The sequence below is a fragment of the Coregonus lavaretus genome (assembly GCF_964263955.1).
Source record: "Coregonus lavaretus genome assembly, contig: HAP1_SCAFFOLD_4133, whole genome shotgun sequence".
Taxonomy (NCBI): Eukaryota; Metazoa; Chordata; class Actinopteri; order Salmoniformes; family Salmonidae; genus Coregonus; species Coregonus lavaretus.
Window position 1 is genome coordinate 1 of NW_028160407.1, and position 53,648 is coordinate 53,648.

Sequence of the window (53,648 nt, forward strand, 5' to 3'; positions counted from 1 at the left end):
TCCCTCCTCCCTCCTCCCTCCTCCCCTCCTCCCTCCTCCCGTCCTTCCCTCCCTCCCTCCTCCCGTCCCTCCCTCCCTCCTCCCGTCCCTCCCACTCTCCCTCCTCCCGTCCCTCCCTCCCACTCTCCCTCCTCCCATCCCTCCTCCTCCCGTCCCTCCCTCCTCCCTCCTCCCGTCCTTCCCTCCCTCCCATCCCTCCCTCCCTCCTCCCGTCCCTCCACTCTCCCTCCTCCCGTCCCTCCCTCTCTCCCTCCTCCCGTCCCACTCTCCCTCCTCCCTCCCTCCCTCCCTCACTCCTCCCGTCCCACTCTCCCTCCTCCCGTCCCTCCCTCCCTCCCTCCCTCCTCCCGTCCCTCCCTCCCTCCTCCCTCCTCCCGCGCCTCCCTCCCGTCCCTCCCTCCCTCCTCCCGTCCCTCCCGTCCCTCCCTCCTCCCGTCCCTCCCGTCCCTCCCTCCCTCCCTCCTCCCGTCCCTCCCTCCCTCCTCCCATCCCTCCTCCCTCCCTCTTCCCCGTCCCTCCCTCCCATCCCTCCCGTCCCTCCCTCCCTCCTCCCGTCCTTCCCTCCCTCCCTCCTCCCGTCCCTCCCACTCTCCCTCCTCCCGTCCCACTCGACCCTCCTCCCTTCCTCCCTCCTCCCGTCCCTCCCTCCTCCCGTCCCTCTCTCCCTCCTCCTGTCCCTCTCTCCCTCCTCCCGTCCCTCTCTCCCTCCTCCCGTCCCTCTCTCCCTCCTCCCGTCCCTCTCTCCCTCTTCCCGTCCCTCCCTCCCTCCTCCCGTCCCTCCTCGTCCCTCCCTCCTCCCTCCCTCGTCCCTCCCTCCTCCCTCCTCCCGTCCTTCCCTCCCTCCCTCCTCCCGTCCCTCCCTCCCTCCTCCCGTCCCGTCCCTCCCACTCTCCCTCCTCCCGTCCCTCCCTCCTCCCGTTCCACTCTCCCTCCTCCCATCCCTCCCGTCCCTCCCTCCTCCCGTCCTTCCTCCCTCCCTCCTCCCGTCCCTCCCACTCTCCCTCCTCCCGTCCCTCCCTCTCTCCCTCCTCCCGTCCCACTCGACCCTCCTCCCTCCCTCCCTCCCTCCTCCCGTCCCTCCCTCCCTCCTCCCGTCCCTCTCTCCCTCCTCCTGTCCCTCTCTCTCTCCTCCCGTCCCACTCTCCCTCCTCCCGTCCCTCTCTCCCTCCTCCCGTCCCTCTCTCTCTCCTCCCGTCCCACTCTCCTTCCTCCCGTCCCTCTCTCCCTCCTCCCGTCCCTCTCTCCCTCTTCCCGTCCCTCCCTCCCTCTTCCCGTCCCTCCCTCCCTTCCTCATTAAACCCAAAAGAGTTCTGTAGAAAATGAAAATGTTCCAGTGTTTTCTCTCTCTCTAGTAAATCCTCTGTGTTCCAATATCCACACCAACATACCATTGAGTATGAAGCGATGAATCGGGCATGCATTTGTAAGGGGTATGCTAGTATGTGCATTCAAACAGAGGGTAGGTAGAATAGACTTAGCTTTGAGGAGAGAGATTTTACAGGACTATCAGCACACACATACACATCCATACCTAGTGCACAAACACACACAGTACCGTGGCCCTCTACACTTCTCTCCGGTGCCCTCAGTCCCCTCCCAGATTGGCAGTTGAGTCACTTCTTGTCCCGCCCCTGTACTTCCTGTTTCCTGCTTGGTACTTCCTCTCTGGGGTGTGTCTCTCTCCGTCTGCCCGTCAGGAAATACTGGGCTCAATCACCGGAAAACTGAACTGTGATGGGGAAGTGTGTGTGTGTGTAAGTGTGTGTGTGTGTTTGTGTTTGTGTGTGTAAGGTGGGGTCGATGTCAGAGCGGCCCTGTGGAGATGAGCAGTCAGTCAGTTCTAAATGGGACAGACGTAGTGAGTCCTAAATGGCACCCTATTCCCTATATAGTGCGCAAATGTTGACCAGAGCCGTATGGGCCCTGGTCGAAGGTAGTGCACTATATAGGGAATAGGGTGCCATTTAGGACGAGCAGCGAAGGACAATGAGAGGATCAGTGGGCCTTGACCTGATTACTGACTGTATTGTGTTGTTGTAGTACCTTCTGTAGAGGGTCGGGCCACGGGAGGGAGGGAGGGAGGGAGGGAGAGAGGGAGAGAGGGAGGGAGGGAGGGAGGGAGGGAGAGAGAGAGGGAGAGAGGGAGAGAGGGAGAGAGATAAATATTAGGGGAGAGAGAGAGACGCCTATGTGCACTCTGGGTTGAAATTGATTAGGAACTCTACATTTGTTTTGCCAGCACTTTTTCCACAACTCAAAACATTGACTCTTCATATCTGGAGCTGGAGTCATTTCTGAGATGTAGAGGAGAACAATGAACAAGGGTCGGATTCCTTTTCTATTCTGGCTCGGGCTAGTCTCTCAAAACACACACACAGACAGACAGAGACAGAGAGAGAGATTTAGTTGCAGTATGGTATATTATCTGGATTATGATGTAACATTTGGGTATTTCTGTCAATTTCTCTGACTCTCTTCCCTCTATCTTTCTGTCCTGTCTCCCAGTCCATTCACCCTCGTCTCACCTCATCTCCCCCTCTCCCCAATCCCCTTCACCCTCGTCTCACCTCATCTCTCCCTCTCCCCAATCCCCTTCACCCTCGTTTCTCCTCATCTCCCCCTCTCCCCAATCCCCTTCACCCTCATCTTCCCTCCTCTCTCCCCCTTCACCCTCGTCTCACCCTCATCTTATCTCATCTCTCCCTCTCCACAATCCCCTTCACCCTCATCTCTCCCCAATCCCCTTCACCCTCGTTTCACCTCATCTCTCCCTCTCCCCACCTCCTTCACCCTCATCTTCCCTCCTCTCTCCCCCTTCACCCTCATCTCACCCTCATCTCACCTCATCTCTCCCTCTCCACAATCCCCTTCACCCTCTTCTCACCTCATCTCTCCCCAATCCCCTTCACCCTCGTTTCACCTCATCTCTCCCTCTCCCCACCCCCTTCACCCTCATCTTCCCTCCTCTCTCCCCCTTCACCCTCATCTCACCCTCATCTCACCTCATCTCTCCCTCTCCCCAATCCCCTTCACCCTCGTCTCACCTCATCTCTCCCCAATCCCCTTCACCCTCGTCTCACCTCATCTCTCCCCAATACCCTTCACCCTCGTCTCACCTCATCTCTCCCCAATCCCCTTCACCCTCGTCTCACCTCATCTCTCCCCAATACCCTTCACTCTCGTCTCACCTCATCTCTCCCCAATACACTTCACCCTTGTCTTCCCTCCTCTCTCCCCAATCCCCTTCACCCTCGTCTCACCTCATCTCTCCCCAATCCCCTTCACCCTCGTCTCACCTCATCTCTCCCCAATACCCTTCACCCTCGTCTCACCTCATCTCTCCCCAATACACTTCACCCTTGTCTTCCCTCCTCTCTCCCCAATACCCTTCACCCTCGTCTCACCTCCTCTCTCCCCCGCCATCTTCTCTAATCTCAGTACTGTAGTTCCATTCCAACCCAAATCCAGTCAGCAGCACACACACACACACACTCTGCCTGAACCACTAGTAAACCTCACACTCTGCCTGAATCACTAGTAAACCACACACTCTGCCTGAACCACTAGTAAACCACACACTCTGCCTGAATCACTAGTAAACCACACACTCTGCCTGAACCACTAGTAAACCACACACTCTGCCTGAATCACTAGTAAACCTCACACTCTGCCTGAACCACTAGTAAACCTCACACTCTGCCTGAACCACTAGTAAACCTCACACTCTGCCTGAACCACTAGTAAACCTCACACTCTGCCTGAACCACTAGTAAACCTCAAAAGAGCTATTTCACAAAGACAAAACAGGCTGTGTTTTTCAAATGAGCACAGCTCTCTCTGTGTCAAATCAAATCAAATTGTGCCGAATACAACAGGTGTAGACCTTACAGTGAAATGCTTACTTACAAGCCCTTAACCAACAATGCAGTTTTAAGTAAAATAAGTGTTAAGTAAAAAATTAGATAAGTAAAAAATAAAATAAAAAAATAATTAAAGACCAGCAGTAAAATAAAATAACAGTAGGGAGGCTATATACAGGGGTACCGGTACAGTCAATGTGCTGGGGCACCGGTTAGTCGAGGTAATATGTACATGTGGGTAGAGTTAAAGTGACTATTGTCACGATCGTTATACGGAGTAGACCAATGCGCAGCGTTAGTTGCAAACATATTTATTTATTTAATGAATGCACGAACAAAACAACAAAACGAAAACGTGACGTCCTCGGTATAACACAACCGATACGGCAACAAACCAAAACGGAACAAGATCCCACAAACACTATGGGAAAACAGACAGTTTAAATATGGTTCCCAATCAGAGACAACCAGCCACAGCTGACACTCGTTGCCTCTGATTGAGAACCACACTGGCCAACATAGAAATACAACAACTAGAACTTGAACATAGAACAAAACACATAGAAACTACACACCCTGGCTCAACATATAGAGTCCCCAGAGCCAGGGTGTGACAACTATGCATAGATAATACACAGAGAGTAGCAGCAGCGTAAAAGAGGGGGTGAGAGGGGGGCAGTGCAAATAGTCTGGGTAGCCATGATTAATTGTTCAGCAGTCTTATGGCTTTGGAAGCTGTTAAGAAGCCTTTTGGACCTAGACTTGGTGCTCCGGTACCGCTTGCTGTGCGGTAGCAGAGAGAACAGTCTATGACTAGGGTGGCTGGAGTCTTTGACCATTTTTAGGGCCTTCCTCTGACACCGGCTGGTATAGAGGTCCTGGATGGCAGGAAGCTTGGCCCCAGTGATGTACTGGGCCGTACGCACTACCCTCTGAAGTGCCTTGCGGTCGGAGGCTGAGCAGTTGCCATACCAGGCAGTGATGCAACCAGTCAGGATGCTCTCGATGGTGCAGCTGTAGAACTTTTTGAGGATCTGAGGATCCATGCCAAATCTTTTCAGTCTCCTGTGGGGGAATAGGCTTTGTTGTGCCCTCTTCACGAATGTCTTGGTGTGTTTGGACAATGATAGTTTGTTGGTGATGTGGACACCAAGGAACTTGAAGCTCTCAACCTGCTCCACTACAGCCCCGTCGATGAGAATGGGGGCGTGCTCGGTCCTCTTCTTTTTCCTGTAGTCCACAATCATCTCCTTTGTCTTGATCACGTTGAGGGAGAGGTTGTTATCCTGGCATCACATGGCCAGGTCGCTGTCTCATCGTTGTCGTTGGCAAACTTAATGATGGTGTTGGAGTCGTGCCTGGCCAATCAGTCATGGGTGAACAGGGAGTACAGGAGGGAACTGAGCACGCACCCCTGAGGGGCCCCCGTGTTGAGGATCAGTGTGGCGGATGTGTTGTTACCTACCCTTTACACCTGTGTGTGTTCGTTAGGGATTTACATGACAGTTCCCTAGAGGGGTCAGCCAGGGTCTTATCAAGACATTACTGACGTGTGCCTTGTTTTTCTCATGAAGAAGGAATCTCTTTTCCAATCTGAAATGAACTCATGTCTTGCTTCATCACGACTTTCACTTGAAAAACTGTTTGTTTGGTTTAGTTAGTCTTTCCTGGACTACTTAACTCTCTCTCTCTTTGGTGTAAAGTGGTGTTCGGGGTGTTAACATGTTAACTCTACTCTGTTGTGTGGTTTAGTGGTGTTTGGTGTCAGGCCAGTGGTGTTTGGTGTCAGACAAGTGTTTGGTTTAATGTGGTGTTTTGTCAGACCAGTGTTTGGTTTAATGTGGTGTTTGGTATAAAGTGGTGTCTGGTGTCAGACCAGGGTTTTGGTGTAAAGTGGTGTCTGGTGTTTGCTGTGGCTAACACTACTGTTTCCCTGTTTGTTTGTGATGTTGTTGTTGTTGTTTATTTCCTGGTCCAGTTCTTCACTGTGGCTAACACTACTGTTTCCCTGTCTGTTTGTGATGTTGTTGTTGTTGTTTATTTCCTGGTCCAGTTCTTCCCTGTGGCTAACACTACTGTTTCCCTGTCTGTTTGTGATGTTGTTGTTGTTGTTTATTTCCTGGTCCAGTTCTTCCCTGTGGCTAACACTACTGTTTCCCTGTCTGTTTGTGATGTTGTTGTTGTTGTTTATTTCCTGGTCCAGTTCTTCACTGTGGCTAACACTACTGTTTCCCTGTCTGTTTGTGATGTTGTTGTTGTTGTTTATTTCCTGGTCCAGTTCTTCCCTGTGGCTAACACTACTGTTTCCCTGTCTGTTTGTGATGTTGTTGTTGTTGTTTATTTCCTGGTCCAGTTCTTCCCTGTGGCTAACACTACTGTTTCCCTGTCTGTTTGTGATGTTGTTGTTGTTGTTTATTTCCTGGTCCAGTTCTTCACTGTGGCTAACACTACTGTTTCCCTGTCTGTTTGTGATGTTGTTGTTGTTGTTTATTTCCTGGTCCAGTTCTTCCCTGTGGCTAACACTACTGTTTCCCTGTCTGTTTGTGATGTTGTTTATTCCCTCAGTTCTTACATGTTTTCTCTCCTCTCTCTGTGGTTGGTTTATTTGGTTTAGATATGATCTTGGACCTGTTTTTGTTTGTTTGTTGTTAATTTCCCGGGGGGTCCAGTTCTTCACAGAGTACGGTCCTGACTACTCCCTGGAGATCAGCCCCAGCTGTCGACACGACCGCAATGAGACCAAACACCTGGACACAGTCATCTGTGCTCTACTCTGACACTCACTCCTCCACTCTGACACTCACTCCTCCACTCTGACACTCACTCCTCCACTCTGACACTCACTCCTCCACTCTGACACTCACTCCTCCACTCTGACACTCACTCCTCCACTCTAACACTCACTACTCCACTCTGACACTCACTCCTCCACTCTAACACTCACTCCTCCACTCTAACACTCACTCCTCCACTCTGACACTCACTCCTCCACTCTGACACTCACTCCTCCACTCTGACACTCACTCCTCCACTCTGACACTCACTCCTCCACTCTAACACTCACTCCTCCACTCTGACACTCACTCCTCCACTCTGACACTCACTCCTCCACTCTGACACTCACTCCTCCACTCTAACACTCACTCCTCCACTCTGACACTCACTCCTCCACTCTGACACTCACTCCTCCACTCTGACACTCACTCCTCCACTCTGACACTCACTCCTCCACTCTGACACTCACTCCTCCACTCTAACACTCACTCCTCCACTCTGACACTCACTCCTCCACTCTGACACTCACTCCTCCACTCTGACACTCACTCCTCCACTCTGACACTCACTCCTCCACTCTAAAACTCACTCCTCCACTCTAAAACTCACTCCTCCACTCTGACACTCACTCCTCCACTCTGACACTCACTCCTCCACTCTGACACTCACTCCTCCACTCTAACACTCACTCCTCCACTCTGATACTCACTCCTCCACTCTGACACTCACTCCTCCACTCTAACACTCACTCCTCCACTCTGACACTCACTCCTCCACTCTAACACTCACTCCTCCACTCTGACACTCACTCCTCCACTCTGACACTCACTCCTCCACTCTAACACTTTCCTGCTCTACTCTAGATGAGACTGCTTTAGTTTAAAGTGGGGGTTCTTTAGTTTAATGAGCCAGACCCTTCCAGAATGTATTTATTTAGACATTAAAGACCAGAACCCCCCCCCCCCCCCCATATACAGGCCCATATGCCCCCCACAGTTGACACAGAAGGGGGTGTTGACAGCACCCCAAGGAGACGGCTCTACCCCTCACCTAAAACTCACCCCCGACCTCCAAACACAAACACACTTTCTGACCCCTTCTTCTTTGGGAGGACACAGACCCACCGGTCGTCAGCCTGCTGGCCTGTTCTGACTGTGGTGAAATAAGGGACCTTGGTTTGATGTTTCAGAAAGTCTGGGGGGGGGGGGGGTGAGAAGTTACAGAGACAAATTCTCCATGCTGACACATACTTACACACAAAGATTGCCAACTTTGTGTGTGGTGGTCCATTGGTGTATGTGCTGAGTGCTGCCCTACGACCCTACTCCATGGGGACCAGCAGTGGTCTGTGTGGACGGGGTCGACTCAGGGTTAAAACCTGTGTTCACTGTAGAGGGAGAGCAGGGATTTTTCTGCCATTGTATTCCTTGGGCGGGCCGCCTAAGCATTTTTTTCAGGTTGCCTAACTAACGGTGTAAATGAATATGAAGGAAAAATGCTTTAAACTTAAAGGACTAAAACCAGATATAAAGTATGTAGGAAAGATAATGGACCTATATATTTTTTAAATAATATAATCTTTGAGAACTAACAATCACCTAAATAAAAGCTAGACAGTCAGGGAGAATTGAGAATTCCAAAAACAATGAATTTAGCAGTATTCATTATGTTTGAGCAAAAGAACACAGTATTATCCATGCATAGAAATGCAGGAAATTAGCTTTAAAACTGCAACAACAACAAAAACGCAGCTCCATGGAGAAATGTGTAGAATTGCAGGAAATTGGCTTAAAAATGCTCAAATGTCTCTACAGCGCCATGATGGGGCCCTCTAAGACCCTTTTTGATCCAGATAAAACCCTGGATAGGAGGCTATTGTCTTATGCTAGGGGCTAGGAGCTATGGTAAGAGGTAAACCTGTCTTCACTCTGTAGAGGGGTAGGGGTTGCGAGGGACTAGTGAAGGGGACTAGGGAGTAGGCTTTGGAAAGAGGTAGGGGCTAGGGTTTGGGACTAGCAAAGGGGGCTAGGTAGTAGGCTTTGGAAGGAGGTAGGGGCTAGGGTTTGGGTCTAGCAAAGGGGGCTAGGTAGTAGGCTTTGGAAGGAGGTAGGGGCTAGGTTAGGGACTAGCAGAGGGGGCTAGGGACAAATGGGAGGAGGGAGGGGTAAAATGAAAGGCAGGCATAACGTGCCTTCGGTCTTGTCACATCTACTCCTTCAGTTCAGAGATCCTTTGTTTGCTTTTCTCTCTCTCTCTCTCTCTCTCTCTCTCTCTCTCTCTCTCTCTCTCTCTCTCTCTCTCTCTCTGTCTTAGTTTTTTTCTTTCTGATGGGAATTCAATCCATGCATTTAAATTTAAGGTGACGTCATTCTTTCCTCTCTTCCCCCTCTCCGTTCTTTCTTTCTGTGACTGAGGGTGGGATGTGAGTTCACCCTGTCACGTCTGTTTTACTTCTTCTTTCTCTCTCTCACACACACACCTCAACCATGTGTTAGAGAGAAACTGTGTGAGAGAAACATACAGACTACAGTGGTTCCAGCTTAGACCTGGATGTGGTTGCTGGGCAACTGTGGCAAAGTGCAGACTGGAAAGCAATGTTTACTAGTGTTCCCAACTCAGGGAGCCCAATGTTTACCAGTGTTCCCAACTCAGGGAACCCAATGTTTACCAGTGTTCCCAACTCAGGGAACCCAATGTTTACCAGTGTTCCCAACTCGGGGAACCCAATGTTTACCAGTGTTCCCAACTCGGGGAACCCAATGTTTACCAGTGTTCCCAACTCGGGGAAACCAATTTTTACCAGTGTTCCCAACTCAGGGAACCCAATGTTTACAAGTGTTCCCAACTCAGGGAACCCAATGTTTACCAGTGTTCCCAACCCAGGGAGCCCAATGTTTACCAGTGTTCCCAACTCAGGGAACCCAATGTTTACCAGTGTTCCCAACTCAGGGAACCCAATGTTTACCAGTGTTCCCAACTCGGGGAACCCAATGTTTACCAGTGTTCCCAACTCGGGGAACCCAATGTTTACCAGTGTTCCCAACTCGGGGAACCCAATTTTTACCAGTGTTCCCAACTCAGGGAACCCAATGTTTACAAGTGTTCCCAACTCAGGGAACCCAATGTTTACCAGTGTTCCCAACCCAGGGAACCCAATGTTTACCAGTGTTCCCAACCCAGGGAACCCAATGTTTACCAGTGTTCCCAACCCAGGGAACCCAATGTTTACCAGTGTTCCCAACCCAGGGAACCCAATGTTTACCAGTGTTCCCAACCCAGGGAACCCAATGTTTACCAGTGTTCCCAACCCAGGGAACCCAATGTTTACCAGTGTTCCCAACCCGGGGAACCCAATGTTTACCAGTGTTCCCAACCCAGGGAACCCAATGTTTACCAGTGTTCCCAACCCAGGGAACCCAATGTTTACCAGTGTTCCCAACTCGGGGAACCCAATGTTTACCAGTGTTCCCAACTCAGGGAACCCAATGTTTACCAGTGTTCCCAACCCAGGGAACCCAATGTTTACCAGTGTTCCCAACCCAGGGAACCCAATGTTTACCAGTGTTCCCAACCCAGGGAACCCAATGTTTACCAGTGTTCCCAACCCAGGGAACCCAATGTTTACCAGTGTTCCCAACCCAGGGAACCCAATGTTTACCAGTGTTCCCAACCCAGGGAACCCAATGTTTACCAGTGTTCCCAACTCGGGGAACCCAATGTTTACCAGTGTTCCCAACCCAGGGAACCCAATGTTTACCAGTGTTCCCAACCCAGGGAACCCAATGTTTACCAGTGTTCCCAACCCAGGGAACCCAATGTTTACCAGTGTTCCCAACCCAGGGAACCCAATGTTTACCAGTGTTCCCAACTCGGGGAACCCAATGTTTACCAGTGTTCCCAACCCAGGGAACCCAATGTTTACCAGTGTTCCCAACCCAGGGAACCCAATGTTTACCAGTGTTCCCAACCCAGGGAACCCAATGTTTACCAGTGTTCCCAACCCAGGGAACCCAATGTTTACCAGTGTTCCCAACTCGGGGAACCCAATGTTTACCAGTGTTCCCAACCCAGGGAACCCAATGTTTACCAGTGTTCCCAACCCAGGGAACCCAATATTTACCAGTGTTCCCAACCCAGGGAACCCAATGTTTACCAGTGTTCCCAACCCAGGGAACCCAATGTTTACCAGTGTTCCCAACCCAGGGAACCCAATGTTTACCAGTGTTCCCAACCCAGGGAACCCAATGTTTACCAGTGTTCCCAACCCAGGGAACCCAATATTTACCAGTGTTCCCAACCCAGGGAACCCAATGTTTACCAGTGTTCCCAACCCAGGGAACCCAATGTTTACCAGTGTTCCCAACCCAGGGAACCCAATGTTTACCAGTGTTCCCAACCCAGGGAAAGCTGTGTTTACAAGCCTTTGCTCCCAAACAAAGGAAGCCCTTTTAACTATTCATCAAGCCTGGAATACACACACACACACACACACACACACACACACACTGTGGCCTGGCAATGTGGTCTACTGCTCTGGCATGCCAGCGTGTGTATCGCCACTACACAGCGGCACAGTTATCAGGCCATAACCATCAACTCAGACCCTCAGTCTATAGCTGTTGAGTTTTATATTGGTTTTAATTGGTTTTATGTGGAGTGATCATGGGTTATGGGCCCCGCGGGGGTCCAAATAAAAACGACTTGTTTGTGTTGTTGTAAAGACTGATTTCTCTGCAGTAGGCCTAATATCTGTGAAGGACACACACACGCTCACTTCAACACATAAACACAGTAATGTTGTTGCTCCACTTTAAATCACCCTTTTAAGTCAGCCGTCTGACAGTATGTCCTTGGTGGCCATTTTGGAAAGACTTCAACGATCAGTAGAGGGATTTAACTGTTACCTCTGTTCCGATGGGCGGACGGCCAAATTACAGGCTGAGATTAATTAATTAAACAGGGAGTTTTCATTAGAGTTCTACTGCAATGGCAGCCAGCAGGAACAGTCGCTCTCTCCACTGTTTGTTTATCGGTTTATTTACGGCATAGTCGCGTTTTTACGAGCGGGGGAAAGTTTTATTTCCCAAGGCACGGATAAAGCAACCGGGGATGCATCCCAAATGGCACCCGATCCCTTGTATAGTGCACTACTTTTGACTACTTTTGACTAGGGCCCCTAGTGCACTACATGGCTAGGGTGCCTTTTGGGGCAGAGACATGGAGATGGGAACGGCTGCAGCCACGCAAGGCCAGGGCAGGGAGATGGGAACGGCTGCAGCCACGCAAGGCCAGGGCAGGGAGATGACGAAACACCTCTCTTTTTGGGGGGGTATGCGCACCGACAGCTTGCTCATTAATCCCCCTGGAGATGAGAAACGTGTGTGTGTGTGTGTGTACACTATGTATAATGACAAATTCCTTGCCCCCAAAAATCACAACACTTCAATCCGGTTCGTCGGCGGAAGGCGAGCTGTGATTTGATTAACACTGTCGGGTAGAAAATACCGGGGGGAGGGCGCGGTTGCCACTTTACCAGAAGTCACATCTGGAGGACATTTTACTGAGCTCTGTTTAAAAAAGAAAGTGAGAAAAAAAGAAGATTAAAACCAGGGTTGCTTTTTCACACACACACACACACATACACACACACAGACACACACACACACACACACACACACACACACACACACACACACACACACACACACACAGACACACACACACACACACACACACACACACACACACACACACACACACACACAGACACACACAGACAGACACACACACACACACACACAAAGACACACACACACACACAGACACACACACACACACAGACACACACACACACAGACACACACACACACACACACAGACACACACACACAGACACAGACACAGACACACACACACACACACACACACACACACAGCCACACACACACACACACACACAGACACACAGGCACAAGCACACACAGACACACACAGACACACACACACACACACACACAGACACACACATACAGCAATGAAAACATGCCTCAATAAAATGGTTGTTTGTCAAAAACAATATATCTGAGTGTATTATTATTATTATTATTCTTACAGCTAGTGTTAGTTAAACGTGAAACAGCCTGTTGGTGACAATAGGAAATCAAGGCTGCATTGTCTCTATAGACACTGACATGACCTGCCCCCTTTTTATCTACACATTGTCCATCAACGCTATGCATTCAGTGTTGGCTTTACCATAGTCCGTCACATGCAGAGTATACAGCTCTCTCGCTCTCTCTCTCTCTCTCTCTCTCTCTCTCTCTCTCTCTCTCTCTCTCTCTCTCTCTCTCTCTCTCTCTCTCTCTTCAAAGGGCTTTATTGGCATGGGAAACGTATGTTTACATTGCCAAAGCAAGTGAAGTAGATAACAAACAAAAGTGAAATAAACAATCAAAAATGCACAGTAAACACTACACAAAAAATGTCATATTATGTCTATATACAGTGTTGTAACGATGTGCAAATGGTTAAAGTACAAAAGGGAAAATAAATAAACATGGGTTGTATTTACAATGGTGTTTGTTCTTCACTGGTTGCCCTTGTGGCAACAGGTCACAAATCTTGCTGCTGTGATTGCACACTGTGGTATTTTACCCAACAGATATGGGAGTTTATCAAAATGTAATTTGTTTTCAATTTCTTTGTGGGTCTGTGTAATCTGAGGGAAATATGGTCACACATTTGGCAGGAGGTTAGGAAGTCCACCTCATTTTGTGGGCAGTGTGCACATAGCCTGTCTTCTCTTGAGAGCCAGGTCTGCCGATGTTGGCCTTTCTCAATAGCAAGGCTATGCTCACTGAGTCTACATAGTCAAAGCTTTCCTTACGTTTGGGTCAGTCACAGTGGTCACAGGTATTCTGCCACTATGTACTCTGTTCAGGGCTCTCTCTCTCTCTCTCTCTCTCTCTCTCTCGCTTAACATGTCTCTCATCTCTCTCTCTCCTTCCCTCACACTCTCTCTCTCTCCTTCCCTCACACACTCTCTCTCTCCTTCCCTCACACACTCTCTCTCCTTCCCCCTCTCTCTCTCTCTCTCTCTCTCTCTCTCTCTCTCTCCTTCCCTCTCTCATCTCTCTCTCTCTCTCTCCTTCCCTCACTCTCTCTCTCTCTCCTTCCTTCTCTCTCTCTCTCCTTCCCTCTCTCTCTCCTTCTCTCTCTCTCCTTCCCTCTCTCTCTCCTTCCCTCTCTCTCCTTCCCTCTCTCTCTCTCTCTCTCTCTCTCTCTCTCTCTCAACTTCCCTCTCTCTCTCATTCCCTCTCTCTCTCTCTCTCAACTTCCCTCTCGCTCTCTCAACTTCCCTCTCTCTCTCAACTTCCCTCTCTCTCTCCTTCCCTCTCTCTCTCTCTCTCTCAACTTCCCTCTCTCTCTCTCTCTCTCTCTCTCTCTCTCTCTCTCTCTCTCTCCTTCCCTCTCTCCTTCATTCACTCTCTCGCTCTCTTTCTAAAGTGGTTATGCATTCTGAATTGTAACAACAAAGACATCAAGTCCTGAAGCATGATATTCAAGACAACAAAGACCAAGGTTGTGAAGGTTATTCATTGGTTGGAGAAGAGCAGAATCACTATGTTGTTATGCAAACCAGCACCATATCACCATGTTGTTATGCAAATTAGCTGTGTTACGTTGGTCTATTTACCTATTCTGTTTCCTCATTTGCATATCTGCTCTTCCTGAGGAAGTACACCACTGATGCGTTTTGCATTTTGATAAAAACCATGCGTCTGGGAAACCACTGCACACACACACACACACACACACACACAAACACACACACACACACACACACAGTGTAGACCGACAACCTGACAACAAATAATATATGTTGCATATAGATTTAAATGTTCTTCAACCATGGTCCCACAGTGTCCACTATGTCTCTCATTCTTTCTGTCTTTCTATTTCTCTCTCTCTCTCTCTCTCTCCCGGTCTCTCGCTCTCTCTCTCTCTCCCGCTCCCTCTCCTGCTCTCTCTCTCTCTCTCAAGGGCTTTATTGGCATGGGAAACGTATGTTAACATTGCCAACGCAAGTGAAGTAGATAGTAAACTAAAGTGAAATAAACAATAAATATTAACAGTAAACATTACACTCAGAAGTTCCAAAAGAATAAAGACATTTCAAATGTCATATTATGTATATATACAGTGTTGTAACAATTTGCATAATTTTTAGATAAATGAATGCTTCATCGTTTCTGTGTGTTTTGACTTTTTGTGTGTCGTGAGTCATGATTTCATTGTGCGTATATGTGAACATATCTATGATTAATTTGACCCAGTTTTTCCCTCCTCCCATCCCTCAATCCCTCCTCCCATCCCTCAATCCCTCCTCCCATCCCTCAATCCCTCCTCCCATCCCTCAATCCCTCCTCCCATCCCTCAATCCCTCCTCCCATCCTCCAATCCCTCCTCCCATCCCTCAATCCCTCCTCCCATCCTCCAATCCCTCCTCCCATCCCTCCTCCCCTCCTCCCATCCCTCCTCCCATCCCTCAATCCCTCCTCCCATCCCTCCTCCCCTCCTCCCATCCCTCCTCCCATCCCTCAATCCCTCCTCCCATCCCTCCTCCCATCCCTCCTCCCCTCCTCCCATCCCTCCTCCCATCCCTCAATCTCTCCTCCCATCCCTCCTCCCATCCCTCAATCCCTACTCCCATCCCTCAATCCCTCCTCCCATCCCTCAATCCCTCCTCCCATCCCTCCTCCCCTCCTCCCATCCCTCCTCCCCTCCTCCCATCCCTCCTCCCATCCCTCCTCCCCTCCCTCCTCCCATCCCTCAATCCCTCCTCCCATCCCTCAATCTCTCCTCCCATCCCTCAATCTCTCCTCCCATCCCTCAATCCCTCCTCCCCTCCTCCCATCCCTCCTCCCCTCCCTCCTCCCATCTCTCCTCCCCTCTCTCCTCCCCTCCCTCCTCCCATCTCTCCTCCCCTCCCTCCTCCCATCTCTCCTCCCCTCCCTCCTCCCATCTCTCCTCCCCTCCTCCCATCCCTCCTCCCATCCCTCCTCCCCTCCCTCCTCCCATCTCTCCTCCCCTCCTCCCCTCCTCCCCTCCTCCCATCTCTCCTCCCCTCCTCCCCTCCCCTTCCTCCTCCCCTCCCTCCTCCTATCTCTCCTCCCCTCCCTCCTCCCATCTCTCCTCCCCTCCCTCCTCCCATCTCTCCTCCCCTCCTCCCCTCCTCCCCTCCTCCCATCCCTCCTCCCATCCCTCCCCTTTGTTGTTTACAGGGTAATCTGAAGAATGTGGTTTAAGAGCGGCGTCTGGGTCTCATGTTTCCAATCAGGTCCTCCTGGGGTAATGAACACAGACATCGGGCCAGGCTAATGAAGACAGTATGTTGGAGCTGTGTGTGTGTGGAGAGAGGAGAGATGTTGGAAAACACTGTTTCCAGGGGGATGTTTTAATGTGGGTGACTGACTGATATAGGTAGGATGCTGATGTTGCCTGTTTGCTGTTGGTCCGTTTCTGTTTCAGTCTGTGCTCTTTTTTTAAACGTTGGGGAGGTGGGTTGGGCTAGACTGGGACCAGACTGAGAATCTTGCTCCATAAAATGGCTTCCAGGGTCCGTATTCACAAAGCGGATCAGCGTAAGAGTTTTGCCTTTTCAGATCATAATGAATTCTGATTAAGATTAGATGGCCCAGAATCTGAAGTAAACTTTTTGTTCCATGGTTAGGGGGTGGGAGGATGTAATAATACACTGAAATATGTACATATTAAGGCCTGGGAAACATGTATTTTTTACATCTTAGTCATTTAGCAGACGCTCTTATCCGGAGCAACTTACAGTTAGTGAGTGCGTACATTTTTCATACTGTAGGGTGGGGAGGAAGAGGCGATATGTTGCATAAGATTTTGTGTTAAACGGGTAAAGCAGACATGTTGGGGGCTTGTGTTACCCTGGGTGCACGTTCTGGGTTTTGCCCTAGCACTACACAGCTGATTTGAAATAACCAACTCATCATCAAGCTTTGATTGTTTTAATCAACTTTGTAGTGCTAGGGCAAAAAAAACAAAACATGCAAACCAGGAGGGGCCCAAAGGACCAAGTTTGAGAAACCCTGCTCTATGGTAACATGTTAACACCCCCTGGATAGATAAGTACTAAAACATTTTAAGGGGTTAACACCCCCTGGATAGATAAAGATCATCTTCAGTCCATATAGAGCAGCGGTATCAAACTCATTTTACTAACTGAGCTACAGATGTTATGATCTTAGTGCTAAAGATGATCTTTACTACATCAGTGTCAGATGAAGAGCATTTTTAGCACGTGCAGTCGGTGTGTTAAGACGAAGTCTTGATATGATCTCCTGTCGAATGAAATGTTTCCTGTGAAAGAAAATGTGTATTCTGTCCTTTTCCTCAAATTTGTATTCTGTCCTGTTCCTCAAATTTGTATTCTGTCCTGTTCCTATTCAAACTGCATGTTTAAATTCAACTGGAAGAACTGTATGAGTGTAAAATTGTTTCGTATCATTTTACTTTTGGTTTCACAAAAGTATAACTTTCACTGAAAATGAGTTTTTTTTAACGGTTCACTTTTTTTATTTTATATGGTGTAAATAACATGTTTTATTATCAAATACAATCTATATCTGAGTATGTTGTTAAATAGTCTTCTTTTTTTCTTTTTTTTCTATTAAAACTTCAGCTTCAATAACATCCGAAGAGGAAACTGACACCAAATGTAAATCACGTGTCCCAAATTACACTCTCTTCCATCTAGTGCACTACTTTTGACCAGAGCCCTAGGGGTCGTGCACAAGAGAGGGAATAGGGTGCAATTTGTGGTGAATCAAAGTGGTTGCCATGTGTGGAACAGAAGTTGTAACGTTCTGTCTTAAACACCATGACCAGAACACACACCCACTCACACACTCTATAGGGATTCCGTGGTCAGCGTTGTGGTTTTTCCTCAGAATGAATGTGAAACGAGTGAAAGTCATTAGTGTGTTTATGGGTTAGTAGGAATGACTGAACTGATTGAAACACTCTCTCTTAAACAGCTGTTGCACAAAGACCCTAGAAAACTGATGAACTTAAGACATGAGAGCAGTGTGGTTCAGTTCCCCCCCTCCACCTCCTCCCCCAAACACCCCTTAAGGAGACCAAGACAAGACAACTTTAGGGGGCCAGATTCACTAAATATTTAGGACAACCTTTTAAATAACTGTGAAATTAATTATTACATTTTTTTTATTTTATTTTTTTTATTCTTCTTGAACTCCTCAGATTTCTTCTTAAAGAAAAGTTTGAAAATCTGGCACAGGCCTACTGCTGTTGCATGACATAGTAGGCTTGGATATCACTGCTTTTTCATTTCTGGATTGGCAATTTGGCCAAATAAAGGGGGCCAAGGCCAAAGGGTCAAATTACCAATGTCTTGTGCCATGCCATCCAAAAAAAAACAAGTTTATCAATCCACCTCTATGCATGGTTACCATACATACCCTATCTGCCTGATAGTTTCTCTAAAGAAACTCGCAGAGCCTATAGAACGTTTTCTCTCCTCCCCTGCCTGAAATCAAACTCCCATCTCTCTCTATTCTCCATTCATGCTGCTGAATAGCACACCTGCCTGCCCTGTCCCGTATGGCGACTAGACTGACTGCACCAGAACTTCATAACGACATTTTATGCAAAACATCACGTTTCCCTCCAGAGTGGCATGGCATCATTATTTGAATAGAACATCAGTTGACGTTTTAGATTAAATAGATAAAAGTTCGTTATAATTTGTATTGTGTTATGATATTATAAATGTTTGCTTAGGCTATACTTCTATAGGAGGCTTGCTAAAATTATCCCATGGCAGTCATTGAAAACTTCAAGCTGACATTAATTTGCGCTTACTTTACTTTGGTCGTTCTGTGTGTTTACCCGTTTTGTCTAGTTTTACATTCGAGAGGGAACTTGAAAACCGTTCGTTTCATTTGCATGTTTTCCCACGGGGGAAGACTGCACGAACTTCCATACATCATGCCTCATCTACATGTTAACTGTCCCCCCGCTCTCTCTGACGGGGCTTGACCACAATAAAGACAGATGCTCAGGAGCCTTTATGTGGTTCACTGAAAAGGAATTACGGCGCGTGGCGTTCTAAAAGAAGGCGCCTTGGCATCACGTGTTCTGTTCCTTTCTCTCTCTGACTATGTTGAGACCTAGGCCTATTGTTTAGAGCGAATTAATGAAAATATCATATTTATTTAGACTGAAACGGATGGGGGGGGAAAGGCTGAGACGATAACCTCGAGGTTTGGGAAATGTTTAGGTCTATATCCCCATTATTTTATTTTAGGATATCGTTTGGACTTATTTGACCTATAGCCAGTTGTAACAGAGGACCTTTTAGATATTAAATAGGCCTAGCCTAATGATGAGACGTTAGCATAGCGGTCTGTCCAGGTGGGCTACCCAATAAGCTAGGCCAATTGTGTGTGTGTGTGTGTGCGCGCGTGCGTGCGTATTGGCCCATATCCACACGGTTTTCTATTTGGTTCCTCCTGTGAACATTGTTTTGTCTCGTGAAAATCAACAGTTATTGTTTCAAGTCCATTGAAGAGTGTTGAGGCTGTGCGTTCTCTCATGAATGATAATCAGTGAGTGGTCTGTTTGGAGTAGAATAGAATAAACAATAATAGAAGAGGCTACTATTTGATCTGTGATTGTAGAGAAAAGCGCTCGCTCTTGAGAATATAAAACATCTGCCTCGGTAGAGCGCTTTCATGACCGAAACTCCGGAAAATGAGGTCCTCCGATACTGGAATGAACCGTTTATTGTGCGATAACCGTGGTGCGTCAGTCCTATTCCACTCCAAATCCACTCCGTGATTGTAATGCTGTCCCGCCAAAAACGCGCTTCGCTTGAGGGTCGTGTGTGTGTGTGTGTGTGTGTGTGTGTGAGTGTGAGTGAATAATACTTTATATTCAGTAACAACCACATTGAGGGAACTCTCCCGGAGTCGGACAGTGTATTATTGCGCACAGAGAGAGGAGAGACGCAGCGCGAGGACAATATTATGACTCAACCGTTTACTTTATGACTATAGCTCTCAACAGGAACCGGCGGATGCCTTACTAAATATAGACAACAACCATTGTCATATAAACGTTTTTGACAACAAACATTTACGGGTGTGGTGTTGTCCTGCGATCTGTTGGAGTTGATGTTTATACATTTGGACTTCTAGATTTTTGACCATTCTTTGCCTTCCTCAAACGGACCTACTGCTGCGCTAAAAGTGGCTTTCTAAAGGGTATGTTATTTTACATTTTAATTGTTCCGTTTTAAACATTATGGAAGTTATTCACAATTGTTTGTTTGATTTAATAGAGCAACAGGGGAAAATGTCAACTTGTTTGCCAAATGCTACCAATTTTACCAATAAATTGTAGCCTAAAATGTAATTTTAACCATTTTTGTGATTTGCCTCACTTTTAAACTGGTGAATTACATGCAATTTACGCACTTCTTGGATGATTTCGTAACACAACTCCATAACATTAATATTTTTTGCAAACTATTCTGCCTATTTTACCAAATAGGCATTTGATAGAAAAGGAGGCTTTTTAAAAACGTTTGTTACTTTGACAAAGTTATATTCTATTGGCTATAAATGTTTCTGTGTGATTTCCTCCATCCCATATGAGCGTTGATTCAATTACTATAAAACAAGTAGCCATGCTCAGCCTCACCATATGGTCAAGGTGTGTGTGTGTGTGTATCTTGAACGATTGACGTTTCAATTGTCTCGTCACTTATGGTAATTGTGTAATTGACACCGCCGTTGTTGGCTAGAAGCAGAGGGGTTCTATGCTCACTTTCAGGTCCGCAGGGAGGCTGATATGATTAATGTAATCAAGTAATTTCTATTGTGATTGTTTGACATCATAGTGTGATTAGTTTATAGGCAAAATAAACTAGTTGAATAGCCTACCTTTGTCGATCGATCAAGCAACAAACAGTTTGTCATCTTGGCACTAGGTTAAGAATCGGTTTAGTGAACGAAACCTACCACTTCAATAGGCTTTGTTCGAATGCAACACTCATTCTTCCTTCCTTGAGGTAATCATTGATATAAGAAGGATACATTTTAGAAGTATTTGAATGCGGCCCATGGTCTCCTTGAAGGGAGGATGCATTTAACAGTAATTGAACAGGGCCCATAGTCTCTCCTTTCTATGATGCATTTTAACAGTATGGAAGGAAGGAAGGAAGGAAAGAGGGATGCATTTTAACATTATAGGAAGAAAGGAAAGAGGGATGCATTTTTAACAGTATGTAAGGAAGGATGTATTTGAACATAGCCCATGTCCCCTTCATAAGGTTGCATTTAATAACAGTATTTGAACTGTCCCAATGTCTCTCCTTCCTAAGGATCCATTTGAACAGTATTTCAGCCTGCCTCTGACAGTAATCAGCCAATGAGTAGGGAACACAAAGGACCAAATAACACACACACACACACACACACACACACACACACACAGTGATAAATACCAAACAGCTGTCAGTGGCAGGGCGCATGAGATGATGATGGTGTGTGTTCTTGGCCCAGTACAGCTGCATGCCTGCCTGTAGCAATTACCCTCTCCATAAATATGGACTGGGGCAGGAAGGGGGTCAGAGGAGAGTGTGTGTCGGGAAGGAGGGGGGGGGGGTCTACAGTGGATCAGCACATATACAGTGGGGGGGAAAAAAGTATTTAGTCAGCCACCAATTGTGCAAGTTCTCCCACTTAAAAAGATGAGAGAGGCCTGTAATTTTCATCATAGGTACACGTCAACTATGACAGACAAATTGAGAATTTTTTTTTCCAGAACATCACATTGTAGGATTTTTAATGAATTTATTTGCAAATTATGGTGGAAAATAAGTATTTGGTCACCTACAAACAAGCAAGATTTCTGGCTCTCACAGACCTGTAACTTATTCTTTAAGAGGCTCCTCTGTCCTCCACTCGTTACCTGTATTAATGGCACCTGTTTGAACTTGTTATCAGTATAAAAGACACCTGTCCACAACCTCAAACAGTCACACTCCAAACTCCACTATGACCAAGACCAAAGAGCTGTCAAAGGACACCAGAAACAAAATTGTAGACTTGCACCAGGCTGGGAAGACTGAATCTGCAATAGGTAAGCAGCTTGGTTTGAAGAAATCAACTGTGGGAGCAATTAGTAGGAAATGGAAGACATACAAGACCACTGATAATCTCCCTCGATCTGGGGCTCCACGCAAGATCTCACCCCGTGGGGTCAAAATGATCACAAGAATGGTGAGCAAAAATCCCAGAACCACACGGGGGGACCTAGTGAATGACCTGCAGAGAGCTGGGACCAAAGTAACAAAGCCTACCATCAGTAACACACTACGTCGCCAGGGACTCAAATCCTGCAGTGCCAGACGTGTCCCCCTGCTTAAGCCAGTACATGTCCAGGCCCGTCTGAAGTTTGCTAGAGTGCATTTGGATGATCCAGAAGAGGATTGGGAGAATGTCAAATGGTCAGATGAAACCAAAATATAACTTTTTGGTAAAAACTCAACTCGTCGTGTTTGGAGGACAAAGAATGCTGAGTTGCATCCAAAGAACACCATACCTACTGTGAAGCATGGGGGTGGAAACATCATGCTTTGGGGCTGTTTTTCTGCAAAGGGACCAGGACGACTGATCCGTGTAAAGGAAAGAATGAATGGGGCCATGTATCGTGAGATTTTGAGTGAAAACCTCCTTCCATCAGCAAGGGCATTGAAGATGAAACGTGGCTGGGTCTTTCAGCATGACAATGATCCCAAACACACCGCCCGGGCAACGAAGGAGTGGCTTCGTAAGAAGCATTTCAAGGTCCTGGAGTGGCCTAGCCAGTCTCCAGATCTCAACCCCATAGAAAATCTTTGGAGGGAGTTGAAAGTCTGTGTTGCCCAACGACAGCCCCAAAACATCACTGCTCTAGAGGAGATCTGCATGGAGGAATGGGCCAAAATACCAGCAACAGTGTGTGAAAACCTTGTGAAGACTTACAGAAAACGTTTGACCTGTGTCATTGCCAACAAAGGGTATATAACAAAGTATTGAGAAACTTTTGTTATTGACCAAATACTTATTTTCCACCATAATTTGCAAATTCATAAAAAATCCTACAATGTGATTTTCTGGATTTTTTTCCCCTCATTTTGTCTGTCATAGTTGACGTGTACCTATGATGAAAATTACAGGCCTCTCTCATCTTTTTAAGTGGGAGAACTTGCACAATTGGTGGCTGACTAAATACTTTTTTCCCCCACTGTATGTATGGTATCATGTGACTCAGTCTTCAAAGGTCCTGTTATCTTTAACCCCTATTATAAACCCCAGTCAGCCAGTCAGTCCCATCTGAGCCTCCATGGTTAATGTACTTAGATTGTATCCCAAATGACACCCTATTCCCTATATAGTGCACTACTTTTGACTGACTGACATTAGAGAACATGGTCAGGGGCTCTGATAAAGTAGGGCACCATATAGGGTGTAAGGGGTTATTTGGGATACAGACCTTCTCTCCGCACTGTAACCCACCTAAAGATTTATTTAGTTTTCTTGTGACCACCCAATTAAGTGAGACCGATTTGTTTTTAGCCAGGCAGGGTCGTGTCTCCAGTCTCGATCCACTATTTGGAATAGGATACTAGTAAAACCTAGTGAGGCTAGTGATAACCTAGTGAGGCTAGTGATAACCTAGTGAGGCTAGTGATAACCTAGTGAGGCAGTTGACTTCAGGCTGTTAAAGCCAAGCAGGCTTATCATTCTGTGATCGAAACACTATGATGTCATAATATGTTATCAGAAGAATCCTGTATGTTTTCAGTACTCTCTGTTATCTCTTCCGCCTTGTGTGGCGGTGTGTCCCCGTTTGATGACGTCATCGTAACACCATTTCTTCCTCCTTCCCAGGTGTCCCCAGGTGATGACCTCACTGCTGTTCTCCAGTCCCGCCCACGTCGTCATGAAGGACTGCGAGCCTCTGCCATCCTCCCTCACCCTGCTCCACTACCCTGGGACGACGGTCACCGCCAAGACCCCCGGGGATGACCCCTTCCCCGCCTCCACCCCCCACTCCTCCACCTCTCCATCCCTCTCCAAACCCCAGCCCTTCTGCCTGCAGACCCTCCAGACCAGCCCTCACCTCCTCGCCAGCATGCAGCTCCAGAAACTCAACTCCCACTACCAGAGTCTGGCTGGAGGCAGCAGTGGTTCAGGGCCCAACTCAGGGCCTCAGAGGGGGTTTGGGGGCTCGACGCTGGGCTCTGCTGGGCAGCTGGTGGGGGGTACCCCTGAAGTTAGTGGAGGGGGGAACCAGAATTGTGGATCTGGCGGCATTATAGATTCTGACCCGGTGGATGAAGAGGTTCTGATGTCGTTGGTCATAGAGCTGGGTTTGGACAGGGCCAATGAGCTGCCTGAACTCTGGCTGGGACAGAATGAGTTTGACTTCATAGCGGATGTATCTGCTGGATGTTGACCCGCCCGGATAGAGGGATGGAAGGAGGGGATCTGTGCTCTCTCATTCTTTCTTTTCTTCTGTTAGTCTCTCGTTTGGATGGACACATATTCTGATGTCCCTGCTGGGTACTAACACAAACACGCATACTCTGACGTCCCTGCTGGGTACTAACCCAAACACGCATACTCTGACATCCCTGCTGGGTACTAACCCAAACACGCATACTCTGACATCCCTGCTGGGTACTAACCCAAACACACATACTCTGACATCCCTGCTGGGTACTAACCCAAACACGCATACTCTGACGTCCCTGCCGGGTACTAACCCAAACACACATACTCTGACGTCCCTACCGGGTACTAACCCAAACACACACAGAAAGAGAAACTGTCCTTTGTTTTTTTTGTTTTTTGTGGGTCAACGTCTCAGTTTTTCTCGGAAAGAAACATGATGAACACAAACTGTACCACCCTCTCACACTCGGGTGGGGTTCCGTCTTGTGTCTTTCTGTGTGTGAGTGTGTCACAGAGAGGGTGATGACGTCAGAGGGAACTTGTTGACCAGTGAATCACCTTTTATTTACTCCTTGGTGGAGCACAAAGGACTCTGATGCGGCTTTGAGGGTTGTGAACATCCAAAGGTTCAACAGAAACCAAGACAGGACAAAACCCATAGGGTCCGCCCTATCTATATTTAACAGTAGGGAAAACACTGAAGGATAGAAACAGCCGTTCAGAGACAAAAGCCTTTTACCTGAGCCTGGGGCCTGTCTCACTGTACATCACATGGGCCTCCTACACACCGACGGAAGGATGGATGGATGGTATTACGATCCGGTAATGGAAGTTGCAGCCGTGAAACAGGCACTTGTTCAGTTACCCTAGCATTCAGGAGAGTTCAGGGGGTTTGATGTGACGCTAGGGTGTGAGAGAGAGAGCGCACCAGAGAGATGAGTGATGTGTGTGCATGCATGTGTACCTGTGTGTGAGAGGTTGTATGAGACAGGAGACAGACATGACAGGAGGCCTGTGTAGTGTCCATGGACCAGTAGATCAATGTAACCTGACCTGTATGGCACTGTCAGTGTCTGTATCTAAATACATTATTGAGTCTCAACGTCAGTGGTCTTCATGTAACTCTGTAGGAGGGAACGAATCAGTTCCCCCCCCCCCTCTGTCTTTCTCTCTGTTTCTGCCCGATCTCCCTCTCTCTCTGTATGTATTGTAAGTCTCTCCATCTCTCGCTCTGTCTATATCAAATGGATGATGTCTGAAGAAGCAAGGAGAGCTATGAGACTCTCTCTCACCCCCCCCCACCCTCGCCTTTGTGTCCTGGTCAAAAGTAGTGCACTATATAGGGAATAGGGTTCCATTTGGGATACACACAATCTATTAGTTAATGAGGGTTAAGGTTACAGTTAAAGATGGCTGACTTATACTTTTTCGGGGGTGAAATGTGAGCGCTGAAGACGAATTGATGATAAACTGATGATTGAGTCATTGACTGATTTACTTACAGTACCTACCTTGTAAAGATTTTTTTTTTTTATGATGTCTTGTGTAACCCATTTACGCGAAATGGAAGAGGGAAAAGTTTCCATTGACTAAATTTCACAGGTTCCAGTGAATAGAGCCCTAAGCCTGAATTACATTGCATCAACATGCTGTGTGTAGGGGAGTCTGCATGTGGAAAAACCACGTTTTGACACCCAGGAAATTGAAGATAACTAATGGTAAATACCAACTTGTAATTTCCTGAACAAGAACCCTTTGAGCTTACTGACTGTAGCAAGAGCATTTACTTTCATTTGTTTTTGTTCGTTTGGCTTATTTGACATTTCACATATTTTTGTGATTTATTTTGTTTTAGGGCGAGAAACCTCTTGCTATTGATTTTGTAAAAGAAAAAAAACCAATGTTTGAAATAAATGTATATCAGTTACTAATGAATCACTTGTCTAGTAGATACTGCACTGATTGTATGGTCCTAAGTTTCTCTCTTAAAATCACACCTTTTTCAATTGAAGCGTTTCTTTTGTTTAAGAGAATGGGAGGTGGACCTATTGCTTAATTTTTCTCTCTTCTTTGATTTTTCTTTTTTAAATGACGGAACGAATATATCCGAGGTTGATTGATTATTATATATTTTTTTGCACTTTGTCCCTCTTTTGAATCTCATTTGTATTTCTATGTAAATTACTAGATCATATTTAAATAGTTGTATTTTTGTTACTTCTCTGCATGTTGGGGAAAATAAAGAATACCAAACTGAATATTCTCTCCGTTTCTCATTATACTCAAACAGTACGTATAGTCTACCATTGATTTGTACACAATTTAGTTCGCAATCTATACACGAACTCACGATACTGTAGCTGAGAAGAGTCCACACACTAATGAAAATGGTTGGTCGTCATAACTTTCTTATAAAATGTCGCCATCTAGTGGCAACTTTTCAGAAATGCCTCAAAGTACACAGGTCGAGTCCTATAATAAAAGCAATATGGACTGTAGGCGTACTTGGGCAGCACGTGTAACAAAAAAATACTGCAGATAAAGATGATTTGATCCTGCATTCCTTGTTAAAGAAACAAAGACAGTCATATTAACTTATGAAAACAAAGTGATACAACAAGCATAGCAAACACTGCATGTTTATTGAGGATCAGGGGTCAAACGGGCATAATATAATCAAATCAAATTTTATTGGTCACATACACATATTTAGCAGATGTTATTTCGGGTGTAGCGAAACGCTTGTGTTCCTAGCTCCAACACTGCAGTAGTATCTAACAATTCACAACAATTCACACAAACCTAAAAGTAAAAGAATGGAATTAAGAAATATATAAATATTAGATCGAGCAATGCCTTTGTGTAAAAGTATATGACGTGTGTAAGTGAGACTGGATTGAGTAGACAGAATTCAAAGCATAAGAAAGCAAGCTGCAGGACAGAAGGACGTCACTAGTGACATTTGGCATGGGAACACGCGGAAGAACGGTTTGATTATCTTGCGCTGCATAAACAGAAGGGCCCTGTCCCGCGCGCTGTTATTTCCTGACACAGATAGCAGGAGGAAATCAGAGAGAGGCTCAGGGAATAGCAGAAAAAAACAGGTTACAGAACATACCAACATTTATTCGTTTAGTACGGATGAAGACATTTAGGCAAGACTTGCGAATCAAGATAATCAATATTATGAAGAGAAGTTAAACTGTGTGTGCTGTGCTTTGCTTAGGCCTATTATAGATTTCGAGAATATGATTGAATTTGATATATAACATATTTACAATCATATAAGAATCACAGTGAGAGCCATGTTGAGAGCCATATAATGTATTTGTACCATTCAATAAAATACAGATACTGACTTTATTATGTATAGCTGCTAAAATAAAATAAAAATCCATACTGTATTTCTGACAAGTTCAAGGTACATCCAGTTGCAGCTATTCTCCTCGACACTAGAGAGCGGACCATATAAATTATGCTCGGTATGTCCCTCATCGTGCACCGTACTTGGTCTCATTTTCCAAGGACTAAAAGTGGGAGGTCCTTTTCCCCGCAGACTCCAACATGGTGAGCCGTATTTCCTTACGATTTTCTCCCGAATCATCATCAAACATCACTTTTTCTGAATATAATATATCACATATAACTGCGATTGTCTGAGAATACATACTTTGTGCAATGGTTAGTTCCTGTATTTATATAATAAGTTATGTCTGTGTCTATGAAACGATATTAGTAAAAACTACTCGTTTGACCATCGTAGCCACAGGCTAGCTAGTTAGCAACAGCTCTGCACATTTCAGCCAAATATGTTTCTGTTACCACGACTTCTACGTTCAAAAGTCTATTTCCGAAGCTTATACTAGTCTTGGCAATTGAGCATACCTTTTTTAGGGGAGAATTTGTGAAAAATAAACCAACTTTGTTGTGCTTTCGCCGAGTAGGCCTCAGCCGGAACTCGTAACAAATGACTAACTTGCACGGTAACTTTTGCTAGTCAGACAGGTCGCATGGTATCAGTCGTTTCTGTCTGTTTGGCTGTTCCTCTAAAGTTTTACTGCTGTGTTGACTAACGTCGTTTTTCTGTTTACCAGGCACGAGGACCGAAGAAGCACCTGAAGCGCGTTGCAGCGCCCAAGCATTGGATGCTTGACAAGCTCACCGGAGTGTTCGTAAGTACATAGCTACTTCTTTCTATGTTGAAACAATGTTACTAAATGGTTGCAGATTCGTATACAAATTATTAGCAAAACTGAGGGCATTCATATCTATCCACCAGTGTTCCATTATTTTCTCAACGAACATGTCATTCATTGTCTTGTGCCCTACCTGTATCTCCTCACCTGGGCTGTTGAACAACGTGACCCTACCTAACTTGCGGCATTTCCCCTCTTATTGAAATAACATTTGCTTGTCAAGTTTCATTTTCATTATTAAATTGAGCACGGCAAACAAAGTTTATGCTTAAAGGTGCTGCATGCTCAATCCGACGTCTGCAGTTGCTTTAGAGCAGGGTTTCCCCCAACTCAGTCTTGGGGACCACAAGCTGTGTACGTCTTTGTTTTTGCCTTAACACTACACAGCTGATTCAAACAATGAACTCTTCATCAAGCTTCAATTATTTTTAATCAGCTGTGTAATGCTAGGGCAAAAACCAAAATGTGCACCCCTTGGGGTCCCCAGGACCGAGTTTGGGAAATGCTGCAGCATAGGAATGAATACTTGTGTTTCTGAGCAGAGCTGTTGTGAAGGAAGTTATAAAGGAATTGAGTTTGTTTATACTGAACCCCTCCTGCCGTCAACCAATCATGTCAATGCAGCCCTATACGGAGACGCAGGAACTCAACTGGAGGCTCTGCGATTGTGTCACACCATCCTTACAGCGCCTCCGACCACATTTTCGGATCGAGCCTAAATTGGCTCTCAAGAGTTGCTAGATTGTGGCCCTATAAACGTTTTTTAATCAATGAAGTTGTGTTTGCAACGTGTATAGTTGTAGTCATTTGCTATTTCATCTACTGAACAGTCGTGGCTTTCCCTCCTATCCTAACCCCATTCGCCACGTCCTCTCTCCTATCCTAACCCCATTCGCCACGTCCTCTCTCCTATCCTAACCCCATTCCCCACGTCCTCTCTCCTATCCTAACCCCATTTGCCACGTCCTCCCTCCTATCCTAACCCCATTCCCCACGTCCTCTCTCCTATCCTAACCCCATTCCCCACGTCCTCTCTCCTATCCTAACCCCATTCGCCACGTCCTCTCTCCTATCCTAACCCCATTCGCCACGTCCTCTCTCCTATCCTAACCCCATTCGCCACGTCCTCTCTCCTATCCTAACCCCATTCGCCACGTCCTCTCTCCTATCCTAACCCCATTCCCCACGTCCTCTCTCCTATCCTAACCCCATTCCCCACGTCCTCTCTCCTATCCTAACCCCATTCCCCACGTCTTCTCTCCTATCCTAATCCCATTCCCCACGTCCTCTCTCCTATCCTAACCCCATTCCCCACGTCCTCTCTCCTATCCTAACCCCATTCGCCACGTCCTCTCTCCTATCCTAACCCCATTCGCCACGTCCTCTCTCCTATCCTAACCCCATTTGCCACGTCCTCTCTCCTATCCTAACCCCATTCGCCACGTCCTCCCTCCTATCCTAACCCCATTCGCCACGTCCTCTCTCCTATCCTAACCCCATTCGCCACGTCCTCTCTCCTATCCTAACCCCATTTGCCACGTCCTCTCTCCTATCCTAACCCCATTCGCCACGTCCTCTCTCCTATCCTAACCCCATTTGCCACGTCCTCTCTCCTATCCTAACCCCATTCGCCACGTCCTCTCTCCTATCCTAACCCCATTTGCCACGTCCTCTCTCCTATCCTAACCCCATTCGCCACGTCCTCTCTCCTATCCTAACCCCATTCGCCACGTCCTCTCTCCTATCCTAACCCCATTTGCCACGTCCTCTCTCCTATCCTAACCCCATTCCCCACGTCCTCTCTCCTATCCTAACCCCATTCGCCACGTCCTCTCTCCTATCCTAACCCCATTCGCCACGTCCTCTCTCCTATCCTAACCCCATTCGCCACGTCCTCTCTCCTATCCTAACCCCATTTGCCACGTCCTCTCTCCTATCCTAACCCCATTTGCCACGTCCTCTCTCCTATCCTAACCCCATTCCCCACGTCTTCCCTCCTATCCTAACCCCATTCGCCACGTCCTCTCTCCTATCCTAACCCCATTCCCCACGTCCTCTCTCCTATCCTAACCCCATTCGCCACGTCCTCTCTCCTATCCTAACCCCATTCGCCACGTCCTCTCTCCTATCCTAACCCCATTTGCCACGTCCTCTCTCCTATCCTAACCCCATTCGCCACGTCCTCTCTCCTATCCTAACCCCATTCCCCACGTCCTCTCTCCTATCCTAACCCCATTCCCCACGTCCTCTCTCCTATCCTAACCCCATTCCCCACGTCCTCTCTCCTATCCTAACCCCATTCCCCACGTCCTCTCTCCTATCCTAACCCCATTCCCCACGTCCTCTCTCCTATCCTAACCCCATTCCCCACGTCCTCTCTCCTATCCTAACCCCATTCGCCACGTCCTCTCTCCTATCCTAACCCCATTCGCCACGTCCTCTCTCCTATCCTAACCCCATTCGCCACGTCCTCTCTCCTATCCTAACCCCATTCGCCACGTCCTCTCTCCTATCCTAACCCCATTCCCCACGTCCTCTCTCCTATCCTAACCCCATTCGCCACGTCCTCTCTCCTATCCTAACCCCATTCGCCACGTCCTCTCTCCTATCCTAACCCCATTCCCCACGTCCTCTCTCCTATCCTAACCCCATTCGCCACGTCCTCTCTCCTATCCTAACCCCATTCCCCACGTCCTCTCTCCTATCCTAACCCCATTCGCCACGTCCTCTCTCCTATCCTGTGTATAGTGATCTGCTGTCCCTGCATTGTCTATAGCCACCATTGTTAATAAAGGTAGACTCAGCGACGTGAAGTTGCCACAAGCAGCATCGCAGATATTGCGATGAGTGAGATGCAAAACTTCACTGTCACACACGGTATCTGCGGATGAACATGGGTTTGCTTCACGTTATGTGGCAGCTCCGGGACCCAAACAGTGGAAGTTTAGCCTCGTGCTTCAATGCACATAGTAGTTGCGGATATTGACCAACTATGCTGTTTGCTTTGTGCATCTACATCCATATTGCTGAATCTACCTTTTAACTGCTCTCATCTAGTTACAGTACCTAACTCTATTCTCCCCCTGTAGGCTCCTCGTCCCTCCACTGGGCCCCACAAGCTGAGGGAGTGCCTGCCCCTCATCATCTTCCTCAGGAATCGTCTGAAGTACGCTTTGACCGGGGACGAGGTCAAGAAGATCTGCATGCAAAGGTTCATCAAGATCGACGGCAAGGTCCGCACCGATATCACCTACCCAACTGGCTTCATGGGTGAGTCTGGCTGGGGGGGGCGGGGGTTGAGGAAGGGAAGGAGTGACAATGTTTTGGGTGAAGAAGGGAAAGGAGTGACAATGTTTTGGGTGAAGAAGGGAAAGGAGTGACAATGTTTTGGGTGAAGAAGGGAAAGGAGTGACAATGTTTTGAGTGTCACCTACTTTACTGGTTTTATGGGTGAGTCTGGCTGGGGAAGTGGGATTGGATTAGGAAGAGAGCCAAAGGGACAGCAATGGGAGGAGCCAAGGATTACATAAGGGTGGGTAAATGTTTGGCTTACTCCTTTCAGGGCTAGGCGACGTGAACGTCTGTGCCTCTCATAATAAGAGACCTTCGCTTGAAAAATGAGAATGCGGCAATGTTAGTTTATGCCTTTTTGAGACACCATAGCAACAACAGGCAGTATACACTTTCACAAAATAGTCAGAATTAATTTAAGATGAAATCAAGAAATATGTAAATTGACATTTTTGCAGAGGTCGTAGTTGCGCGGTTTTTAGATCAGATGTTTGGTGCTGCATTTTTTAAGTGGGGGGGCTCCATGAAAACTGGTATTTCATTGAAGAATCACGTCCATAGTTCCCATTCCTGCTAGGAGTAGTACTGTTGACCAATCACTGACGAAGAGGCGTAGCCTTCTGCTATGTAACTTCGACTTAACTCAAGAAAATGTGTGTTTGAACAGCTGGGGGAGAGAACCAAAATGTCAATTTCGTCATAACAAAACCGATGCATGTGCATGGGGGAAAACGGACGGGATTTGCTTAGACTGTTGATAACATGTAAACTATATTTAGTCTCGCTGTTTATTGAAACCCCATACATTTTGCGCAATGAGCACTTGTCTTTCAAATGCATCATTGCAGTTGTTGGTTAGCTAGCAAATTTTTTTTTGTCATATTAGCATTGACAAGAGATCAGTCAAAATGCCTCAAGACATGGCATCAATAAGATACGAGGCACTTATGAGTCCCACATGGCAGCCTGTCATTATTGCTATCGGGAGTGTTCAGAATCATAACGCACGCCTTCCCGGTGTCATTTTCGCTAAGTTGTCAGCCAACCCACCTGTGTGTGCAAACTGTTTAGACTGCGAAGCATGCGACAGACTTACGCGTGGAGAGGGAAGGAGCGACGCTAGCAGTCTTGCATGCATCCTCTGCTTGACGTAATCACCTCATTTTTAGGTCATCGAGATGGCGAAAGTAAAGCTAGAAGCATCTGTTTTTCACCTAGCCAGTGATGAAAGTAGAGGGCAATGAAGACACTCTTTGGTTTTGATCAACGAGCTGAAATAAATCTCACCAATACCTCTAAGAAGTTCTGAGCTCTAATCAATGGGATGTTTTTATTTTTTTATTTTTTTAAAGTATTCAAACGGGGCCATATCTCATTGATTCGTCTCTACAGGGATTGTCTAGTTGAACTCGATGGGCTGTAAGGCACTAAAGGTAATGGCTGGCTTGCTCTGGGCTTTCAGGACAGAGCCCTGCGGCAAATGAATTTTCGCTTGCTTTTTGATATAGTGGTGCTGCTTGGTGTTACTGGTTAGCTGTAGAAACACCAGATAGAGACTGATCTCTGGTCACTTCAAGGGATTAAATCATTTCTTGACCTGGGGCTCACATACTATATATACAGTGGGGAGAACAACTATTTGATACACTGCCGATTTTGCAGGTTTTCCTACTTACAAAGCATGTAGAGGTCTGTAATTTTTATATCATAGGTACACTTCAACTGTGAGACGGAATCTAAAACAAAAATCCAGAAAATCACATTGTATGATTTTTAAGTAATTAATTTGCATTTTATTGCATGACATAAGTATTTGATACATCAGAAAAGCATAACTTAATATTTGGTACAGAAACCTTTGTTTGCAATTACAGAGATCATGTTTCCTGTAGGTCTTGACCAGGTTTGCACACACTGCAGCAGGGATTTTGTCCCACTCCATACAGATCTTCTCCAGATCCTTCAGGTTTCGCGGCTGTCGCTGGGCAATACGGACTTTCAGCTCCCTCCAAAGATTTTCTATTGGGTTCAGGTCTGGAGACTGGCTACGCCACTCCAGGACCTTAAGATGCTCCTTACGGAGCCACTCCTTAGTTGCCCTCGCTGTGTGTTTCGGGTCGTTGTCATGCTGGAAGACGCTTCCACGACCCATCTTCAATGCTCTTACTGAGGGAAGGAGGTTGTTGGCCAAGATCTCGCGATACATGGCCCCATCCATCCTCCCCTTAATACGGTGCAGTCGTCCTGTCCCCTTTGCAGAAAAGCATCCCCAGAGAATGTTTCCACCTCCATGCTTCACGGTTGGGATGGTGTTCTTGGGGTTGTACTCATCCTTCTTCCTCCAAACGCGGCGAGTGGATTTTAGACCAAAAAGCTCTATTTTTGTCTCATCCGACCACATGACCTTCTCCCATTCCTCCTCTGGATCATCCAGATGGTCATTGGCAAACTTCAGACGGGCCTGGACATGCACTGGCTTGAGCAGGGGGACCTTGCGTGCGCTGCAGGATTTTAATCCATGACGGCGTAGTGTGTTACTAATGATTTTCTTTGAGACTGTGGTCCCAGCTCTCTTCAGGTCATTGACCAGGTCCTGCCGTGTAGTTCTGGGCTGATCCCTCACGTTCCTCATGATCATTGATGCCCCACGAGGTGAGATCTTGCATGGAGCCCCAGACCGAGGGTGATTGACCGTCATCTTGAACTTCTTCCATTTTCTAATAATTGCGCCAACAGTTGTTGCCTTCTCACCAAGCTGCTTGCCTATTGTCCTGTAGCCCATCCCAGCCTTGTGCAGGTCTACAATTTCATCCCTGATGTCCTTACACAGCTTTCTGGTCTTGGCCATTGTGGAGAGGTTGGAGTCTGTTTGATTGAGTGTGTGGACAGGTGTCTTTTATACAGGTAACGAGTTCAAACAGGTGCAGTTAATACAGGTAATGAGTGGAGAACAGGAGGGCTTCTTAAAGAAAAACTAACAGGTCTGTGAAAGCCGGAATTCTTACTGGTTGGTAGGTGATCAAATACTTATGTCATGCAATAAAATGCAAATTAATTACTTAAAAATCATACAATGTGATTTTCTGGATTTTTGTTTTAGATTCCGTCTCTCACAGTTGAAGTGTACCTATGATAAAAATTACAGACCTCTACATGCTTTGTAAGTAGGAAACACTACCGATTTTGCAGGTTATCACTAGAGATCCTGGTTCGAATCCAGGCTCTGTCGTAGCCGGCCGAAACCGGGAGACCCATGGGGCGGCGCACAATTGGCCCAGCGTCGTCCAGGGTAGGGGAGGGAATGGCCGGCAGGGATGTAGCTCAGTTGATAGAGCATGGCGTTTGCAACGCCAGGGTTGTGGGTTCGATTCCCACAGGGGGTATGAAAAAAATTAATAATGTATGCACTAACTGTAAGTCGCTCTGGATAAGAGCGTCTGATAAATGACTAAAATGTATCAAATACTTGTTCTCCCCACGGTATGTATATATCACACCCACACACGCGCACCACCAAACCAATAGACATTCGCCATCTTATATTCATGTTTTTCTCGGGTGCGCACATTCCCACACGCACAGTATTTCTTAGCTCCTTTATCCCTGCCAAGAGTGATGACGACGGTGTTGTTGATTAATTTCCCAGACCAGGTGAAGCCTGTGAATCTGCCCACCATGTCACACCTCTCCTTCACTGGACCATATCACACTGGTAGAATCTCTATTCCAGTTCCTTGTTTCGCACGTCCTCTCGTCCCCTCTGACCTTCTCATCCATTGGGTTTTGAGGAGAGGGTCTGATATGTAGTCTAACTTGCCACATACAATGGTATGGGTTTTATTTGGTGCTTTTCGCAAGTATATGAAAGGACTAAATATTGTTGACTTACATTCCGTTGGTTCAACGGTCATTGACTATCTGAAGTGTTTAAACTATGAGAATGTGATGGTGACTGAAACTGACAAATCTTTCGTATTGGATTTGTTCTGACGCAAAAGCTGTATTTTGTTCTAGCTCCGCCTTGACAGACTGAATGTTGACGTGGTGTTTGTCTATGTTCTGGATGTGATCATTGACTAATGCATGTTATGTCTGTCTGTAGATGTGATCAGTATTGAGAAGACTGGAGAGCACTTCCGTCTGATCTACGATGTGAAGGGACGTTTCACTGTTCACCGCATCACGGCTGAGGAGGCCCAGGTATGACGTGTCACACAAATGCTCTGGAGTCCAGTTATTCGCAGCTCAATCCTACCTTTTTTCAAACCGAGCAGTACCCTATAATTGGCTGAATCTTCTGTATGGAGGGCTGACGGAGCAATGAAGATAATCTTTGGTTTTGATCAACGAGCTGAAAAAACCCTCACCAATACCTCTAAGAAGTTCTGAGCTCCAACCAAAATAATTAGCTGAATCCTAATGTGAAATGGTTATATATTCTACCTTTTGTGTAAATAAAAGCCTTGTGTGATTTGTCGGATTACTTGTGCTTGTGGAGCTACACTATATACACTACCGTTCAAAAGTTTGGGGTCACTTAAACATTTCCCTGTTTTTGAAAGAAAAGCAATTTTTTTTGGTCCATTTAAAATAACATCAAATTGATCAGAAATACAGTGTAGACATTGATTTTTTTTATGGAATATCTACATAGGTGTACAGAGGCCCATTATCAGCAACCATCTGTCCTGTGTTCCAATGGCACGTTGTTTGCTAATCCAAGTTTATCATTTTAAAAGGCTAATTGATCATTAGAAAACCCTTTTGCAATTATGTTAGCACAGCTGAAAACTGTGCGGATTTAAAGAAGCAATAAAACTGGCCTCCTTGAGACTAGCGCAGTGGTCTAGCTGGTCCTGAGTGGCGCAGTGGTCTAAGGCACTGCATCGCAGTGCTAACTGTGCCACTAGAGATCCTGGTTCGAATCCAGGCTCTGTCGCAGCCGGCCGCGACCAGGAGACTCATGGGGCGGCGCACAATTGGCCCAGCGTCGTCCAGGGTAGGGGAGAGAATGGCCGGCAGGGATGTAGCTCAGTTGATAGAGCATGGCGTTTGTAACGCCAGGGTTGTGGGTTCGATTCCCACGGGGGGCCAGTATAAAAAAAAATATATAAAAAAATATGTATTCACTAACTGTAAGTCGCTCTGGATAAGAGCGTCTGCTAAATGACTAAAATGTAAAAATGTAAAATGTAGTTAAGTATCTGGAGCATCAGCAATTGTGGGTTCAATTACAGGCTCAAAATGGCCAGAAACAAAGAACCTTCTTCTGAAACTCGTCAGTCTATTCTTGTTCTGAGAAATTAGGGCTATTCCATGTGAGAAATTGCCAAGAAACTGAAGATCTCATACAACGCTGTGTACTACTCCCTTCACAGAACAGGGCAAACTGTCTCTAACCAGAATAGAAAGAGGAGTGGGAGGCCCCGGTGCACAACTGAGCAAGAGGACAAATACATTCGTGTTTAGTTTGAGAAACGGACACCTCACAGGTCCTCAACTGGCAGCTTCATTAAATAGTTCCCGCAAAACACCAGTCTCAACGTCTACAGTGAAGAGGCGACTCCGGGATGCTGACCTTCTAGGCAGAGTTGCAAAGAAAAAGCCACATCTCAGACTGGCCAATAAAAAGAGAATATTAAGATGGCAAAAGAACACAGACACTGGACAGAGGAAGATTGGAAAAAAGTTATGGACAGACTAAATGTAAAGATGCTGGAAGAATGCTTGATGCCATCTGTCAAGCATGGTGGAGGCAGTGTGATGGTCTGGGGGTGCTTTGGTGGTGGTGAAGTGGGAGATTTGTACAGGGTGAAAGGGATCTTGAAGAAGGAAGGCTCACTCCATTTTGCAACGCCATGCCATACCCTGTGGACGGCGCTTGATTGGAGCCAATTTCCTCCTACAACAGGACAATGACCCAACGCACAGCTCCAAACTATGCAATAACTATTTAGGGAAGAGGCAGTCAGCTGGTATTCTGTCTATAATGGAGTGGCCAGCACAGTCACCAGATCTCAACCCGATTGAGCTGTTGTGGGAGCAGCTTGACCGTATGGTACGTAAGAAGTGCCCATCAAGCCAATCCAACTTGTGGGAGGTGCTTCAGGCAGCATCGGGTGAAATCTCTTCAGATTACCTGAACAAATTGACAACTAGAATGCCAAAGGTCTACAGGACTGTAATTGCTGCAAATGGAGGATTCTTTGACGAAAGCAAAGTTTGAAGGACACAATATTATTTAAATAAAAAATCAGTTTCCTATTCATTTTGCTATATTTCCTATTCAAACTCATTTCCTGTATGTTTTCATGGAAAACAAGGAAATTCCAAACCCAAACTTTTGAACGGTAGTGTATGTGTGTGTAGACACTTCGAATTAGTGGATTCGGCTATTTCAGCAACACCCGTTGCTGACAGGTGTATAGAATTGAGCACACAGCCATGCCATCTCCATATTCAACATTGGCAGTAGAATGGCCTTACTGAAGAGCTCAGTGACTTTCAACGTGGCACCGTCATAGGATGCCACCTTTCCAACAAGTCAGTCAAATGTCTGCCCTGCTAGAGCTGCCCGGGTCAACTAAGTGCTGTTATTGTGAAGTGGAAATGTCTAGGAGAAACAACGGCTCAGCCGCGAAGTGGTAGGCCACACAAGCTCACAGAACGGGACTGCCGTGTACTAAAGTGCGTAATGCGTCAAAATCGACTGTCCTCGGTTGCAACACTCACTACAGAGTTCCAGACTGCCTCTGGAAGCAACGTCAGCACAAGAACTGTTCGTCGGGAACTTCATGAAATGGGTTTCAATGGCCGAGCAGCCACACACAAGCCTAAGATCACCATGTGCAATGCCAAGCGTCGGCTGGAGTGGCGTAAAGCCCGCCGCCATTGGACTCTGGTACGGTGGAAACGCGTTCTTTTGGAGTGATGAATCACGCTTCACCATCTGGCAGTCTAAAAAATTAATGCATTGTTGGTTAAGGGCTGTAAGTAAGCATTTCACGGTAATGTCTACACCTGTTGTATTCGGCGCAGGTGGCAAATAAAATTTGATTTGATTTAAAGGACAAATCTGGATTTGGCGGATGCCAGGAGAACGCTACCTGCCCCAATGTGTAGTGCCAACTGTGAAGTTTGGAGGAATAATGGTCTGGGGCTGTTTTTCATGGGCCGGGCCCCTTAGTTCCAGTGATGATTCTGTGCTTCCAACTTTTAGCAACAGTTTGGGGAAGGCCCTTTCCTGTTTTAAGCATGCCCCTGTGCACAAAGCAAGGTCCATACAGAAATGGTTTGTTGAGATCGGTGTGGAAGAATTTGACTGGCCTGCACAGAGCCCTGACCTCAACCCCATCGAACACCTTTGGGATGAATTGGAACACCGACTGCGAGCCAAGGCCTAATCACCCAACATCAGTGCCCAACCTCACTAACGCTCTTGTGGCTGAATGGAAGCAAGTCTACACAGCAATATTCCAACATCTAGTGGAAAGCCTTCCCAGAAGAGTGGAGGCTGTTTATAGCAGCAAAGGGAGGGACCAACTCCATATTAATGGTCATGATTTTGGCATGAGATGTTCGACGAGCAGGTGTCTGCATACATTTGGTCATGTAGTGTAGTTGGGTTTCAGACCCCAAAACCTAGCAGTTGTCAATCAACTTTTTGAGACATTTTTACATCAAGTTGTATCTAAGTGCTTAAGTTACCCGGCCTAGACTCTAGAAACTAGGTTTGGCCATAACAATCACTGACTTTCTCCTCTTTCCCCCTCTCCAGTACAAGCTGTGTAAGGTAAAGAAGAACCTGATGGGCACCAAGGGAGTCCCCGCTCTGGTGACCCATGACGCCCGTACCATCCGCTACCCAGACCCCCTCATCAAGGTCAACGACACAGTCCGCATCGACCTCGCCACCGGCAAGATCACAGAACACATCAAGTTCGACACAGGTAACATGATTTTATGGAACTTAAAAGAAAAACTTCTAGTGACATTGTTTGATACCAGTGAGGAAATGGGTCTAGAGATTGGGGGAATGAGTTGTCTTGCATTTCATATTTGAATAGATTTGATATCTTACCCACCTATATACTCAAAGCACTTTACGTAGTAAGGAGTGAAACTCCTCATCCACCACCAATGTGGGGCAACCAGTTGGGGGGATGCACAGCAACCATTTTGTGAAATTGAAGGAAAATATTAAGCAGGATTAGTTAGTGCAGCTTGTTCTGTCAGTCCAACTAGTTTCCTACTATCCCTGTCTGACGGACGCTTGGTCTCGTACAACGTCTGCACAGGCATGGTACTGAATAAGGAATTTACAACTGGTTGTTTTTTTCTTTGCAGAAACCAAAAATACATTACGGAAAAGTACGTCTGTTCATTCAGACCCTTGGATCCATAAGCACTGTCTTTTGAAACTTTTTTGCGGCTAAGCAAAGCAACAATTTTTTGCGGCTAAGTAAAGCAACAATACTAACCAATCAAACGTGGCATTCTTCTGAAGCAATCCTCTCTTCCCTTTTCTCTCCACCCCCCCCTCCCTCGCTCTACTCCTCGTAGGTAACCTGTGCATGGTGACTGGCGGTGCCAATTTGGGGCGGATCGGTATCATCACCAACCGGGAGAGGCACCCTGGCTCGTTTGACGTTGTTCACGTCAAAGACAGCGCTGGAAACATCTTTGCCACCAGGCTGGGGAACATCTTCATCATTGGCAAGGTGAGCACAAGAGCAGGGAAGTAGACGACCACACACACAGAGGGAGCATTAACATGCAAATACACCTTGAAGACAACTCAACCCCTCCATTTCTTGACACGCATGTAGTTGTTCTGTACTCGTGTGTGATTGTACGGAGGTAGAACAAAGCCAATGCTATGTCTTCGGTACCAGTGTGATATCGTCTGCTGGTTCTATCCTCAATCGCTGGCACACTTCACGCTGTTGAAGAGCAGGTTTAAATCTATCCTAAACCAACTAGACTGCAAACCATGTTTAGTGTCTGCTGGGGTGGGGTATCCGGATCATTTCTCATTCTGGCCTTTTTACAGACCAGTATTATCACTTCCTAAAAGCATAATTTCACTCTTCATAGCCATTTATTTTGTCCTCTTCCTGTCCCGTCTGATGATTGATGGCTAAAACTTGATGTGTTTTTAACTTTAAATAGTTGAATGTGAGTTGCAGCTATTCCCTTCCAATGACCTGGTCTTTTCTCCTTCTCTCCAGGGCAACAAGCCGTGGGTGTCCCTGCCCCGTGGAAAGGGTATCCGCCTCACCATCGCTGAGGAGAGGGACAAGAGAATCGCTGCCAAGGCCGGCAGCAGCTAAGCCCTATATGTAGGTCTAGGCGTCCTGACTTCGAAATAAAAACAATGTTATTTACAACCAAAAAAACCAACCGCTGACTCGACTTGTGTTTTCCATGTTGATGTTTAGTTAAATGATTGATAAACTATATTTTCAGAGCAGCTTCCCCAACAAATGGACTCACTTTCACTGAAACCACTATTCAGGTCTATTACATTTACATTTACGTCATTTAGCAGACGCTCTTATCCAGAGTGACTTACAAATTGGTCTATCTTTGCATATGAGTCATATTTTAGATCTTCCATGCTTGTGGCAGTTTCAACACAAGTTGGCGTTTATAAAAACTGAACTTGACGTGAAAGTGCTCATCATTTCACCAACTTTAGACAATGCATATGCACTACTTTCTAGTGGTTGGAAGTATCGCATTGCAAGCAGGCAGGTAGCCTAATGTTTTGTGCAAATGGGGGATATGATGGCTACTTTTTCGTAAGGAAAAAAAACGGTTTAAGATGCTATCATTTGCCGTTAGTGAGAATCTTACGTTTAACTTTACATTTTCAAATAATTCGATTTGCATCTATTTCCTAGGCTATTGCGTTTCCAAGATTGCATGATTCCTCACCATTTCTGTCGCTGTATGGTTTCATACTCATGAAGTAGCCTATAGGCCTACAACAAGTTGGGATACCATTCGTTCCTTTCGTTGAATTGGACCAACTTCACAGTACATAAGCTATTACAAGTATGTTGCTCTGCCATTCGATCCGCAGCTCAGTTTAACGGTGGAACAGACGGTTGTAGGCTACTTCTGTAGCTTACGTCGGACTAGTTTAATTTTCAAATATTTCATTTATAAACAATATATTGTCATAGCCGTTGCAGAATACATTCCTCACATTTTCTGGCCATGATGGGTTCATATTCCCGAAGTTGCCATAGCCTACGAATTACCATGCTCATTTAATTGGGCCTATTCGGCTGTTTTTAAGTATTTTTGCTCTATGCATCAGAAAGGAAGCGTTTTATAACAGAATTTAACAGGTGAACATACCGTTGATCGTTTGCATTGACGTGTTTATGGCTACCACTAAGTAGACAATGTTTCAGAATTCGCGGGCAGTGCAACATATTTTCCACAGCCATTTGCAATCGTTTTGGTCTTAAACTTTTTTTTCTGTCAGATGGCCTAGGCCTACTGCGAAAGTTTAACATTCTGCCATCACCTACAAAGACATTTGATTAAGTTCGCCATTGCTATTTCCTTTAGGAAGCTGCCTTGGCCTAATTCCAATACTTCCAAAGTATACAGCAAATAAGGGTGTTATTGTCACCATAAAAAGTCAAGCGTGCGTTTTCATTCAAAGTTTTAATGCTCATTGACGCGCAGTTTCCGGATGGGTCTGATAACGGGAAACATGCGAATGTATGGTGTTCGCCAAGTTGATAAATTAATCTTTGTATGTGTGCAGGCTTTTCAGAAATGGCACACGCAGATATTTATTGGGAAATGTATGCAACAGTTATAAATGAGGCTCCTGGTCAAGTAGTGCACTACATAGGGAATAGGGTGCCAAATGGTATGTACCCAAACTGATGATCATGGTTTGGCAGTGATGCTGAGGGTTGGGAAGGTGGTCCGTTTTTTATAATTTCAGGTGACTAGGCGGTTCTAACCCACACCTTCTCACCTGTGTGTTTGTGAAGCTGTGACTGTCTCTTCCTCCTCGGAGACTGAAGAGGAAACGAGACATCCCAAATGTGTTCCGTTTTCAATGAGCTAAGTGGACCAGACCCAGCTACTATCGCATTGGTGTCTATGGGAGAGCCACCTCTTTAAGCAGACAGGAACTGACCATTTTCTTTTTCTCATGGTAAACGGCCTGAGTGAACTATCTTAAATTATCCACCAACTTTGTTCCTCATCGCTGGACACTTCTTTCACCACCTCCATGCCTTTCCACCCTTCCAGTCGTCTGTGTATCATTGGGATCCTCTTGGCCTTTTTATCAATTAGATTTGCTAACCTCCTGCGTCCTCTCTCGCCTGCTTTTTTAAAAAGGTAGTCGGCACGGAGAGTGAACGTGGATGGAAACGTGCTTGCTTGAAATGAGACGGTCCTTCTCCACTATTACAGGGGTGGATGCCAAAATAAATGTGTTAAATGGTCAAAACAAATGAAGTTAGTAGTGCAAGACATTTTATAGATACAAAAAAAAATAAGTAGCATATTGTTTTTAAATGTGTGCATGTTATTCTCCTTTGACAAAACAAAAGCTGATTTAAAGGGGGTGTAGCAGATCAAAACTCTACAGAAGGATACACTTGAGTATCCTCAATGAAAGGAGGGGAGGACCGTCTTCCGTTTGCCTACTAACGACTCCTCGATTTACATTTACGTCATTTAGCAGACGCTCTTATCCAGAGCGACTTACAAATTGGTGCATTCACCTTAATGTATTGGTTTCCGGGTCACGGAGGAGGAACGAGAACGCCCTGCTCTCCCCTTCATCTTTGCTGATCTGAAGAGATCCTACGTGTCCCAAATGGTACCCTGTTCCCTGTAGTGCACTACTTTCGACAATGGCCCCTATGTAGGGAATGGGATTCTATTTGGGATGCAACCATGATGGTATATAGATGAAAGTAGTATGATTTTATGTTTTACTTGAACCTTTCTAGCTTTTTCTACATCAGATTGAGTACAACGAGACGAGGAGAGCTACAGTAGGGATCCTCTTTAGACTATTGAAATGCACCCTGTGTATGTGAGTGTGTGACTGCGACTATTGAAATGCACCCTGTCTATGTGAGTGTGTGACTGCGACTATTGAAATGCACCCTGTGTATGTGAGTGTGTGACTGCGACTATTGAAATGCACCCTGTGTATGTGAGTGTGTGACTGCGACTATTGAAATGCACCCTGTGTATGTGAGTGTGTGACTGCGCCCATCACCCCCCCCCCCCCCCATTATGTGCTGGTGGCTGGTCACCTCATCCCTCCCTCCCTCTATCATTCCTACCCACCCTCTATCCCTCCCTCTCTCTATCATTCCTCCCTCTCTCTATCATTCCTACCCACCCTCTATCCCTCCCTCACGCTATCCATTCCTCTATCCCTCCCTCTCTCTATCATCTCTATCATTCCTCCCTCTATCATTCCTCTCTCTCTCTATCCCTCCCTCTATCCATCTCTCTATCATTCCTCCCTCTCTCTATCCCTCCCTCTATCATTCCTCCCTCCCTCTCTCTATCATCTCTCTATCATTCCTCCATCTCTATCATTCCTCTCTCTCTATCATTCCTACCCTCCCTCCTCCCTTCCCTGTTCAGGAGGCTGGTCACCTCATCTCTCCCTCACTTCATCCCCTGTTCCAGAGTCCTCCAGAAGGCCATATGGGCCCTGCTGAGAGACGGCCTGTTCCTTCCTCTCGGCCTGCCCACTCACCTAGGGAAGGAAGTGTGTGTGTCACTGTGTGTGTTTGTGTGTCACTGTGTTTAAGAGCGAGAGAGAGTGTGTGTGTGTGAGAGTTAGTGTCACGCCCTGATCCTCCAGCAGGAATTTGACCTACAGACTCACCTCACCACTACACACCACAACAACACACCCTGCAGGAGATGGAGAGGGTGTGTGTGTCGTGGATGGCAGGACGGGACACAACATGACTGACCGTACGATCTCTGACACACCACAACAGCCACGTCCTCGGCTGGTTTATTTTAGGGACAAGAATTGTGTTTGTGTGTGTGTGTGTGTGTGTTTGGCTAGATTTGAAAGGGAATAAGTATCTTCTGACTTGTAGATCGATGTTTAGGAGCTTGTTTGGGGGAATATGTGCATTTTTGTTTGAATGAAATCTATGCAGCTGTGTTACATTAGCGTTCGTCACAACTGTATTTGTGTGAGTGACTGTTAGCATTCAGTTCCAGCATTCATTTACCTGCCGCCTACCTACTTAATATAACTGACAGTTTTGAATGTTCTTATCACAGGCTCTGATGCTTGAAGTCATTCCAAACTTTACTTCTGGAAGTTTGTTTTGCACATTGGCTTGTTTGTTTACTATCCAGCATCAACTACCTTTTGCTCTGTAGCATTTCATCCCTTGATCAAAGAGCTCCTCATGGATGAACTATGAACCAAAGAAGCGCTCCTCTCCTGTGTCTCTTCATTCCAAGCTTTATTGACATTGTTTCCTGGGACAAAAGGGTAAGTAATACACAGAAATATCCTCTCTTTTGAGATGCAGAACTGTACACACACACACATATATACACACACTGTTTTGAAGGGTGTAATGTGAGCTTGGCCAGGTTCCTGCTCTGCTCTGGTTCTGGCTGCATCGCCCTGTGAGCAGAAACAAAAACAATCTATTTGATGTGAACAGAACTATGATTCACCAGAGACCCAGTTGGCTTTAGACCAGACCTGGGTTCAAATACTATTTGAAATCTGTTAAGTGTTTCCTTTAGCCTGCCTGGAGTGCCAGGTGGGCGGGGTTTACAGTTGTGGGACTATTCTATTGCTCAATTAAGACAGACAAGCTCAATCAAGCACAGATAGAGTATTTGAAATCATTTCAAATAGTATTTTAACCCAGGTCTGCTTTAAACTGGTACATTTGGCAGATGGCAAGGCAAGGGAATAATGGGCCATACAGAAAGAAAGAAATAACATGCATTCAAAGAAAAGCAAAATAATACTGTGAGGGAGAGGAAAAGGAGGAGGGGGATGGAGCGATTCTGGAAGAGTTTGAGCTCATACGTTAGAGCAATGAAGTGGGTTGGGTATGCCGAGAAACAGTGAACACAGTCATGGAGAGGGAGGGAGGAGGGGAGGGAGAGAGGGGGGGAGGGAGGGAGGAGGGGAGGGAGAGAGGGGGGGAGGGAGGGAGGAGGGGAGGGAGAGAGGGGGGGAGGGAGGGAGAGAGAGTGGAGGGAGGGGGGAGGGAGGGAGTGGAGGGAGGGAGGGAGCGAGAGAGAGTGGAGGGAGTGAGAGAGTGGAGTGAGTGGAGGGAGGGAGGGAGCGAGAGAGAGTGGAGGGAGGGAGGGAGGGAGGGAGGGAAGGGTTGGGGACAGATGTTTCCAATCAATTGCGCTTCCATCATGTGATGGACAGACGGACGGACGGACTGTGTGTGCGTTCGTGTGGTCACTGTTTATGGAACTCACATCAGCAGCCGTGGGAAACATCCCCCTGATAAGATTAGTGTACATGACATGGTTTTGTATGACACAGCCTATCTTCTCCTTCCAATAACTATCCCACTCTCTGTCTTTGTCTTTCTCTCTCTTTCTCTCTCTCTCGCTTTCTCTCTCTCTCGCTTTCTCGCTCTCTTGCTCTCGCTCTCTCTTTCTCGCTCTCTCTTTCTCTCTCTCTCTCTCTTGCTTTCTCTCTTTCTCTCTCTCTCGCTTTCTCTCTCTCTCGCTTCTCTCTCTCTCTCTCTCTCTCTCTCTCTCTCTCTCTCTCTCTCTCTCTCTCTCTCTCTCTCTCTCTCTCTCTCTCTCTCTCTCTCTCTCTCTCTTTCCCTTAGACCGTTATAGTAGAGAAACAGACAGACTGCATGAACAAAAACACCTAGGTGGGCCAAGTCCATGGGGTGGGGTGGGGAAGGCTGGGGCTACAGTATACGGCTGGGGCTACAGTATACGTCTGGGGCTACGGTTTTTTGCTTAGGGGTTATACGGCTGGGGCTACGGTTTACGTCTGGGGCTACAGTATACGGCTGGGGCTACGGTTTACGTCTGGGGCTACAGTATACGGCTGGGGCTACAGTATACGGCTGGGGCTACAGTATACGGCTGGGGCTACAGTATACGGCTGGGGCTACAGTATACGGCTGGGGCTTTTCAGCTGGGGCTACAGTATACTGCTGGGGCTTTTCAGCTGGGGCTACAGTATACGGCTGGGGCTTTTCAGCTGGGGCTACAGTATACGGCTGGGGCTTTTCAGCTGGGGCTACAGTATACTGCTGGGGCTTTTCAGCTGGGGCTACAGTATACGTCTGGGCCTACAGTATACAGTGGGGGAAAAAAGTATTTAGTCAGCCACCAATTGTGCAAGTTCTCCCACTTAAAAAGATGAGAGAGGCCTGTCATTTTCATCATAGGTACACGTCAACTATGACAGACAAATTGAGAAAAAAAAATCCAGAAAATCACATTGTAGGATTTTTAATGAATTTATTTGCAAATTATGGTGGAAAATAAGTATTTGGTCACCTACAAACAAGCAAGATTTCTGGCTCTCACAGACCTGTAACTCCTTCTTTAAGAGGCTCCTCTGTCCTCCACTCGTTACCTGTATTAATGGCACCTGTTTGAACTTGTTATCAGTATAAAAGACACCTGTCCACAACCTCAAACAGTCACACTCCAAACTCCACTATGGTCAAGACCAAAGAGCTGTCAAAGGACACCAGAAACAAAATTGTAGACCTGCACCAGGCTGGGAAGACTGAATCTGCAATAGGTAAGCAGCTTGGTTTGAAGAAATCAACTGTGGGAGGAATTATTAGGAAATGGAAGACATACAAGACCACTGATAATCTCCCTCGATCTGGGGCTCCACGCAAGATCTCACCCCGTGGGGTCAAAATGATCACAAGAACGGTGAGCAAAAATCCCAGAACCACACGGGGGGACCTAGTGAATGACCTGCAGAGAGCTGGGACCAAAGTAACAAAGCCTACCATCGTAACACACTACTCCGCCAGGGACTCAAATCCTGCATTGCCAGACGTGTCCCCCTGCTTAAGCCAGTACATGTCCAGGCCCGTCTGAAGTTTGCTAGAGTGCATTTGGATGATCCAGAAGAGGATTGGGAGAATGTCATATGGTCAGATGAAACCAAAATAGAACTTTTTGGTAAAAACTCAACTCGTCGTGTTTGGAGGACAAAGAATGCTGAGTTGCATCCAAAGAACACCATACCTACTGTGAAGCATGGGGGTGGAAACTTCATGCTTTGGGGCTGTTTTTCTGCAAAGGGACCAGGACGACTGATCCGTGTAAAGGAAAGAATGAATGGGGCCATGTATCGTGAGATTTTGAGTGAAAACCTCCTTCCATCAGCAAGGGCATTGAAGATGAAACGTGGCTGGGTCTTTTAGCATGACAATGATCCCAAACACACCTCCCGGGCAACGAAGGAGTGTCTTTGTAAGAAGCATTTCAAGGTCCTGGAGTGGCCTAGCCAGTCTCCAGATCTCAACCCCATAGAAAATCTTTGGAGGGAGTTGAAAGTCCGTGTTGCCCAGCGACAGCCCCAAAACATCACTGCTCTAGAGGAGATCTGCATGGAGGAATGGGCCAAAATACCAGCAATAGTGTGTGAAAACCTTGTGAAGACTTACAGAAAACGTTTGACCTGTGTCATTGCCAACAAGGGGTATATAACAAAGTATTGAGAAACTTTTGTTATTGACCAAATACTTATTTTCCACCATAATTTGCAAATAAATTCATTAAAAATCCTACAATGTGATTTTCTGGAATTTTTTTTCTCATTTTGTCTGTCATAGTTGACGTGTACCTATGATGAAAATTACAGGCCTCTCTCATCTTTTTAAGTGGGAGAACTTGCACAATTGGTGGCTGACTAAATACTTTTTTCCCCCACTGTATGTCTGGGGCTACAGTATACGGCTGGGGCTATACTGCTGGGGCTACAGTATACGGCTGGGGCTACAGTATACGGCTGGGGCTACAGTATATGGCTGGGGCTACAGTATACGGCTGGGGCTACAGTATACGGCTGGGGCTACAGTATATGGCTGGGGCTACAGTATACGGCTGGGGCTACAGTATATGGCTGGGGCTACAGTATACGGCTGGGCTGGGGGATTGTTGGGACTGGGGAAGCTGTGGCTGAGCCGGGGGATTGTTGTGACTGGGGATGCTGTGGCTGTGCCGGGGGATTGTTGTGACTGGGGATGCTGTGGCTGGGCTGGGAGTGTTCACAGTCCACATAGAGAGGCAAAGAGAGTAGAGAATTGAGAGTTGGAGTGGAGAGAAAGGGGGGAGTGTGGGTCAGGGAGAAAGGGAGAGAATGGGGGGAGTGTGGGTCAGGGAGAAAGGGAGAGAAAGAGAGAGTTGCTCAGTGGAGAGTTGCTGAAGTATGTTCCTTAAACTTGGGTGAATTACAGTATTTCCAACATTCTATCCGTGCTTGTCCAAGTACAGCTGTGAAAACTCCTCTCTGCCCCGTAAAGCTTATTGTTCCATCACTGAAAGGGAGATAGAGAGAGAACAGAGAGAGAGGAGGGAGAGGAGAGAGAGAGAGAGAGAGAGAGAGAGAGAGAGAGAAAAAAAGCGTGACTAGTTTTATTGGTGTTTGTTTTCATCCATAAGGGTCAGTGGGTCAGTATTTGGCATGAAGGGAGGTGTTTGTGTGTGGACAGGAATGTGATGGAGAGATGTTGAGAAGACCTCCTTAGATGGCACCACATATATTAGTTATTCGTTTTAATCAATCGTGGAAGTATGATCAAATTGGCGATATAGCCTAGGCCTACATAGATATGTCTATGAAAAGATTAAGACTCAAAGCTGTGCACTTGATGCATACAAGATGCAAGATAGATGTCTAGGCTGCCTCGCTATATAAGTGGCATTAGTTAAAAGGCGCCAAAAAAGTTTATATAATCTGTCATATAGCCTACATAGTCTCAAATTCCAGAGTCTCTGTGCAAAGTATGGGGCCGGGGTGACTTCTTGCTGTCCTCAGATCAGACCAGAGGATTTGATTCCTCTTCCTCCTCCCCGCAGCACGTTTCGCTTTGGGAAGACCAGAGACAAACAACCCTAGCCCATACTGGTGTGCCGAGGCAGAGCACCGCGTCGCGGACAGTCAATCGCAATGAAACAAAATGAACGCACTGTACTCGCAACAACTCTTACTACGGTTCTTCTTCAACAACAAAAACAATAACAGAGTTTGCAGCACGGATTACACGCTTCTTTAGAAGGAGGATATAGTTCGACTAGGTTTGGAGGGAAAATGCCATTCTTTAAGCGCACAATAGTTCCCAAGGATGTCTGTAAAAACGACGCGAAGAGGCCAAATGCGATTTTCGGGGACTTGGTGGACGTGTGCGGGTTCTCTCTATGTTCTGTGCTCCGTCAGCTCTCGGATTTATCCCGACAGTCCGTCAGCATCTTGGAAGAGCTCGAGGGCGAGCTCGTGTCTATCTGTCTCCGGTCGGGAACGCTCGAGGGCAAGGTGATTAGTTTACAACGGCACATCACCGCGCTCGCCAAAAAGCCACCGCCAAAGAGTAAGAAATAAATCACACTGTATAATTTTATATCACTTGTGTGACCGTAGAAGTGAGCCTCAACTCACTGAGGTCAACTTCTAGTTGAGAATGTGCGGGGGAGAGATTCAGAACCACCAGTTATTGTTTGAGGTAACTTGGATATGGTGGAAATAAATAATGTTACGTTTATACTGTAAAGGGTGATGATCACGTCACTGTGTGCGTTTCTTAGCCATGACCTTGCATTCTGCAGCTTTCGATGGTTGTTTGCAAAAGATGACTCTTTCGCTTTCTCACTCTGTCTTTTGACTTGTGTTTTAACCCCCTACTCATATGCCATTCATGTTACAACACAGTAGCCTATTGTCTATATTTGTAAAGGTATGGCCTACACTTTATCAATGACACTGGAAACGGTGCGCGTGCCACAACATTGTGTCACAGTGGCTACTTTGTCGCCAACTCACTTGAGTGCGACACGCGCTATAGGTTATTACGAATATCGACAGCGCACATGATTACAGATTTAGATGTCACACTGGATAATGGTTTCTCCGATAACGTGACGAGGGCAGTGTCACGGATAGGATGTTAATTAAAATATAAATAGGCGCACAGTATGCGATGCACGATTTGAAGTCCCAAATGGCACCCTATTTCCCTTGGTCAAAAGTAGTGCTCTGTATAGGGAATAGGTTGACATTTGGGACTTAATGAAAGTGACAGCAGGGCACAGTTCTGTCTGAGGTTGAGAAAGAGACATGCTGCATGTTTTCGTCTGTCTCTGCTCTGCCCTCTTGGCTTGAGTTCAGCCAAACCAAACCAAGGCAGCTACTAGAGACTGAACACATGGCCCAGAACAGAACAGAACAACATATTTCCTGTGAGAAAGAGATTGTAAGTTAAGCAGCTCTCAGTTGGAGAGTGGAACGTCAGTCATGATGACTGCAGTCAGACAGAGATAAACAGTTTTGATGTGATGCTGCTGGTGGAATAACAGGCCAACCCAGAGTAAGCTACAGAAGTGCCATGGCAACTCACAGTAAAGTGCCATGGCAACTCACAATGGACACTTGTTATTTACTATGTTGATATGACAGTAATGAGATTGTCTGTTCAGCAGCTCTCCAATTGGAGAATGGAACCTCAGTCATGAATAACAAAGATAAAAAGTGTATAATGTTATCTTTGTGTAGGCCTAATAACATTATATAGCACAACAATGACTAAGTACCGGTACCCCCTGTATATAGTCTCAGTATTATTATTGTTATTGTGTTCTTAAAAAAAACAAACTTTACTTTATTCTATTTTGTATTTTAAAAACATGCTAATATTTTCTTACTTACTTAAAAAAAACTGCATTGTTGGTTAAGGGCTTGTAAGTAAGCATTTCACTGTAAGGGCTACCTACACCTGTTGTATTCGGCGCATGTGACAAATATAATTTGATTTGATTTGACAATATAACATAGAGGTAACATAACAGTAGCCAACCACAGTACAGAGGTGTTGCCATGGTAACTCAATGGCAGCACTCTTATGACTCACTACGTTGTTATGTCAGCTGTTTTGACAGACGAGAGTTGTGCAACAGGCCCAACTATGCACCATTGACTGGAGGTCTGTGACACACATTGAAGAATCTCAAGCTACATGGCATGATGTCACTAGACTTTGTTTACCCAGTCACAGGTGACAGAAAATAATCAGTTCTCTCCATGGAGATAAAACCATCTCTGGTTAGGCTATCTCTTCCTTCTTCCTGTTATTGCTCACAACAGTCGAAACAGGCGTAGGCACACTATTCACTTTGCAGTGAATGTTTCACCAAATGCTTGTGGGCCCTAGCGTTATGTCAATGTTTTGAATAGGCCTACAAAACTCCTCTGTTCACTGTCTTATACTGAGCATAGAGTGAGAGAGGATGGAGTGAGAGAGGAGAGCGAGATAAAGTAGAGGAGGGAGAGAGAGGTGGAAAGGAAGGAGAGAGAGATCAAGAGGCCAAATCATGTAATAGTTTCTAAGTAAACTGAAGATGAGTAGCAGTTTCCTTTTCTCAGTTTCCTTCTCCTTAGCAGTTCCTCGCTCTCTGAGCTCTTTGTGTGTGTGTGTGTGTTGTGTTCCATCACTGGAAGCTGTCAGTCAGTTGCCGAGTGTGAACTGAAGAGCTTGTCCTTCCTGTGGAATTCTCTCTCTCTCTCTCTCTCTCTCTCTCTCTCTCTCTCTCTCTCTCTCTCTCTCTCTCTCTCTCTCTCTCTCTCTCTCTCTCTCTCTTCTCTCTCTCTCTCTCTCTCTCTCTCTCTCTCTCTCTCTCTCTCTCTCTCTCTCTCTCTCTCTCTCTCTCTCTCTCTCACCCTGTTAGGGCTCTACAGTGCTACCAATTTGTTCAAATGTTATTACCCATATTACCGGGGCAGTTTTATTAAATTTTCTCCACATTTTACATTCATAAACCATGTCGCGGGCTGTTCTAAAGCTACTCACGATCCACTAACCTTATTCAGTCATGTTACAGCATTAGCTAGCTTGCTAACAACCTGGTAACCACAGGTGAAAGTTATTATAATCTTTGTGATAACTTTACCATTAGTATGCTAACGTTTGGTGGCTAGCTAACTACCATGCAGACCTGGCCAAACACAGCCATGTTGCTCATGGAGACTTCATATTTTGTCTCTTAATGATTTGATGGGATCTTGTTTTGGTTGCGGTCTCATTGTGAAGTGTAATTTAGACCTGGTTGAGAGAGAGAGAGAGAGATATATTTATTTATTTTCCCTTTTGTACTATTTGCAAATCGTTACAACACTGTATATAGACATAATATGACATTTGAAATGTCTTTATTCTTTTGGAACTTTTTCTGAGTGTAATGTTTACTGTTAATATTTATTGTTTATTTCACTTTTTTTTTTAAATTATCTATTTCACTTGCTTTCACAATGTAAACATATGTTTCCCATGCCAATAAAGCCCTTAGAATAGAGAGAGAGAGAGAGAGAGAGAGAGATCCTAATCTCAGCTTGTTACCTGTATAAAAACACCTGTCCACAGAAGCAATCAATCAATCAGATTCCAAACTCAGGCTCGAAACCTTAATGACTTGGAGAAGATCTGCAAAGAGGAGTGGGACAAAATCCCTCCTGAGATGTGTGCAAACCTGGTGGCCAACTACAAGAAACGTCTGACCTCTGTGATTGCCAACAAGGGTTTTGCCACCAAGTACTAAGTCATGTTTTGCAGAGGGGTCAAATACTTATTTCCCTCATTAAAATGCAAATCAATTAATAACATTTTTGACATGTGTTTTTCTGGATTTTTGTTGTTGTTATTCTGTCTCTCACTGTTCAACTAAACCTACCATTAAAATGATAGACTGATCATGTCTTT

General features: G+C 46.1%; 2 protein-coding genes across 3 annotated transcripts; both read left to right on the forward strand.

The window, feature by feature from the left end:
• Positions 1–19,851: 19,851 nt before the first annotated feature.
• On the forward strand, positions 19,852–26,428 carry LOC311121868 (cbp/p300-interacting transactivator 1-like). The gene is made up of 2 exons (XM_084196306.1): positions 19,852–19,951; positions 23,627–26,428. Exon 2 carries the CDS (start codon positions 23,640–23,642, stop codon positions 24,192–24,194), a length of 555 nt encoding a protein of 184 aa, XP_084052432.1. The 5' UTR covers positions 19,852–19,951; positions 23,627–23,639; the 3' UTR covers positions 24,195–26,428.
• Positions 26,429–27,702: 1,274 nt separating this feature from the next.
• Positions 27,703–41,082, forward strand: LOC311121867 (small ribosomal subunit protein eS4). 2 transcript variants are annotated; one of them, XM_084196304.1, is made up of 7 exons: positions 27,703–27,760; positions 28,288–28,365; positions 31,479–31,659; positions 35,783–35,880; positions 39,458–39,629; positions 40,243–40,400; positions 40,911–41,082. In XM_084196304.1, the coding sequence occupies exons 1-7, from the start codon at positions 27,758–27,760 to the stop codon at positions 41,010–41,012; spliced, it is 792 nt and encodes a 263-aa protein (XP_084052430.1). In that variant the 5' UTR covers positions 27,703–27,757; the 3' UTR covers positions 41,013–41,082. The 2 variants fall into 2 exon arrangements, with proteins under 2 accessions (XP_084052430.1, XP_084052431.1); XM_084196305.1 differs by having other exon boundaries at positions 27,748–27,874.
• Positions 41,083–53,648: the final 12,566 nt, after the last annotated feature.

Bases quoted from the DNA above. Each gene is read 5' to 3' on its own strand.
- LOC311121868 (XM_084196306.1), top strand. From the start codon at position 23,640: ATGACCTCACTGCTGTTCTCCAGTCCCGCCCACGTCGTCATGAAGGAC.
- LOC311121867 (XM_084196304.1), top strand. The intron at 31,660-35,782 runs GTGAGTCTGGCT...GTCTGTCTGTAG, and splicing joins CTACCCAACTGGCTTCATGG to ATGTGATCAGTATTGAGAAG. The intron at 35,881-39,457 runs GTATGACGTGTC...CCCCCTCTCCAG, and splicing joins TCACGGCTGAGGAGGCCCAG to TACAAGCTGTGTAAGGTAAA.